Raw genomic sequence first — 72,089 nt, 5'->3', positions numbered from 1 at the left:
GGGAGACATATATGTTTGTCTGTATTTTTATTCTTTATGTTGTTCTTTCTTCCTTCTTAAAGTTTCAAGATTCCTTCTTTTAATATTTTCATTCTGTTTCAAGGATTGTTTTTTTTTTCCAGCCATTCATTTAGAGTAGGTGCCAGCAACAAATTCTCTTTCTATTACTAGAGAATGTCTTGATTCCCATTTAAGTCCTAAAGACTATTTCACTGGATAAGGGATTCTGGGTTAATATATTTTTTTTCATTCAACATTTGAAAAATGTCTTCTTTCTCTGGCTTCCAGGGTTTCTTATGAAAATTTGTCATTTTGATTGTTTTTCCCCTATAAATAGGTATTGTGTTGCTTCTCTCTCTGCTTTCAAGTCTTTGTCTTTAGTTTTTAGAACTTCAGTTCTCTTATGTCTTGGTGTGGATATCTATAAATTCATTCTGTTTGGGTTCTGTAGGTTTATGTCTATTGCCAAACTTGCAAATTGTCAGCCATTATTTTTTTCAGACTTTCAGTGCCAACATTTTTCTTCTTTACTTCCAAATGACTTGGATGTTAAATATTTTGATGTAGTCCTATAGGTCCTTGAGTCTTTCATTTTTTCTCCCGGCATATTTATTCTCTGTTGTTCAGATTGAGGGATTTTTTTTTCCTTCTATCTTTAAGTGATGGTTTGTTTTGATGGTAAGACCCAAAGACACTTGCTTCAAGTTTACCTTGCTTTGTTAGCTGTCTCTGGAAAACCCTAGGGTAGCTTCATGACTTGCATCATTATCATATACCATTACTTCTCTCTGGTCTCTTTTTGTTCTTGTATTCTAAATCTTGGCCATCGATGGGTCTGAATTTCTAGGTACAATAGAGGGAAAAGAAACTTTGGATTGAACACTTGTCACAGTGCAACTGTATAAATGGTAAGTACCACTTTGGTGCAGTGCTTTCCTGTTGCCATAAAGTCATGTGAGAATTATCATTAATTTGGACTTCACGATAATGTATATCCGGCTACATTGACGTTAATCTTTGATATACCTTTGGAAAAGTGAGTCTCTGCCAAAAAATTGGTGTAAATAAGATTTCAAGTGAACATAGGTTCAAGGGAACATATATTTATTTAAGACGACAAACTAGTTAAAAACTTGAGCAGTTTAACAAAAATCCTAACATCAGTAGTTTGAGTCGTTCTTGTACCATTTAGGCTATGTTGAAAACAAACCAGTTTATCTGTTCCCTGGATCTGTTGCCTTTAATAGCAGTTAGATAAGCTAGATCCAGTAGCTATCTAAACTTGAAAACAAACTATATTTCTTTTTAACTAGTCTATTCTATATTGTTTCCTACAGTATGAATGAAGCATTTATTGAGTATTTTGAGGGAGTTCCAGATCCATTCAACAGTACATCAGTCTGTCGACTGATGGTGCTGATGGAAGTCTGCAATGCTCTGGGACCTCTGATGGTAGAAAATAAAAACACTATAAAAAGTTATTTTTAGGAAAATGGATAGGAAGACCTTGGAGTATTTCTAACCCAAAGGGGACTCTCCATATTCTTTTAGTGTTTCTAGTTCCTTCTAAAAAAGTCCTTCTAAAATGTCTTAGTCTCCTATGAAGCTGTGTGCAGCAGAAGACAGTGACGTTTTGCTAAATAACTAGTTACCTTCCCCTTGGGCCCCACTTGTAGTTCCAAATTAAAGCTTGAAAAATTTGTTGAAATTATGTGCTACTCCAGGATGGATTTGAATTTAGATCCTTAGGTGCAAATGAATGATGATGTTTATTTAAAAAAAAGCATTTTCCCCATATTTGAGGATAAGCTGAAGACGATGAAGTGCGGTCCTTTGAGTCATCATCATCTATAGGAGTGTAGACGTTTATCAAGTATCAGGGTGTGAAATCATTATTTCTTTTTTTAGGGAGTGAGTTACAGCACCCAGAGCATATACTTAAATCAGAAAGCACTGGATGGGTCTCTGGTGATTTTGTTCAAGTCCATCTGTCCTGGGTCACATGACAAGGGCCACAGACAGGTTTTCTGGTAATCCCTTGAGAGCTGCAAAGATCTTTTAATTGCCTCTTCCCCCCTAAATGATAATTCTTACTCTATGATAAAATGGTAAAGAAAAAAAAACTGCCTTAGTGGTTATTATAGATTTTGAACGTAAAGCTTTAAAAAATATCAGGTCTCAGATACAGAAGATTTTGAAAAGGAAAAATTTTAAACCATCAGTAACTAGCCTTAGATCATACTGAATATGCTTGAAAAACAAGAAAGACACCACTTTGCTTTTGTTTCCCGGCTCATTCCACTCTGTGTGTATGTGTGTGTTGTGAGCATGGGTGCATTTAAAATTACTTTTGTGTGGAGCCTTTCAAATTTGCGCAATTAATAGCTTGGGTAAATTTAGCATTTTGTTATAAAATGGTATGCATAAACTGTTGCTGAGAGAGCTTCAACAAAGGGCTTCTCACTCCCCTCAAAATGGTCAGAATTAGCTTATTTGTGGAGAGAATGTGCTTTAATATTCTTAATTTGGTGGTGCATTTCTTCCTAGGGACCTGTACATAGAAAACTGTTTTCACTTCTTAATACGAGATGAAAATTTTTCCCTAACTTCTTCAGTAACATGCTAGGTAATAGCCGACTTTATAAGTACTCTATGCACTACTTAGATGAAGGTATCGGTATTAGATTCTTTTTTTATAAATTTTAGTTCTATAATTTGTTTTGCATTGTCACACATTCTTACAGAAAGTATCCAGGTTTCCTTTTGTCTTAAGTAGCAAAGCACAATAAAATTTCCTTATGGCACTATCTTGAAAGGAATCTTTCCAAATAAAAAAAGTTTCACTAGCTCAATATAACACTTTATTATCAGAAAGAAAACTGCAAATGCATGTTAATATACATAGTGCGAAACATGCAAATCTAGCAATATCCCTAAGGGAAGTTCAGGTTACGGCCTGAGGAGTTAAAGAAGAGTAACAAAAAAGTGGGCCATGAAAAGGGTCTGCTGCTCTGAAACTTCGGGAACACCTCGCTGTCACTGTCTGCTTCTTAATGGCAATAATGAGCTCCAGAAACATTGGTCTAACATCTATATTTATTTTTTTCCAGCTAATTAACCCAGACAACTTCAGACTTGTATTTATATTGCTCACTTGCCCCTATTGATTGTTGGAACTACCTCTTAAGATTGACACTTCTTTGTTCAAAAATGTATGTTTTGTCTCTTTAAGAAATCTCTCCAAAGATGTCTACTTTTTTCCACCTCGAAGTTAATTATATTTTCCTCTTGGTTTATGCTCTTCACAGAAATACTTGAAGAAGTCAAGTTAGGCCTTGTGTAGTGTGGCCCCTTTCGAAACATGGTACTTCCAAGACCCATTCGGCTTGTTGTTGACTGGGGACATTAAATGCCCTCTTCTTGAGATTTAGATTTTTTTTTAGTATATGAAAAATAAAAAGCTTTCTATAGTACCTTGAATTCTATTTCCCTTCTTTAAACTCTGTCCAGAACTGCCTGTTTGGAACTTTTAACTTAAATGTCCTCTAGAAGATAATTTTATAAACAAGTCAAAAGCATTGTGTGGTAATGGAAAGTGCATAGAATTTGGATCAGATTATTTAGCCTCTCCGAGCCTCAGCTTTCTTGTCTGTAAAATAGGAGCAATTCTATTATCTCAAAATGTTGCAAAGATCAGTTAATAAAAAGTAAACATTCTAATAGAGCACTTTGCACATAAATATATGATTTGAGATCACTATTTTTAAATCATAAGAATTCTACAATTTAATCTTTTTTCGAATGTTATTTTTTATTGTGATTCTATTAAAGTTGTCCAAATTTGTCTCCCTTTGCCCTCCTCCACCCAGTCCATCCCTCTGTGCCCGCGCTCAGTCCCCACACTGCTGTCCACATCCACAGGTCACTCGTACATGTTCTTTGACTAGTCCCTCCCCCTTCTTACCCCCATTGTCCCCTCCTCCTTCCCCTCTGGCCACTGTCAGTCTGCTCCATGGTTCCATGTCTCTGGTTCTGTTTTGCTCCTTCGTTTATCTTGTTCATTAGATTCCTCTTATAAGTGAGATCATATAGTATGACTTTCACCACCTGGCTTATTTCATTTATCATAATATCCTCCAGTCCATTCTTTCTGCTGCATGGTATTCCATTGTTTAAATATACCACAGTTGTTTTAATCAACTCATCAATTGATGTAAAGTGTAATCTTTAAAACAAACAGAGCGCATTGTTTTTGTTCACTTTCTTTTCTAGACATAATCTAGCTGAATTTCTCTCCTTCACTAGTTAATGATGGGTTCTGAGTATCTACATATCTAACAACAACTTTATTTTATTGTTCTCTTTGTTCTACTTAGTTTGAGAAGCAACTTTAAAATTTTCGTAAAAGTCTGCTGTCCTTCAGGTCTAAATGAGTTTGTGTTTGGTCAGTGGTTTACTTGACACCTCACAACTGAGTGCCTCTCCAAATTGTTTTGCTGCATGGCTATGCCATGAGAGGTATTCTTCTCTCGGGTCACCTTGAAAGTTTGTCTCTCTCTCACTCATTCTATATCACTCTTTCTAGTGGACTGTATTTTCAAAACAGTTTGCGACAAAATCTCCCATTCCACATGCTCTCCTTTCAGTGTGCCTTTGGCATTCCTCCCATTAAAACATGAGTTCTATGTTGCCTCTTAGTAATAAACCCGGTGGTACTATGTGGCATTATGTGACTTCCAAAGCTAAGTCATAAAAGCAACACAACTGTTGCCTGGTTCTCTCAGGATGCTTGTTCTTGGATACCACCAGCATGCTGTGAGGACACCCACGCTGGTCTACATTGAGAGACCACAAGGAGAATACACATACATGTATTCTGGTGGACAGACTAGCTGAGATCCCAGCTGACAGCCGGCATCAACTGCCACCTTAAGGTAATGATTTTTGGCTGATGACTTACCTTCCATTACCCTGAAGTGTTCCCAACCGAGGCCCCAACATGCGGAGCTGTATTCTGTGTGCAGTCATAACCCACAGAATCGGTGTACATAATAAATAGCTCTTTTAAGGTACTAAGTTTTAAGGTGGTTGGTAAATTAGCAGTACTATCTAGAACACTTTTCTTCCCTTTCTTAATCTCCCTTCCTCTGGGTATGTCAATAAAGCTTAATTCTATATTACTAATTATGTGTATAATTATATGTATATTTTGAGTGGATGTGAAATAATAATCACTTACATTTACTCAGTTCTTGCTATGTGCTAGATTCCAAGTACTGTACTTTACACTTCTTTAAATCTCCAAACAATGTTATAAGATAAACACTATTATTTTTATCCCCATTTACAAATAAAAAAAACCTCAGGGGTTATACAACGAGTCCAAAGTCAAACTTCTATTAAGCGTTGGCTCCAAAACCTTCATTCCACATTCAAAAGTGCAGAGGCTAGTCAAAGTTATAATATATAATTTGAGGTCAGAGAGATCTTAATTTATTTTTTAGGTATATAGATTGAAAATGTTAAATTCCAAATATACTGAAAACGTTTTGTTCATTTAAAACTACTTCCTTTTGAACTTACAAAATACAAGAAGTTACCTTTTTCTTTTAGTAACTTAAATTAATTGCTGGGATCCAGGAAACTGAATTAGTAAGCCTAAGCTTAGAAATCAACATTAGCATTACATTACATCTTTTACAAACACCTTTCTTCTGTTTTAACTGTACATTTTCAACATATTTCCAGCTCTGAAACTTGGATTTTTTTTTACAAATGATCATATGCCATAGTTGATCTGGCAACATTTTAAATTCTTTTGGGTTGTTTTTAGTGATATATATCTATATCTATCTATCTATATCTATATCTATATCTATATCTATATCTATAGATATAGATATATCTATATATATATCTATATCTTTCTTACAGTGGATTGTGTTTTATTTTTGTCAAATGTACATATTTTACATTTTCAACTTACCAGATGCTAGAATCTGCTGTATTGTTGCAACAATCACATATACACAAAAGGAAACAAATAACTCCAGAATCCTTCTAAATCAGCACTTTTCAACCTTTTTCACTTCATGGCACATATAAACTAATAAATAAAATTCTGTGATGCACCAAAAAATATATTTTTTGCTGATCTGACCAAAAATACATATAATTTTGATTTATCTACACTGCATGCTATTGCTGTGTAGGCTCTTGTCATTTTTTTAAATTTGACAGTCTCAGGGAAAAGAGGGCAGTGCCCCTGACTAAATAGTCAGGTATTACATGATTTATAACTTCTTGTGGCGCACCAGCAGCACACCGGTTGAAAATCACTGTGCTAAATGATTAATGCAATGCTAAACTGAATAGTCAAAAACTGTCAAAGATCCGAAGACTTGCAAACGAGGCCAGTGTTAGTGTCTCATTATTGGCTTGCAAATACATGTATTTTTACTCAGAGAACTGTCATCACATAGAGACACTTGGTCATCAGTATTTATCTGGTTTCTGCTGGAGTGAGGTTTAATAGCAACACAGCCAGGACCCAGTGAAATTTACTGGGGCAGCTGGGCGTGTTGCACATTACTCCCCTGTTCTACAAATAAAGGCATCTCCTGTATCAAAGGTTTCTGGTGCCTCGTTTTATCCTAATATTTTTCTTATAACATTTTTTCTAAATCAATTATCATTAATATTTTTCCAAAATACCAAAGCACATTTACAAGCTTTTTAAAAAACCAATTTATAGTTTTTTTTAAAGGTTTTATTTATTTATTTTCAGGGAGAAGGGAAGGAAGGGAGAGAAGCATCAGTATGTGGTTGCCTCTCACACGCCCTTCACTGGGGACCTGTGCCCTGACTGGGAATTGAATAGGCGACCCTTTGCTTTGCCGTCCGGTGCTCAATCCACTGAGCCACGCCAGCCAGGGCTACCAATTTATAGTTTTATGTTGCTGATTCTTATTTTCATCCATAGTACCTAATTGTCAAAGAGTAAGCATGTTTTAAAGGTTGACTTAGACATAATATAGACCCCAATGGACCAGTCTGAATTCTTGATACCCATGGAAAGAATGATCAAGGAATAGTAAGAGTTAGGATACCCATAGACAGAGCTTCTGAAGGGAAGACATCACACTGACCAGGTGGGGAAAGAGCTGTCTGTAATCAGGGCTGTTGCATCTGTGGCCATGACGGGCATGTCCTTGAAGCCATGGCTCCTACTTTATTAGTTTACCTTCTTTTAGTGGGGTTGTTGTTCAAATAGCAGAATTTCTTGTCTGCTGAGGGAACGAGGTTTCCATATTGGTTCCTTTTATGCTCCTCTGAGAGTTTTCTTTTGTTTCAAAAAGGAAAGATAGCCAAGAACTAATTATTTTAAATTAAATGAAACCTGTTTCAGTCAGGGCTGGACATAAAATCTGTGAGCCATTGGCTCATCAGATGTGAAAGAAATGGAATTAGAGGAGGTAATTTATGGAGACATTATATGTAAAAAAGGAAGGAGGGCCTAGTATGGAACCTTAGTGCTTTTGAAGTTTGGAGGTTGTTTAGAGAGCATCAGAAGATGGTAGAAGAACTGGCCAGAAAGGCAGCTGGAAAATCAGCAGTATGGAGAGTTATACAACTAAAAGGGAAAATATTTCAAAGAGGACATGCATCAACTCTGTGGAATTCTCCTTGGAGCCCAAGTAGTCGGGGAAAGACAGCCGTCCGTTTGTTTGGACATGATGAAATCTGAGCTACTGGAAGGCTCTCAATACTCAAAGAATATTTTTTTTTTCTTAAGACCAGTATGTTCTAATATCTATGCTTTGAAGATAATATTTCATGGATTATGACTCACAATTAAGCAGAATGTTTGATCCAAGTGAGAATTCTAATTCAGATAACTCTCAGGCCCTATAAGGCCCAATCCAACAAAATAATTAAACATGATTTCAATTTTACGTGATGTTCTCAACAATAATGAAGACCTATGTCATAACTCATAGTCTCACTTTTAAGTTCCTTTTCTTTTCTAGTTATCTCAAACTCATAGTTAGGGCAAGGGTGGTGTGTGGAGGGGAAGGGAGAGTGAGAGAGAGAGAGAGAGAGAGAGAGAGGGAGAGAACGAGAACACAGGTGTGCTCAATATTTCAACTGAGTATTTCCCAGTTACCCCTCCTTGACTTTCTCTTTTATTCCACCTTCCTGCATGCTCACTACACTGCCTTGTTCCAGTAGTTGCTGAGATTTTTGATCCTAGTACTAGTCATCTTTGTCCATTCTTGAATGATTGGAAGGCTCAGTTACTGCTACTTTTCCAGGTCTTCTTTTTAGAAGGAAATGCAAGAAGCCCCATGGAAATTGTATTTTACTCTGATTGTTTTTTCCCTGTGGAGAAATTCAAATAAATTGAATTACCTTCCTTCTTAAATTTAATTTTCCAGTCACAGTGGATGAGGTTTATGGGTCAAACTATTGGGCTTTTTGTAGGAATATTCATTTAAATATGTTTTCCCCTGTCGGTAATTTTCAAAAGTCAAAATACCACATTTTAGAGAACTTAAAACATTTACTGCATTTGTGAAATTTATAATCACTCCAACAATTGACTTTTGCTTTTTTTTGTTGTTGTCGCTGCTGCTTTGGAGAAGGTTATGTGTTTTCCCTAAAGCCATCATCCCCTTGAAATCAATCTGTCTTAATCCCACTGCAGTAGGGCAGCTCTTTCAAGTTCAGCAAGGAAGCTAAATCAAATACTAGTCCCTACCATTTCAATAAGTATATGAAAAGCAAAAGCAAAAAACAGGCCCACGTGGAAGAGACGACTATGCATACTTGTGCTATAAAGATATAATGAGACACTAATATTCTGTTAAATCTGTTGAACATTTACTCAAATTCCTCCATCAGCATATTCACATATAGTGTATAACATGACCAAATCATACTATGGAAAGAAACTATAAATTACTAGAGAAAGAAAATGAGATAGGCTACATTTTCTGGCTCAGATTGGGAATTTGACTAGCATCCTTTTATGAGAACTAAAGTACGCTTACACTGCACACTTCAAAGAGCTCTCCAAGTGAGAAAAATCCAGTAATTTCCAAATACACTCTGCCTGCCAACCTTTTTCCTTTATTGAACAGGCAGGTTTTAAGCAGAAGAAAATGAAAGATAAAACTCATGGTTCATTCGCTCACTTCCTACAATAGTTTAAATGCTGAGGTGTCCTAAAACTTGGGATCGTCTTTGGAAACTAAGCTGAGGAATTTTTTTCTTGTTTATTCTGGTCCAGTGCAAATATTTGTCTATTGAGAAATATAGAATACATTACAATCGTAGACCGACCATCTGCTGAAAGTGAGCCAACACCCACCTGTAAGGAGACGGATATAGGTTGGTATCCTGTTCCTGACGCCTTGCAAGCCCAGGTTTGTTTGAGCTGCCCCACGCTGAGATTTCCTGATCAACGAACAAAAGGGTGTGTACATTTTTGCAACCCATAAAGATTACTTTCAAGTTTCTCTTCTGTAATCTTGTCACAGGAATGGGGTTTAAAGGAGGCTAAAAAATACCTTCAGCTTTGGGTACGTGGGTGCATCTGTGAATCCTTCATGCTAATCATCTAGCGCAAGGACTAATGAATAAATTGAGTTGCTCCTGTTTTGCAGTTATGACAGCAGGTCTGACTGTCCACGTTAGCTGTGAGAGAAGGAGATCCTCACTGGTGGAGAGGGTGAAGGCAAAAAGGGCACCCTACCCTATTTGACTGGCACTCGACCTTAGGGTTCTCCCTGAAATGCGGGCAGTCCCTACGTGACAATAAGCTTGTAAAAACTTATTGGGAAATGAATCTGTAGTGGAGCATTGTTCCTTGAAGCAGCCACCATTTCTCTTTTCTTCTTTTTTTTTTCCTTGTAGAGAGTAAAGTTTTTATTCACTCTTCAAGAATGGAGAGAGGCGTGGTGTAGAGCGATGCACCAGAATTGAGGGATTGGAGCTTTGAGCTTTTATTGGATTATGATCGAATTGAAAAAGGGTGGAGGGTTGCTGCTGTGTGGCTCCTGGGGTGTTGTAACACGAGGATGCGGTTTGTTCCAGTGTTATCTACCCCGGATAACATTGGCTGTGGAGAGCGGTTAGTTCTGTTCTTGCTTCCAGTGATTTCCAGTCTCATTAAGCATTGCTGAATTCTGGAGGGATTTGGTCGGGAGAAAAATGTAAATGATTCAATATTGCTTAGGATGGTATAATTTACAAATTGTTCCAGGGAAAAAAAACAAGTTTTCTTATATCGATCGATGGTCACGAAGATGGTGAGGAGAAGGCTGTCCGCAGATTCTGGAGAGATGGAGAAGGATTAGCATCCTCCCTCCAAACCTCACATGGACAGGGTTAGGGGGTTAGCCCAGGTCGAGCTTCCGCTGCCCATTGCTCCCCTAGTCTCAAGTCTCAGGTCTCAGGAGGCTGGAGGAGAGGGAGAAACAGAGAATGTTCCTGTGTGGGCCACCAAAGTGTTAGGGTGGTTGGTGACGCAGGCTGTGAAAGAATTCACAAACCCAGAAGGAGGTGTAGGGAGTAAAGTTTTTATTCACCTTCCAAGGAAAGAGAGGGGCTTGGTGTAGACAGATACACCATCCTTCTTTTCTTTTTTCTTTTTTCTTTTTTCTTTTCTTTCTTTTCTTTAGGCCATTTCTAAAGAAGCCCTCCAGAGGACAACTATTCCAGGATGATCATAACATCACCTGAAGTGTCTTCCTGAGGGGCTCGCCTCTGTGATTGTTCTTTGGGAAGACTCTAACACAGAAAGATGAGGAGTTATTATATTTTACAGTCTGAAAGTTTTGAAACAAATTACCGAGGACTTTTTATGAAGGTTTTAGAGTAGTATTAACATGCTGGAACCAAGAAACATGACTGTCAAAGACCCCTAGCTGGATTTATACAGGTTTTCTTGTCAAATCTAGTCATGAAGGCAATTAAGAAGGCTTCTTTTGGGGCACATTGCTTTAGTCTGCAATTTTTCTTATCCTATCAAAGAGTTATATGATTAGTGAAAATAAAATTCGTAAGTGTCCCTTAAGATCAATACAGTTAGAAGAGAGTCACTTCAGTGTCGTACCAGACGCAAGCTTTTAGGAAAACAGATGGTTCTAAGGGGTTGTTGAAAGACCACTTATTGTTATACCTAGAACCTCTAAAACTTTAATCTTTTCAGCTTTCCATCGTTAAACGTGGAAATACAGGGGAAAGTATTAATCGCAAATATCTTACGGAGGCCAGCAAAAGCTACTGAAGGAAGGGTGTACTAGAGCCAGTCTAGCTTTGGGTTGTGGATAATGTCATGATGAAAAATGTGTAACTCAGGAAGAGATTTTAAGAAAGTACGGAATGCTACCAAAGGTAGTGTCGTCTTTAAAATTTTTCCTTGGGTACTGTGCATAGCTGATCAAGTAAGAAAAATGGGTCATTTCGATCAGGGATTTTAAATGAGGGGGTGTGTGGAGAATATGCCTCCTCTCCTGGCTCCCAAGATTCTCAGTTATCCTGAGTTACCACAAGCTGATGGAAGCGTGTCGTTTGGTTTGTTAGGGATAGAGGCTCAAAGCTGAGAATGGCAACAATGCCTACAATTTTTTCATAAAACGTATTTGAAATCAACATGAATTGTCCTTCTTTAATAAAGGGCATACTCTGAATATTTTCCATTGTTGGACAGTGTAAGTTTTGGTTAAATCCTATGGTTCGACCACATGAAACTCCAAAGCAGAATAGGATGGTGGTGACATGTGCTGACCCCAGAGCCAGCCTTGCTGGATTTGAGTACTGGCTCCACGAATTAGCGGGGAGCTTTTTTTCTTGTTTTGTTTTTACACCAAGTTATTGAACATCTTCAGGCCTAAGCTAACACGCTGGTGACATGAGGATAACAATATTTCCCCCTTGTGGTGGGATATTCATGGGATCATCCATGGAAGGACCTCAGCACAGGGCTGGAATATAGAAACATTCCTTGTGTCCTTGCTTTAATAATAACTAAAAGTACCAGGTAATATAATCAGCTCTTTCTCTGGGAATGCCTCTTGTTTTTGAACTAAAACCACAGCATTGGCTTTAGGTAGCTCCTAAGCCCAACTAAATTAATTTATATTATAAAACTCCTTGAGTCCTGCAAAAACATTTAATTGGGCAGACATTTTTTTCGGAGAATAGAACTAGAACCGGACAAATATAGTGTGAGAAATGATTCTTCGGTTCCAGCAGGGCTTCTTGGAAAGTGTATGATGGGAAGTTTTGGTGTGTCCTTACCCATGGAAATTGTAAAAATTGGGGAAGGGAGGGAAGGCATCTGCGTTGGTTTGCTAGAGCTGCCATAACCAAATACCGTGCATGGGGTGGCATAACCCCAGAATGCATTGCCTCAGAGTTCCGGAGGCTAGATCTGAGATCAGGGTGTCGCCAAGACTGGTGCCTTCTCTGGGCTATGAGGGAGAAGCCGCTCCTCGCCTCTCACAGAGCTTCTGGTGGTTCACTAGCAACATGTGGGCCACTCCTTGGTTTCTGCTCCCAGGCCTGGGTCTCCATCTTCATCTTCATGTGGTGTTGTCTCTCTGCATGTGTGTCTGTGTCCCAGGGTTCCCTTTTTGTGTCATATAAGATCAGGAGCCCACTATACTCTAATATGACCTTATCTTACCTTAATGAACTATATCTTCAGTGGCTCTATTTCCAAATAAGCTCATGCTCTGAGGTACTGGGGGTTTAGGACTCAGCCTATGAATTGGGATGGGGGGTGGATATGATTTAAACTCTAACAGCATCCTATCCTGGAAATAACTCTAAAATACTTCAGAATTTGCAGTAATCAATACTCAGCAAAAATCCACTTGCATGATTATTAAGTTGTAGACAGTTTCTGTTTCATCTCTTTTGAGATTATGTTTCATCTCTTATGAGATTGTGTGTATAAACTGGTATTTGTAGAGTTAATCACTGAAAGCACCGGGGGAGTTACGCCTGTCCCAGCCCCCTGCTGTGGCGGCTGGCTCCACATTCACAGTTTGTTTTGTGAGCGTTGTGTCTGTGAGTGTATATAGAGAGAGATTGCTTTCAAGCACTTTCCATTTAGCAAAAAAAAGAAAAGATAAACATCGTATAAAAAACTTTTTTCAAAACAGAAAAAACCTTCCCTTTACTTAGTGAGGATGTTTGTGAATATAAAGATTGTGTATTATGCATGATTTTTAGTGCAATGTGTTTTACAGAGTACATCTCTAAACCCTCAACCAAACCTCTATAAATCTTTATAGGATGTAAATCAGTATGTTGAAAATGGTAAGTTTGTCTGAGCTTCGCACAATATCTTTTTAAACCCTATCTATAATTTTGAAGGGCTCTACCAACATTTATATTTTAGAAGTAACCCAGTTAACAAGAATTGCTTTAGCTCGGCAGTATGCCTTGTTCTCTGTTTCATTATATTGATTTCTATATGGCGGGATACATTCTTGTATCACACAAGATTCACAGGTGCTACGTCTGCGTGAGGCCTGACAGCCCTACTGGATGGTTGGGCTCTGTCTCCGCTGCTGCCACATCATCCTCTTCCATTGTCTAACAAGGAGTTATTTCCATCCGTTGTAGATCTTGCCAACTCAGCTATGAATGTTACAAGGGAACAACATTGCCTTATTTTTATCTAGTTCATCTTTCAGCCCATGATATGAAACACAATGTCTTGTAAAGAGTGTAAACAAAATGTCTGAATAATTGGGAAGTGATCAAATCCAAACCACTAATTTCATAAAGTGAAGAAATTAGATAGAAATGTCAACTACTTTATAGAGTTTAATTGTTAAAGTAGGGTAGAGAAGAAAACTAAATTAGTTACAAGATTATACTGACTAATATAACTTACCAAATAATGTGTATTACATAGGTATAAGTATCAGCATATATAGAATTATATCCATAATTAAGTTATATATAATAAAATATAATCATATGTGTATTAAAATACAAAGGCACATACTTTTTTATGATAAAGAAGAATCAATTTATTACTTAGTAACATTTTTACAGTAATAAAAGAAAAAGTGAATATTTTATTTTACTTATTAGTTCTTAAAACAGCAACAACTAAATTGTCAACTGACCTTTTCTTAGTTCACTGCAAATGACCACTGGCATTTTCTACCTCTGCATTACTGATGCAACAGCGGAATCAGCCATAACACTATAGTCTCAATAACATTATAGATTCAGCATGATGAAATTATTCTGAGCCATTTCTTGTATTTCTTCATTTTGAGCAAACACTTTTTTGAGAGCTGTGGGGGGAAATGTAATGAACGCCAGTCAGTTTTAAGGATAAAGACACCTTCAGTATAAATAACAAGGCAAGGTAAAGCTAGTATTTTCCATTTGCTTTGGTATCTTGGATATAAACAGTTCATTGGCCCATGGCCACTTTGTCTCTCATTGGGAAGCAATAATAGACAGAATCCATCCATGAAGACATTGGGGGATAGTCCCTTCAATGAAGCCAACAATTTTATACTAATAGCATGCAAGTCACTGGTTAAAACAATAGGTCCAGCAAGTCTTCCCATTCCCCCCTTTTTTTTGGTGGGAAGAAGAAAGAAAGTTCTAAAGAACCCGTGATATAAATATATTCAATGGATTGCTAACAATAATGGTAGTTTTTAAGAACCAGAATAAAATGATGGTATAGCAGCTGTCTTTTTATTTTTTAAATGGGATTTGCTGACTGCTGCCTTTACACTTTTTTACCAGGTCAGTTTTTCTAGTTGTTTTTTTTTTTTTTTTTTTAAATACAGGAGCTAAAATTACCTTGGCAGTATTGGCAGTCCTCCAAGTGATGAATAACCATCAAAGGCTTGTTACTAAAAAAGAGAGATTGTGGAGCTAAACAATTAACTCTGAATCAAATGTGCAGTGAAATTAGATTTCAAGTTTTCACACTTTCAACAAGACTTAAAGTAAAAATATTGATATTATTGACGAATCATAGCAATGTAGTCTGTAGTAGTGTTACTCAAAAGATGGCCCCAGAATTTTGAGTATCACTGGGTAGCATAACACAAATGGAATCTCAGGGTCTGTCCTAGGCCCACTCAGAATCTCTGGGGTGGGGTCCAGGAATCTGTAGCTTAACCTGCTCACTAGGTCATTCCTATGTACGCTGTAGTGCAGTTATAGAAATAAAAACCAATTCTGTCCTAAGAGATGAAAGGATATTATAAATAAGATGTTAATTTCCAAAGAACATACCTGGTATAAGAGTTCAGGAGAGTCAAATTTTTAATTTAGGGTTTGTTTTTTTTTTTTTAGTTTTCACAAAAAATCCTATTAATATTTGATTATTTTCACATCCTTTCATTCTTATAACAACTCACAATATATAAATAATCTCAGTGAGAGTTCCCTCTCTATACATTTTTCAGTTTTATTTTGATTTAACTCTCTGAAAAAATTTTTGTGGTACCTACCTGACTTTCCTCATTGTTAGAGTAAGAAAAAAAATTATGATATTAACTATAATGAAGGAAAAAGAAATTATGATTTGTATATATAGGGTGTTTTTAAAATGTTTCTTTAATTTTGAGAGGATGCTGGGTGCAAAACAAGAGAGACTGATGTATGTATATTAAGCATAAATCTTTTAAAAACAATAGATAATCATGTGAAATACTTGTCATTGAATAAATCTATTTAAAAAATTTGTTCTCAGATATATTAAATAACAAACTTTGAATTGTTATTAATTTTATTTAATTTTCAAACTTGAGACATAAGTAAATTTTAGGTAATAATAAATCCTACAATCCGTCTTTAAGTTTTATGGCAGATATAAAGCTAGCCATTTGCCGACAACTTCAAACTTACTGGTGAAAAAGCAAACTAGAAATGCAACAAATGAAATATTATTACTGCTTTTTAAGAAAAGTAACCCTAAGAATATTTATTGGCATTTTTTAGATGCAAGTATAGAACCGATCCTCCTAGGCATCAAGTGGTGATCTTTCTGCTACATAACTCTTCCTCTGGGTGAGTTTAAGTAGGAATAGGAGTCTTGACACAGAACAGTTTAGCAGGGTGAGTAATTCTAATTTCTTCCCAGCACCTGCCCAACAGCTGGAAGCAAGGACAGATAGGTGTAGGGGAAGACATTGATCTAAGTCTTGGAAAACTAATTTCCACATCAGATTTCTGGGCAATAAGACTCTAAGGAAAAGTTTATCAAGACCACAGAAAGCTCAGTCTTAACAGTTCAGCTATGAATAGGTTGTTTGGATATTGAAACCAAGACACGATTTCATTTCTGAAAAAGCAGAGAAGTATTTCTGGTAAGCACTGAAGTAGGAACAGTCTACAAAAAGGGTTCTTTTCAGCAGAGAGGCAAGTTGTAAATATTTGAGGTTTTGCCGGCTGTGGGGTCTTATTCACAACTATTCAACTCTGCCATTACTGAACAAAGCAGTCATGGTCAATATGTAACAAAATGAGTGTGGCTATATTACAGTGAATCTAAATTTATGAATCCTGAAATTTGAATATCATGTAACCTTCATGGGTCCAAATTATTTGTTTTCTTTTGATTAAAATTTATTTAAAGTATCATTGTTAGTTTATAGATCAGATAAAATCAGGTGGTCCCTCATCTAAAATCTCATGAACTAGCTCACTAGATTGTGATAAACTCAAGTTAAAAGAAAGTGTAAACATTTTTTATAGCTGTACTTCTGAGATTCTCTAAAGCCAGAGCCTACTAAACCCAGTTTATCAGCATCATTTGGTGAATAATATTTTTTGTTTTCTTTTTTTAATTTATTGATTTTAAAGAGAGGGAGGGAAAGATCAATTTGTTGTCCCACTCATTTATTTATGCATTCATTGGTTGATTTTTGTATGTGCTCTGACGAGAGATTGAGCCCACAACCTTGGCATATACAGACAATGCTCTAACGAACCAAGCTACCTGGCCAGGGCTATATTTTTTAATGCATTCTTAACAAAACATAAAACTTTTTTCTTAAAAGGTTAAAAAAAAAGTATATATCTATACTGTCCCCATTTATACAGACACCCCATCTCCAACACCAGTAGTGTGAAGATTATGTATTCAACTTCCTTCCAAGATGTTCTTAGGGACAAAGAGCATCAATCTTTCGTGGTCAGGGCAGCATCAGACTGGAGAGGATGACAGTAAGAATCAGGATAGCCCAGTCAGAGGTGTAGCTGAGGAATTGCCACAGGCAAGAAGGCACTGTTTGCCTAACGACAATACTGCTAACAGTAACTGCCAGCAACCATCAGAGAATCGCAGTGGAGACAGGAAGGGCTGAATTCCAGAAGGGACATTGGTCTCAGGGAGCTGATCCCACCAGACAGTCCTGGGGCCTCAGCCTACAGTTCAATCAAGCTTCGCAAACACCCTCTCAGTTTTGTTTTTTCAACCCCATTCCCTTGTGTGACCTCTGTGTTGGGCAGACATTTTGAGGATCAGAAAACCAGTATGTGGAAGGAAAGGACACAGGGCTAGGAGTTAGCTGACGAGGACTCTCGTCCCTTGGCCAAGTTACTTAACTTCCCAGACTAGCCTGGGGCCGATGAAGAGAAAGAACCACTAGTAAAAAAAATAAGAAATAAAGAGACAAAGGAGAAAGACAAAATACTCTAGCCTCAAGCCTGGAAAGTCTCTTTATGCCAAGAGTTTCAGGAACATTTAATATGAATTCATTCATTTTATATTTAAGTTCATGAGTCACATCCACTTTATGTTCCTGGTAAAAATTCCAAAAAGCCACAGAAAGGGGACAGCTCCATAATTGTGTCTACGGGCCCACATTTGTTTTCCAACCCCAAACAGAAAAGCCCGTCCCAGCCCCCTCTGCGAAAATCAACCCTTGATTCAAAGAGATGTTGTTCAATGATGATTATTACAGTCCCAGTCCCACCATCAGCTCACCAGGAAGTCTGTGGAGGGGAAGCAGGAAGCCCCGGCAGAACCTTTCTCTCATCAGAAAGCAACTCTACTTCCAAGCAAAAGATGGGTGACTTGGTGCAACAGAAGGAAAGATAATTTAGCCATTGTGTTCAGGATTAAGAAGCATCCCCATTGACTCACAAAAGCCTTTCATTGTCACTGGTGCCTGGAACCAAACATAATCTTCCCAGGCTCTTACTGGGGTGGAGGGTCTGCCGCAGGACAGGGTCACAGTCAGTTTGTGGCCCCTTATGGGCACTCCGTAGTTTAGCTTTGGTCTTCTCCACAGTCACAGTGCTCTTGTGCCATGTCAATGGTACCCACAAGCGGAGGAGCCTGCAGCTCACTGAAGACAGCAGCCACAAAAATGGCTCGGATGACATGGTGCAAACAAGCTGCTGGGCTAAGGCTCCAGTCCACGCTGTTGGGGGCCAAGCGGGACAAGTCAAGTTCCTAGAATTCCTTTGGATTTAGAACACTGCCCCCAAGGAGGATCAGCACTCATGGCACTAAGGTCCCGGCAAAGAGACCCTCTAAGTGGCTGAACTCTCCAGTTCTGCCAGGGTTTGTTGGCCTTTCCGGCTGCCTGCCTCAGCTGTGGCCCAAGGTTTCTTCTTCACCATGTCCTCTCCCTGGGAGAATGATTTCAGGAGACGTGATGAAGCTGTTTGTGGGGCAGAGGGAGATGCTGGCATTGGTGCATGACATGCCTCAGGAGTTCATAAGTAAATGGACAGCAGCCTTCCTGGCTAACAGGCCCGGGAGACACCGCTGGCACCATGCAGTCTCTGGGGCACGAGGATTCGGAAGGGTCGGGAGGTTCAGGGGGCAGAGGCAGTCTCAAGAGTTCTGCCCTGGGGGGTGGCAAGGGATCCCTCTGACCCCTCATACCACTCCAAATCAAGGATGGCGACTGGGGATTCCGACTCTGGGCTGGTGAATAATCTTTTAAAATTCTACTGCTTTTTTCTTTTAAAATGGGCTACAAATTCAAATGGTTTAAAGTATAAAAGTTAAAAGATAAAAAGTTTTCTTCCCGCTCCTGCCTTCCAGAAGTAAACAGTGTTACCATTTCTCATGTGTCCTTCCAGAGGTTTTCAGGTCATACGCCTGGGTATATGTATGTACATGGATATGTACATGCTTATGTATATAAATTAACACATGTATGTGTTTATGTGTATGTATGTTTCTGTAAATAGATATGATTGTTTATTCACATCAGTGTATATGTCCTTGCATACTCATGTATATGCGTATGTATATCTTTCTTTTTTAAAATATAAATACTAGCACACAATACACATGTATTTGCATTTTGGTTTTTTATAACAACTTTCTCAGCTTCATCCCCAAGGATTTAGTAAGTCAGTAAGGATAAATATTGTGTCACTTTTGGTCATTGAGCATAGAACAGTGCCTGGCACATAGCAGTGGCCACTCAGTAAGTATCTGATTGATTGATTGATTAATCATGAATATGGATTTTAAAGAAAATTCTCTGAATTGTTCTGATCAGACAGGCTTGGGAACTGTAATCCTAAACCAGTTTACTGTGTAACCTTGTATAATGCCTAATGACCAATACTGTTCTTTTATACAACTTATATTAAAAAACTTGCTTGGCCAGTTAAGGAATTAATATAAAGGTGTTTAGAGCTCTTGTTTATTAAAAAAACATTCTAATGGTAACCCTTAGTCAAAAAACACACAATAGGAGAGCAAATACTTGCGGTATCCTTTCAAAAGCTAACTTGATAGTAGTTTTTGGCTCTTCTCTGAGAAGGTATCTATATGATCTGTCAAAATTAACTGAGAGATATGTTTCCTTTTTTGAATATGGAAGAGACCTTCTTCCTAAGCCTGTACCCAAGTGATATCATCTCCCCATCCTGAAACAGAAGAGATATCAATGCATTAACTCAGGACCACGGAAGAGCTCTGAAACAGGTACGTGACAAGCAGATACTTAGGCTACCAAGCAGTCACTTGACATATGGATAGGAAATATAATTATAACTAGATATGAAGAGGTACTATCCTTTCGGATAGTAGTGCTGAGGTTTTGTGACTGTGTTTCAAACATCAAGGTCATGGCCTTGAACCCACAAAGTGCTCAATAAATGCTGTCATTAGTGATGATTGAAAGGGCATCTCTGGACCATGTAAAACCTCTGGTTTCAGAATGAACAGCAGAAAATAACAGTTAGTTTTTGCATACTTTGTAAGTCTATTAGGAATGCTTTGTGCCATATTGTACATGCCCTTGTATCTTGAGTGCCAAGAAATGCTGACTTCTTCTAAGTCATTATATATTATGATGAAGGAAATTCCAAATTTTGCTTTGGATTTTGATGTGATAAAAATTCTGATGTTTCATGGTTGAGAAACACAATAAAATACAGGTGTTCTGGAAGCACTCACAAGAGTGCAGGAGAGGGGAACAGAAAGCAATGAGTAGAGAATGACCCACTATTTTTTAAAAAAATGATACAAGTAGTTGGGAATGTATATTAGAGGTTACAGAATAAGATCATTGAGAAGAATGCACAAAAACATTCAGAAATACTGCAGTCTTTTCAGGAAATGTCTTGGTTTACAGATGAGAAAGATTAAGTTAATTTGAAAATAGAAGTATTTGTTTGGACCCAAATTTTCTTATATGTTTCACATGTTGTCAGACTGCAGTTTCTGGTTTTGATACCATGGCTAACAGATGGCCAGAAATGATAGAGCAGAATTATAAAACATGATAAACACATTTCCATGGTTTTCGCTTGTTGGTTTTTTTTTGATTTGTTCACTTTTCAGTAACAACTGTATTAAAATATAATTCACATACAAATAGAGTTCATCCATTGAAAGTGTATACTTTTTTGTATATACAGAGTTGTACAACCATCACTATAATTATCAGTTCTAGAACATTTTCGTCACTTTAAAAAGAAATCCTTTAGCTATCACCCCTTCTCCCTGGCCCTGAGAAACACCTAATCTACTTTCTGTCTCTATAAATTTCTTATTCTGGGTATTTCATATAAATGGAATCATACTATATGTGGTCTTTTGTGACTGCATGTTTTTCTTAATACAGTATTTTCAAGGTCCATCCATGTTGTGGCATGTATCAGCACTTCATTCCTTTATATGGCCACGTATTATTCCATTGTATGAATATACCACATTTTATTTACCCATTCATCAGTTGATGGACATCGGGGTTACTTCTACTTTTTGGCTTTTATGATAATGCTGCTATGAACATTAGTATACAACCTTTTGTATGGACATATTTTGATTTCTCTTGAGTTTCTATTTAGGCGCAGAATTGCTGGGTCACGTGGTATCTACATTTAACCATTTGAGGAACTGCCAGATTTTATTCAAGTGGTTGCACTATTTTGCACTCTTACCAGCAGTGTTGTTGGTTTGTTTTTGCCTGATTGTAGTATCTTAACAATGGAAGACATGTAATGTTAGTTTTATAATCTATCTGTAATAATCCTGAAAGATTTTCTTTACAACTTCGCTTGAACATGATAGTAACTTTACATGATATTCTGCATTAAATAAGAGTTATTTTAGGAACAGCCAGTGAGACTGAGCTCCTGCTTAATTTTTCTGTTCTGTTTTAAATATCATTCAATGCTGGAACTTCAGCAACGAAAGGAATTACTACTTACTTCCGTTCAGCTTAGTCCCACCAACGTTAGAGGAACATCTGCTGTATGTCTTACTCCTCTAGCACCGTGTATGTAACGGTGAGGTAACATAGTCCCTGCTCTCAAACAATTCATTGTAGGGGAGCCATATTGTATTATAATTATTTGTTATACACTTTATCTAGTAATCACAATAGGCCAAAAGTAATGCAGAGTTGGAACTCTCTCCAGGGTCTTTGTTCATGACCACAATTCTATTCCCAGCGATGTCTGCTTGTCTTCTGAGATTTTATTTATTCATATAGTATATACTTACTGAGTACCTACTGTTAATACATGCCAGATACTGGGATGGGTGTTGGGTGCTGGGCAGTTTTTTAGGCTCAAAAAACAGTTAGGATTTTTGGGTCACTGTTTTAGTTTTATTTTTTTGAAATTTTTATTATCTTTTCCCAATAATCTTTTCTCTTCTTTCTAACATACTCCCTACTTAATTGTTTGGTGTTGCCCCCTGTTCTGAGGGGTTCCATACATGACTGTACACTGTACCCAAACTCTTCCCTCTTACCCCGACCTTTAATTCTCATTCTTTCTGAACCTCAGTCTCCCTTGTTTCCTGCATGCTAATAGATGGCAAAAGGCTTAGTCAAATGGAAACCAGTTCTTAGCGATGGAGTTCCCAGCTGATATCAGTCATCTTCCCTATTAATATAGTTTTTAAATAACTGAAATAGCAGACTCATCAAGTTGTTTAAAATTTACCATGTATATTGAGTATACTTCTCATGAAACTCACCAAACATTTAAAAACAGATGTTTGAAAATGAGTACACAGAATGTTGCTGACTTATGGTACAGTTGACGCATTCTCTTTGACTTGGTCCTGGAGGGTCTTAAAGGGCAATGATAAGTTTAGTATTCCACACTTTAATACTACTGAGCTCATTGTTTTATAACTATTGTGATTAGAGAGAAATACATAATAAACTATACTTAGGAAAATATTTCCTTCTTTTATTTCTTTCTAAAAACTTACTGGTCTTTTGGGTGTCCAGTTTCTGTGGTTTTGAACTCAAGTAGAATGAATTAACTTGGCTGCACTTTGATGGACAATTGGCTGGTACTCAATACATCTGTTAAGAAAAGAACGCACTTGGAAAGTCAATATTTTAAAATGTGAAATTATGCTATAATTGGTCTCCATTTGTTTGCTCCATTTATATACTATTCCAAGTAGTGGTCAAGTGTTTTGTGGTTTGTACTACTAATTTTAAATTAGCTAGGTAGAGATAAATGATTTTGTTCCCATTTCTGTTTTTGAGAGTTTTCTCTATAAACGGTTTCTTTACAGATGAAGATAAATTTTTTTTTTATGGGAAATGATTTTGAGAGTTTTCTCTATAAACGGTTTCTTTACAGATGAGATAAATTTTTTTCTTAGGCCAAAGGAAAGCAGTAGTACAAAATAGAAATGTTTTCTAAACAGGTAGCCAATAATAGATCTAGATGATAATGCCAAAAACCACAGCAGCTGTTTTCTGGAGTCAATATAGCAAACACTTGGTTAACCAAAAATCTCGGGGTGGGGGGTGAGGGGGTGGGTGGGTGGTGAATAAAATATAATTTTGTGGGGATTTTTATATAAAATAATTTCAAATTATTTTTTTTGCCTGCATAGAGGACAGGGAATTGAAGTTAATTTTTTAAAAAGAGTTTATTTATTTATTTTTAGAGAGGGGCAGGAAAGGAGAAAGAGAGGGGGAGAAATATCAATGTGTGGTTACTTCTCACATGTCCCCTACTGGGGACCTGGCCTGCAACTCAGGGATGTGCCCTAGACTGGGAATTGAACCAGTGACCTTTTGATGTGCAGGCCAGCACTCAGTACAGTGAGCCACACCAGCCAGAGCCAATTTTGAGGGATTTTAATTGCCTTTAGGACATCACTATGACACATCAATTAATATTATTTTCATGGACTCTGGTTACCGAAGTTATAGGCAACCAAACCACTTCACCACTATTTCAATAAAAGCTATAGCAAATTGTTATTGTTTTTCAGCTGATTTGATTCACTCTGAAAAAGCAGCTGATCCTTTCTGGGTTTTGTTTTTGCCGATTTTAAAGTGGTAAGTAACAAAATGTTCCAGTAGAGTTTGCTTTATAAGTAGTCTTTGGGTAAGGAACGAGAAATTTTAAAACAACCCTAATGGCTCAGTTTAGAAGCCAAAATGAGATTCTAATACCTTGTGAGAGTGTCTGAGGAGGCCTCTCTTCTTCTTTGATTGCGATGGCAAAGTTGGAAGAAACCGCGACGAGTAAGAGGCAGAGGGCTGGAGCTGACTGAAGCATCACGTGTTCTCCAGAGTCCCTCAGAAGCTAGATGGTAGAAAATAATTTTTAGAATCCAGTAGGTTACTTCAAACTACCATTTAAGATTCAGTCCACACCTACGCTGACAGTTTGCTCTGCTTGTCTGAGTTGACATGGTACATCCTAGGACTTTCATTCACGTGTTATTTAAAAAATATTTTAAAAAGGCAACCAACTCAATAAATGTCCACTTGGTGAAAAGCTGCATTCTGGGCATCCTGGGAGCAGTGCAGTGAGGTTGGAAGAAAACTGGACTTGGGCACTCACAGCTCAGTTCCTACTACATTGTAGTGCTCATAGCACTGTAGTGAAACTCAAATAAGATCGGGTTTATTGAAGGTCTTTCAACTAGGATGTGCAATGCAAAGGTGACTTTGGCATGCATGAGTATTCTTTTGATTCTTTTTGATCTGACGGATTGAAACAACATTTTAACTCTATGCCACGATAAAAAGATTAGGCATGCACAAATATTGTTTACAAGAGAATTCAGAGGAAAAAAAATAGAATATGGAGGTTTCTTGTTTTTCAAGTCCTGTCATTCATCATTCTCATTCTTCACCAGTCACTCAGCCTTTTGCCCTTCAATGTACAACCCACCTCTTTAAAAAATCAAATTTATGGTTACATTGCTATAAATTAAATATACATGTAAAGAAGAAGAGACTTGCTGTGTCTGTAGTTCTCTCTTGGTTTGCTAGAATTCAAGAAGATTTTTAAATTAATGTACTGCCCCTTATACTTTGCATGTAAAGATGTAATCAAAAGTCTAAAGTTGGGTCTGAGCTGGGCTTAAACCATTTGATAAATATGTTGCATGGAGTGATTAATGCTTGTGAAATGTAGTTCAGCGACAGCATTTGTAGCATGTAAAACCCTTGTGAAAAATAGTTAAGATATGCAATTTTGAAATCACCACAAAATATGAAATAAATGTAGAGAAATCTTTCATGCTTACTTAAAATTCCTTTGAAGCAGTTTTCCTGTTGACTTACATTATTTTAGTGGTGCATTCCCCACCAAAAGAGTGAATGACTGTTTTGTGATTCTGCTTAACGTTAATATTGATAATATGTAACTATACTAGGCATTTTAGAAAAATTGAAAGATTAATAAGATAAATGCACCTTAAAATAACTTACTCTTTGACAGTGGAAATAGGCTTATTATGTATGATAGCAACCGTAGTCAAGGAGAGAACAACCTGGCAGTGGGAATTTTATAGATTCTAGTATCCTCCGGACACTTCCTCAATCTTCTCATTCTATTTTCTGCTCCTTGCCAGTGGTGTAGTCTGCCTCTGGGTTGAAAAGGGATGCCATTCCAGGTCAGCCCTACTTAAATAATTTGCCTTCCTAATCTGCAAGGAACCTATTTTTGAATCTCTGTGTTGTTTAATTATTGAAAAATCCTGTTAAAAAAACAACTGTGGTGCCTGATAGGAACATCAAGTCAAATTCCTATAAGTTATTAATACCAAAAAAATTCAGATTGCTATTTTTTACCTTAAGGACTAGTCATCTTGTGCCTTAAAAACTGAAATAAAGACTGGGTAGGTTTTAATAGGGGATAAAGGGAGCTGAACCTGGAGCACAGAATCCAATGTAGGGAGTGTAGTCTCTGTCACGTTGAAAACTGCAGCACTGAAATTGACGCAGCCATCTAAGGCAGGGTCTTAGCCTTGATCCAGTAACTTCTGGAAAGTTTAGGATTGAGTTACAGGATGGTCGAAAAACCCTGAAATTATATGTAAAATTTTATGTGCCTTAGTTCATTGTCCTGGGGAAGGATCCTTAAGATTATTCCAGGGGTCTGGGTTAGGAAGCAGAGTTAGGAAAAGTTAATCTGAAGAAAGCATCAGAAAAGGTTCTCCACAGTAGAGACAGATAAGTCGGTGAAATCTGTACTGAAAGAGAGAAAGTATAACTTCACCATTCTCCTGATTTGAAGCTGTGAAGTTTAGGGTTGAGTGGGAACCAACTGTTTTTTTTTTTTTTTTTAATTTCAAGTTATTGTATATTATTGTCAAAGACTGCTCTTAAAAAATCAAAATAATTTTGAATTTTTCCCAAAAATAATTGAAAAAATATTGATTTTCTGTTTTACATTATTTGATTGTGAAATAGATATTGAATATAATCTATGATAAAGCTGATGAACTTATATGTTTCTATTTTTGGGTGAACATGTTTTCCTTGGTAAAATAGAACGCACAGACTGCTGAGGGCTCTTTAACCCCAGCCGCATGGTTAAGCTGCTTTGGGGACGCGGATGCGGATGGAAACGACAGGGTCATGGCCCCAGAGCAGCCTGCGAGGCTTTCAGGAGGCACGTAACCAGATGCACGTAACTAAATGTCCACGATTAGGTCGTTATAAACATTGGCCAGTGAGCATTTAATACACTAGCATTTTACTTTTCAAAAGTAATTTAACATAAACCATTTACTTAGATATTATATAAAATATTTCCTATTTCAAAATAAAACGAAATTTAAAAGAAAACGAGAGAAGAACAATTGTTACCTGTAGCATAATTTTTGAAGGGTCATTTTTGGTCAATCCTAGTTTATTATAATATCATGAATGTAACTGGAGAATAAAAGTATGAAGCCAGCAAAGGAAATTCAGTTCATTAAAAGAAATATATACAATTTCATTGAATATTCCCTACCCTTTACCAAAGACCTCACTTTTGAATAGCAATCATACATAGGTTATTTAAATATAGCAGAGCTTGACCACTGATTAAATAATTGGGAAATTTTGCTTCCTTACCTGAACTAGCCAGTGTTCTTGCTGGAAGTGTATTCTGGATGTTTCTGGTTAAAAATGGGCGTGGATTTATAGACACAGGAAAACACACACATCTCTGACCTGCAGCCCCACCTGCATTGAAACAAGAGCACATTCACCTGCAAACTTACAAAAATAGGCTTGTCTGAAAAACCCTGAACTTCTTTCCAGTTCTCATGATACTCATGCTAAAAAACCCTTCTCTTGTCCTCTAAATTAAGATGGAGCGTCCTTCTAAAAGGAGGTGAAGTACAATCTTTGGGATTTCTTCTCTTCTGCCCTTTACAAGGTAATTTAATGTTTGGCTGGAATTCAACACCAGAAAAAAATAAAAAGGGAAGAAGAAAGGAGCTGGTTTGAGTGCAGGAACTGTGTGTAGACCATTGTTCTCAGTAAAAATTCAGTGAGGCTTGCAGATTAGATATAAAGGAAACAAATTCCTAGGGGTTACTCTGTTTACAGGAATGCAGTTAACAGCTAAAGAGATCAGGTCTTATTTTAGAAAGAGAGAGAAGTTGGTGGGGAGAGATGGAGGGGGAGAGAGATGCTGTTTTAAAATTTAACATTTTTATAATTTGATTACTCTTTACAGTCTTTCCATAAAACCTTTTACTTTTACTATGCAAACAATAGGAAAGAGGCAATTAAATAAGTTTGTTTATATTTATCTAAGTTTGATTTAAATTTTTTAATAATTAATCCATGGTTACAGTAAAATATTTTTTAAGTGTAGAATTGCTTTGAAACAAGTAAAATGCTCTTCTCCCTGCTCCAGGACTGTGTTTCCTTGTGTACCTCACCCAACTCCCCCCACCCTCACACCCTCAAGTTCCACTTCCTGGAGTTAATCACTGTTAAAACGATCTAAGGCAGGGTTACCAAATCTGCCCCATCTGTTTTTGTACAACCCAGGAGCTAAGAATTATTATTGCATTTTTATAATGGTTAGGGGGGTAAAAATCAAAGTAAGAATCATATTTTGTGACACATGAAAATTCTATGAAATTCAAATTTCTGTGTCCTTAAACAGAGACTACTGGATGGGACCCACCCACGTTCATTTCCTTAGGTATCGTCTGTGGCTGCTTTTGCACTGTGACTGCAGCGCTGAGTATTGCGACAGTGACTGTGTGGCCGGCCAGCCCTAGAGTATCTACTGTCTGGCCTTTTACGAAAATGTTTGCTGAACTCTGCTCTAGGATATTGTTCTTCTTCTTTTCTTCCCTCCTTCCTTTCTCTTCCTCCTTTTCCTTTTCCCTCTCCTTCCTTCTTCTCCTCTCTTTTTGTCTAATTACTCAATATGGTAACAAATGAACCACTAAGGAGGGGGTGATGATTGTTATGCTTCTGACATTAAAATGAATGTGCTTCTAGTATTTTAACTTTAGACAGAGTTCTGGTTTGATTGACGATGTTAAGAAGGTAGCCTTTACATATTCCTATACTACATCTCTCAAAATCAGGAACGTTGGATTTTGTTTTATATAGCTGGATATAGTACATTTATAGTTTTCCTCGCCGAACTTCTTTGTGATTCTGAGAGAAACCCATGTAAACAGTCTGCAGTATTCTTGTACTATACCATTGATTTGTATATTTGTTTAAATTCTGCTTTATTCCTTATAAAGGATTCTCAAAGAGAGCCTTCCTTGGGACAGGCTATTCAAATAGAATTCTACCTGCTGAAGATGAGGAAACTTGACCTACAATTTTAATTTTAAACCCAGAATTTGCAAAGCAAAGTGAGTCATGTTTTCCTCTCTCAGAGAATGGTGGGAATGCTTTCACCTTGTTCTTGATTGAGTGGCTTATAGAAAAAGCTCAAAAGCATCCGATGTCCATGCTCAACTCCTCACATGTTATTTATTTTAATGGATAATGAGATGATAATGAGAAAGAAGTCAAGTACCAAAGAGGGAGTGAAACTGGGTCCCAGGGTGTCTGAGCTGATCCGTGTCATTTGTCCTCTCCCACTGGTGTGACCAGGTATTATAGTTCCTAAACCAGGACAACTTTAAGAATAAAAAGAGGTAATAAAATCAATGGGCATTACATAATTTTTAAGCGATATTTTGAAATATGTATATGTCAGCTAAAACTAGTTTTTCATATAATAGATTACAAAGAGTTCTATTAAAGATTATTCTCAACAGTAACATTTTTAAGAAAAATTTTATTTATTTTTAGAGAGGGGGGCAGGGAGGGAGAAAAACATCCGTGTGAGAGAGCAATATCGATTGGCTGCCTCTTTTATGTGCCCTGACCAGCGACTGAACCCGGCAGCCCAGGCATGTGCCTCGACTGGGAATAGAATGGGCAACCCTACTCCTAGCAGGAGGGCGCTCAACCAACTGAGCCACACCGGTCAGGGCAACAGTAATATTGAAAACAGTGCATTCCCGTCCATTATGGAAAAATTTAAAACATTGTTTTTTGTATGTGTTTATGTTAATTAGTTTCTTAGCTGTAGTTGTCTCTGGCACCAGGCGACTCATGTTTTCCTGAATATTTTTCTGGTGTTATTGGTCTTTAGTTTTCTCAATGAGACCTTATATTTATTTGTTAATAAAATTGCTTGCAATCACCTTCAAAGTTGTTCTTATGGTAAATATGTTCGGGATTGTCATCAGCTTTAATGGGCACTTCTCTGTAGACCATACTGTTTTTAATTAAGAACATATTCTTCCTGTAGCTGCTCGGTTACCTGGTAAGATTGAGAAAATTTATTTCAGTGGTGGATAGTTTCAATTCTAATTTTAATCTTATTGAAAAATTGTACTGTGCTGAGTCTCTGTTAAGAGTCTCTTCCTCAAGAGAAAATTTTATAAGATGAAACATGTAAAATCAGTTACCGTATCTCTTCATGATTATTTTAAATATTTCATTAGATTTCCAAGCTACAAAATTGAAGGTCTTTTCTATTTCATTCTATTTGGGAACAGAAGATAAATTTAACCAGTTAAATAAAGACTCTTTAAATAAGTCAAGATATTCCATAGTTGGGACTAATTCTTTCAAAAGTAATGACCCATATTCTTATAAGATTAATTGGTCACATAGTCATAAATTGAATTTAGGGTTAGGATTACCTATCCACTTTGTGTGTATGTTTGTTTGTCCATGTGTCCATGTTTCACTTTGTCAGTCTGTATAATATATAGAAAATAAACAGTACAAAAAGGTCAACAGTAGAAAATAGATCTTCCTCCCATCTTCCAGCTGTGGGTCTCTTAACTAGATAATAACTTTCAACTTCTTGAGTCTTATTCCAGAAATATTTTCTCTATATTCAAGCATATCTCTATCTATGTCTCTATGTATCTGTCTATTTATCAACTCTGTGTATATCTGCCTATGTATTTTTTATTATTAACACAAATGGTGCCATTCTATCACCGTCTGACCCTCTATTTTCCATTTAATGATATTGAATATTGCACCATATCAGAACAGGTATTTATGAAACCATTTAGTAAATCAAAGAGAAAGAACATGCTGTAGAGAACTTCATCTGTCTTTATTTTCTAAATCTTATAGATGCAAATACTAACTTTAAAAATGTTGTTTTCTCGGGGAGAGGTGAAAACCCTAGATTCTTTGAATTAAAGGAACAGATATTCTACAGGAGTTATTATTGAGCAGTGGTATTTTATATCAAACATTTAAAATCAATGTTTTTATAAGCCTGTCATGTTCAGTGTCTGCAACCTATAGATTCTAGCTTGTCAAGAATGGTTACATTTCCCATCACAAAATAATAACCCTTTCATTAAGCACCTCAAGTCTCTTTTTCAGGGCAGTACAACTAAACACTTTGTAGACATGTGATATTTTCATAATATGACTATAAATGGAATTTATTCCTTGGTTCTTGCCCTGTGGGCCAGATAAAATGAAATAGATTTGTGAATGTAGCTTTTGGATTATTGATTCAAGTCCTTTGGTCAGGCTCTTACCCATAGTGTGTGGGGGTAACATTTTATTTTTATCCATAAGATGTCTCTGTGCCTTGACAGAGCAGAACTTCCCCCCAACCCCGGAAGGAAGGATATCAGAGACCTAGGCTGGCCACTCAGTTTCCCCATCCTGTTGGGGGAAAGCCTGGTTTAGAAATTACGGGTGAAATTAGAGCAGGGAGTGCCCGTTTGGGAGGCAGCCATGACAAGTCTGCAGAGGGATCCAAAACTTACTTTCAAATGGGCGAGGAGCAGTACAGACCATGGGAAGAAGAAAGCGGAGCCCGAGTGCCACAGGACCCGGGAAAGAGAGGAATGAGGCGTGGGCCTGGGAGTGAACGGGCAGGACTCTCAGGTGATGCATGGACAGCTGGCTCCTTTTAAAGAGCTGGAGAGAGAGTGGACGTGGCCTTGTCATGAGATTAGAGGACACAACATCTTAAGATGGCAAATAGAATGTTTATAAGGAGATAAATTTGAGTTTAAAAGCTTATGATTTAATCTGTAAAAACAATTATATTCATAAGCTGCAAATGTGAAAGCACCAAGCCACAGAATAAATTTTATTTCTAAGGGAATCATTGTGTAGGGAATCGTTTTAGCTTGATACTTTCAAAAAATACTAATAGAAGAATGTTCCTTGAAAGAAGGTACAGCTCCTCCAGCTGGTATGCCGCTTCACAAAGTCAAATGCAATACTTTGTCAGGGTTCTTAGGGACTAAGTATTGTACATAGAAATCTACAATGAAAATTAATGCTTAAAAACATTCTACAAATCAATTGAATTGTATGTTATAATTTTCTAAGTACAAATTTTGTTTTATGTGCTTGGTGAGTGAATCATACACCATCAGTTCTAAGTCCTGCTAAAGCTCTTTATTTCTTTTCCCTCTCTTTTGTTCCAGATAATACAGGATTTTAATTTTGCACTTTACACTTGCTATATATCCCTTTTAAAGAATTACTATACTAAATACTGTAGACTATTTTTCTTTCACATAGGCCTCTTTTCTGAAAGACACTGATTTTGTTCCAATATTCCCTTTTCTCTGTGGTGTTACATATTTAGGGGAGGTGGGCCCCATAGCTAGCTCCAGAGAGAAATCTTCATTATATTCCAGTGGTTTTCAACCAAGGAAATCTGGCAATGAATGGATACATTCTTGATTGTCACAACTGGAGAGAGTTCTAATGGCATTCAGTGACTAGAGGCCAGGAGTGACTTTTAAACACCCTGCAATGCACAGGTCAACTGCTACAACAAAGAATTATATCCAGGCCAAATGTCAACAGTGCCACAGTTGAGAACTCCTGGCCTATTTTAATTCAATCACAGTGGTCCCATTCTAAACCAGTGTTGGCGTAGCACGAACATGTGATATGATTCTGGCCAATGAAATATAAGGGGAAATAAAGAAAGGGGATTTTTTCCTCATTAATAATTTCAGTAAAGGAAATGGCTCCTTTTCCATTGTATGTGATAATGTGGCAGCCACCTTGTTATAATGAGAGTGGTTAAGAAGGATAAAGTAGATGTGCCTTAAAGAGCCTAAAAAAAAGATGGAAAGAATCTGTGTATTTAAGTATATGAGTCAGTGTTTTAACTGTTCTTGGAACCATTGTGACTTAGGGCTTATTCTATAAAAAAATAAATTTGTTGGCGGTGGTAAAATGGAAACAACTGTACTTGAACAACAATAAAAAAAAAATTGTTTCTACTGTTTAAGCCAGCTAAGTCAGAGTTTTTGGTCACTCTTAGTCAACATCATCCTAATTGATAAAAGTATTTAGCATTGGCTTGTTTCATAATTAAACTTTCAAACTTTGTTGACCTCTAGTTTCATTGACTTCATTTCTCATTGACTTTTCTTTCATGTCATATCTTTCTTATGGATTTTTTCTTGTTTAATAGAATTTTAGAGCAAGGGTACATGGGTGATATACATTGATCTGTGTAAGTTTGAATGTCTTCCTGTTCTTCTCATGGGAGTGAGAACATGCTTGGATGTTAAATTATTTGTGGTTCAGTAAATTCTAGATGTATCTGTTTCATGTTCTACCTGTTAAGTATCTTCTACTGTTTAGTGTAGAAGAAAGATCTGAGACCAATTTGAATCTATTGAAATTAAAAAGATTTAATCAAGATATTGTAAAGTATATGTTTCTACTCTTTAACTTTGCCTAGAACTCACTAAATTTTTTTTTAACATAAACACCCAAGCCTGTGTTCAGTTCCTAGAAATGCCTTTTTGTCTTACTAAGTAACTGGTTGTTGATTTTCATCCTGTTCCACTTTTTCTTTCTGGAAACCTTGTTTTGTGTATACTGGATTTTTGACACTATTATCTATGTGTCTTTAATAATTTTCATCTCTTTAGCCTCTTCTTCAGAGGTCAGAATTCCTCAGGTTTGTTTTCTAACTAACTGGTTTGATTCTTGTAGTATTCAGTTTATTATTGCTTCCATTAATAGTATAGAAGTTAGTGGTTATACTTTTCAATTATAAACCTATTTTGTGTTTTTTAAATTGCTCTCTGTTTCCATCACAGATATTGTTTTTATACATTTAAGGTAAGGTGCCTCTGTAGAGATGTGTCCAGCCAAGTAGTAAACCTTGGGGGTGACCTCAGTTTCCTAAGCCAACATCACTTTGCCAGATTTACACTGTGGGTGCCTTTGTGGCTCTCCCAGTGTATGAAGACTCCAGGTTTTATTGTGCCTTCTGAAAACTCCAGTAAAATTGAAATATATTCCCACCTACCCTCCCATGACTTAGCCTTAGTTTAAGGTGTCACTGCTAACTTGCTAGAGGGGTCCCTTCATTTATGCTCCTAAAAGCTTTCCTTTATTGCTTAGATTATGGGCATATTTTTCCTTCTTTCACTCCGATCTTGCCTGTGCTACCTTAAAAAGATGCTTTGAATTTTTCAGTTGTTCTAAGAATACCCTTCTGTGGTTTACAAGGAGGTAGAAAAATTTCTCCTACAATATTCAAAGGAGACTTTTGAAGAATGGGGGTTCAGGTTACCACCTTGAATTGAAAGTCACCATTTACTCCACTTTAAGTTGAGGCTAAAATAGGTTCAGTGATTTGGCCAAGCTCATGGTGACAGAGGCTGTGATCTTTTGAACCCAAATTTGGTATTTTTTGTCTATTAATCCTGCAGAGGTTGAGGTAAAAAAATAAATTGCAGAGTAGGCCATGTGTATCTGAGAGATATGTTCATTACCAGTATGTGCTGAAATGGAAACCCCACCCCCCACAAAAACACTGCAAATTAGCATTTATTATATTTACATTATACATGATTTTTTATTTGTTTTTAGCTACAATCTAGAAATTATTAAGCAAAGAAATATAAAAACATGAAGAATAAATTTTTTTCTTTTCAAGTAACAGAAACATGCCCTAGAGAAGAGGGGTAGGCAAGCTCTAACGCCTGGAATAGTGGCCCCGCGGTGGGCCAGGATGGGGAACTCCTTCTGCAAGGTTGATTGGAGAGAGAGCAAGGACATGAAAAGGTTTTTTGTTTTATTGCATGCTTCCCAGAGGGACCACTGACTTTAATCGCAGATTGTATAAGGCTTCCTCTAACATTTGTATCAATGCCCTAATAGTTGCCATGAAGACTTATTACTCGCAGGAGTCCCTGGGGGAGGAGTGACCACGGCGGTTCGCCCTCTGCTCCCAGCCTCCAGAAGTCCTTCTGACCTAGGGCCATTGTGTCTGGGTTCAAATGCCTGATTTGTAGCTACTGTGTCCCCAGACAAATTATTCATTAAATAGAAATGATAATAACGTTCATCTCACAGAGTTCTCAAGAAGATTAAATGAGCGTGAACATCAACAGTGACAGAAAGAACCTTCCCAGACATGTCCAGCATTGGACCAGGCTTTCTTGTAGTCAGTTTGAAATAAGACAGAGTGCAAAGCTCAAGTTGCTTTCTTTTTGGGGAAGAGAGAATGAATATTAACAAAATGATGTTTGATTAATGTCCAATAAATATTAGTTTTCGTATTTATTCTTATAACTATTATTCAAATGAGTCCACTAGCCCAGAAACTAAGTAAGAAAGCTGTCAATAAGACGGACTGGTTGGGTGGTAGGTATAAAACAATTGGGGAAAGTGGAAACGTCTCTTAAGAAACAGCCAGTTTCTAAAAACTATGATTCAAATAGTTTGAAGCAATAATTCCATTTTCATTTTAAATAATCTTAACTCCGTTTTGGTTATGTTTTTAATGGCCCAACAAGCTATTCTAATGAGGTTGAAACCTGGAGAGCCGTCAGTTGGGAAGGGCTGAGCTGACACCATTCTCGGACGCTGACGTTAGATGTCGCTGCAGTCCAGGGAAAGCCAGCCAAGCAAAAGATGGGTGAAGTGGAACTTGAACAGGAAGGGGGAAACTGCCTTCATATTTTGGCACGAAGTATTTGGAGAAGAATCTGTTATGTCAAGGTTTACATATCCACATTGCCAAGGCACAAAAAAGCACATCTTAATGTAGGTATGGAAATAACCTCCATTTACCTAAAACATTGATTAGAAACAACTACTAACCATGTTGCATATTTTGGAATTTCTCCCCCAATCGGTGATAAAACTGATGGAGGTTTCCAAGTATTTTGGAGTATTCATAGGTTATGAATTAGAATTTCAAGGACTGACTTGCCGAGGGTCTAGTTCCTTTAATGAGCTTGAAGCTTAAACTTTAAATCTTCCTTTAAATATTTGCTTGACTTTTATTGGCAAAGTTTTTATTAATTTTTCTATCATCTATCTATCTATCTATCTATCTATCTATCTATCTATCTATCTATCTATCTATCTATCTATCATCTATTATTGTTAACACAATTACAGATGCCCCTACTTACCCCTTTTCCTTCCTCCACTCAGGTTTGTCTTCTCCCTGCCCACCTCCTTCATCACCTTGTTGCGCGTGTCCGTGGGCTATGCATGCATGCATATGTGTTCTTTGGCTACTCTCTTTCAATCCCTGCCCCCCCACCCCCCGAGATCTGTCGGTCTATTCCATGTGTCCATGCCTCTGGTTTTATTTTGTTCATCAGTTCATTTTGTCCATTAGATTCCACATATGAGTGAGATCGTGTGATATTTGTTAAACATTTTAAAATGATGTAACTTACCAGGTGTTTGAAAATTTCCTTTGCTTGCTAAAGATGTGAAAAACCAAATGATTCAATGAATTTCAACTAAAAATATATTTCACACTTGGAAGTTCTGACATTTGTGTGTTGAGTGTACAGTTAACAGGTAATCCGCATTTGTTTAAGCAAAATATCTACAAACAATTGGGGAGAATGGAGCCCATGTAATGTTTCCTTTTATCATTAGGCAAATGGCAAATTCAGTTTATTTTCCCATGTGTGTGAGTAGGCGCACACTGCTGGCACAGATTCAGAGTATCTGACAATCGATACACCATAGGTCCTAACAAATCAATGGCTGCTGACTCTAGTGGTGCTCGGGGGTCCGAGGGGCAAAGAGGGGGCCCCGCATGTGTGTGGGATGGGACCTGTGGCAGCACCTTTTTATCAACTCATGGAGGAAGCATTTCAACCTATTAGCAACTGGATGACGGCATCAGTGCCTGCTGGTTGCATGTCAGCCTTGTGTGTATTTAACTTGCCTTAACAAGGGCTCGCAAGAACTCTGGTTTAGACTCTACCTACAAGTATCAAAGGCTTAGTTTGTTTCCTTCTTGGTCCCAACTGTCGATTTTTGCGGAGAAATGGCTTTCGTGATGGACAGGTTCCACCTGGGGGAGAAACTGAAGGATTTAGGGAGAAGCCTGGCCTGTACATCTCGACATCTTCCTTCCTCAAGCTGTGATGGAGGCCTTGATTCCTCTCCTCTCATGCTTCTGGCGGGCATCATGAGGTTAAAGCTTGCTGAAGATTCAGCAAGCCCGGTGCGTATCTAACATAATGCACGACCTTGGTGACCTCAGGGAGTATATGGTATTGGGGACAGGAGTGGCAGGAGTACTGGTGATGAATACAGTTTGTTTAAAGTATCTTGAAGACTCTTCTTTCCTTCATTGCACCTAATAACTCATACCAGCTTGTACTGTATACAAGCCATTGCATTTATATTGGTTGGAGAGGAAAGGCTATGCTGCAGGGGCCTGGCGTTTCTGCATCATTTGCAGTGATTTGATTATGAGCCCATAGTCGTCGGCCAACTCTTATTTGATAGTTGATGGATACTTCTGTTTTCTGTTGATTGTTCTCATGTTTTGAATACGATCTGGGTTATGCTTAGCCAACATACCAGAAATAATATCTAAAAGAAGAAAACTGATGCGTTCTGCTGCTAAGGGTGGGAAGGGCAGTGTGAGGAATGAATAAACTAGAAGCTATGCTTTTGTGCACCGGGGCCTCTTGGGGTTGCTTTTGTCCCCACGTCCCTCCCATGGGATTTCTGTCATAGCTCATGCATAGAAGGGCTTCGCTGTTGTGGGAAAGCCTGAGAGAGCTTTCTCTCATCTCAGGTCTGTCCTGGTTTGCCTCTGAAACGTAAAATGTCAAGGGCCAATGTTCAGGGATGCTTTTTGGTAAAGGAAGTCATTTGGCTTTTGTGTTATGCCAGAGAAACAAAAGGAAGGAATGTGGCTCAGCCTAGCTCACTAGATTCTATCCTAGGTGCCTGGGGAGAAAACCTTATTCAATGTATTAAAATAGGGCTCACAGCCCTGGAGTGCCCCTTCTGCTCCCGAAAGGTGGTAGCATTAAATGACTGAATGGGAATACAGAGCAGGTTATGAGAAGTCCCTTATTAACTTCAGAGATGACTAGCATTTGTTGTTTTAGATTGAGGAAAAAACTCTTACTGTGCTGAGTTCATTTTTATCAGATAACCTTTATAAATCAACACTTGGGATTTGGCTATCAGAAACATTTTGAATGCTTACTCTTGTGCCTTACTGGCTTTTTTTCCCAACTGTGGCATTATGTAGCTAACTTTTTTCTCAGTATTGTGTCACAACAAACTGCTGGTTTTCTCCCTGAACAATTCAGAAAAATATCTGATCATGAAAAGGTCAAAGTTTAAGTATGCGAATATACTTCTTTCTACTCTCTTTTCTATTAGATGGACTGTCTTTTTAATTTAGCATCTCATGCACTAAGTGGAGTTTACATCATTTCTGTGTTTTGGGTTGCCTCTTATTTTGAATGTTGTTCAAGGTCTTTGACCTAGCAATTTAATTCAATGGGATATCACTTTTCTTAATTGTCTGAAAACTGAAATCAGGTCAAACTTGTTTTAAACTTTGAATGAATTCTGGATACAAGCAGCATTTGGGAGTTAAACCACCCAGCATTTTGGGGTCGGGTAAGGGAGCTAGTAACACAAGAAGAGAAGGGATTATGTTTGGGATAGGACATATGCCTTTTGGGGCAAGGGAAGGGGATGGGCTCTGGTCATGCACCTTGCCTCCTTCTTTCTGTGGGGATGGAGAGGGCCCAGGTGATGGGTTACCTTATTGGTGCTTGACCACGGAATTTCAGACTGGCTGATTTAGATTACATTTCTGGGAGAGGTGAGAACTACGATTAGATCAGGTATTAGCATGAGGGATACCATTTTGGGCCTGTGGTTTTCTCTTTAACAATTAAAACACCACAAGATAGGCCCTAGCTGGTGTGGGCCAGTGGATTGAGCGCTGGCCTGCAAATCAAAGGGTTGCCAGTTCGAGTCCCAGTTGGGGCACATGCCTGGGTTGTGAGCCAGGTTCCCAGTGTGGGGTGCTTGAGAGGCTACCACACATTGATGTTTGTCTCCCTCTTTTTCTCCCTCTAAAAATAAATCCCTTCCTTTCTCTAAAAATAAAAAAAAATCTTTTAAAAAATAAAAGATAATGTTTTAAAGGTCCTTTCTATGGGGTAATTGAATTAAATTTCCTAGAATTTCAGAACTTTGGAGGTGACTCACTAATGTCAAGAGCAGTAGACTTTATTACAAGCATGACATTGATACAAAAAAATTAATAAATTATTCTAAATTTCCTATATAATAAGGGGATTAATGAAAGTGGACATTGTTATCTTTTTAATTTCAGCAATAAGTTGGCATGATTGAAAAAACACTTCTGTAATATTTGGGAAAGCAAGAAGTGTAATTTAGTCTTTTTTATTTTTTGTATCTTTTCCCCACCAAGGGTGGGTCAATCTGTTGTTTTCTTCACTTAGGATATTTATCCTTATTGAAGAGCTTGGTGACATATACCTGTAATGTTATTTCATAGTCACTGTCTTTAAGGCAATGATTCCCTGTTGGTATCATCATTAACTTCTTTGTCTTCTTAGTAACTGACTCTTCCTATCAAGGGACTGCAGGGGAGCAGAACATACCACCCCGAAATATGCCTCTTGGATATAAGGGTTGTTTTAGGTTGGTTATTTTTAAGAAATAGCACACAAGAGGGATAGCAAGCAAAGTTAGCCTTTTGTAAAAGACATTTACCTTTATCAGGGAAATCTCCATTTGGAAGGTTGTCTCCCTCTTCACATCAGGAAGAAAAGGGTGATGTTTAATTTCTAGAAACTTTTATCCTTTTTTTTTAATTTTAATTTTAATTTTTTTATTTATTTACTTTTTAAATACATTTGTCTCTGCCTTCCCCCCACCTCTTTCCCTTGCCCCCTCCCACCTTCCCTCCCTCAGCTCTTCCCCTTTGGTTTTGTCCATGAGTCCTTGCTATATGTTCCTTGACTTTCCCCTTCCCTTCCCTTTCCCTGCCCCCCCCCCCCCCCTTCCCTCTTGTCTCTGTTGATTTCTTTTCCTTTCTAGAAACTTTTATCCTTGAGGAGGCAAGGACTTAGTTATGCATAACAGCTTTACCTTTGTTGACTCTGCTTTTCCTGGTAACCTTCCATAACTGACCTTTCTCAACCCCACCTTCTTTTGTCTTTAGCTAAAGAAGGTATTTTAGGTGGTGGCTCAGGCCATTACTTAGTTTTTTCTGGGTATCTCCTGTGCACACAGGTGGTATACATTAAACTCTTCTCTTTTTTTCCTATTAATCTGTCTTTTATTCGTGGCGGGTCTCAGCCAAGAACCTAGATGGTTAGATATAAAATTATTTTCTCTCCCCTAGAGGATCTGTTTTTTAAAACTTAAGCTATCTTTGATCTGATATAACAATTGTAAAATAAAAGGTTTGTGCATACCTAAATTTTGTATAAATTTTCTCATCACTGAGAGGCTAGTTGTGAATCAGAATAACCTGGACAAATGTCACTGAATAATTTTCTACTCCTTTTTACAAAATGAGCTATTTGTAGACAGCAGGATATAGGCTGACAACAGAGTCCCATGGAAGGAGTCCTGGTTCTGATTCTGATGAATCATGGAGAGGTGTATGTATTCTGCATTCTAGCCTGGACCCTTGACAGAGAAGAAATACTCCAACTCCCAAAACCACTTGGAGCAAGAACAGGATTTGGCGTCTCTGCCAGCATAAAAATAAGTTGACATGAATGTCTATAAAATGTGGCAAATAAATGAATGTGCTGTATGAAATAGATTTCCAATAATCTTTTTTTGTCATGGTAAAATTCATGAGACATGAAATTCACCATTTTAACCACTTTACATAGCACTCAGTCCATTCACAATGTTGTACAACCATCTCTACTATCTGCTTCCGGAACGTTTTCATCACTCTCAAAGGAAACTCTGTACCCATTGGGCAGTAACTCCCATTTTCCCACAACCCCTGGCAACCTCCAATCTGCTTTCTATCTCTATGGAAATGCCTACTATGAATATTTTATACAAATGGAATCACAATATGTGGCCTTTTGTGTCTGTTTTTTTTCAATTAGCATGTTTTCTAGGTTCATCCATGTTGTGGCATGTATTGGTTCTTCATTCTTTTTTTTTTCATGGATGAATATTATTCCATGGTGTGTATGTACCAAAATTTGTTTAGCTACTCATTTACTGATGGATGTTTTTATTGCTTCTACTTTTTGGCTAATGTGAATAGTGCCACTGAGAACATTTGGGTACGAAGTTTTGTTGGAGCACCTATTTTTAGATTCTTTTGTGGATTATACCTAGGAGTGGAATTGCTGGGTCATACGGTCATTCTGCTTAATTTACTGGGGAACTACCAAAAAGTTTTCTGTGCTTGTTTATCTACTTTCTACCAGGCATGCATGAGGCTTCCAATTTCACCATTTCTTCAACATTTTTTTGAATGTTGCCATCCCAATGCGTGTGCAGTAGTGTCATTGTAGTTTTGATTTGCATTTCTCTAATGACTTTGAGTATCTTTTCAAGTGCTTGTTGGCGATTTGTATAGCCTCTCTGAAAAAAATGTCAATTTCTTTGCCCCCAATGATCTTTTAGAAGATGAGGCTAGGGCAGAGAGAGAATCATGATTAGGCTTTTTATGATTATAAAGGACAGAACCTCCTCAGGTCACCTCAGGTAGGGGTGTGGTCATTTACAGCTACATGGAAAATAAGGAAGCCCAAGAACCAATCTCAGCAGCAATCCAGATCTCATGAGGAACTGAATGCAATTTCTTACTGTTCATCCACTCAACAGTTATTTACACAGCTTTCTGTGCAGGGCTACTGTAGGCTTTGGGAACCATGGGGAAGTGTCACTACCTGGTCCCTAGAATTTGGTGCCCTCTGCTCCGTCTTCTACTCACTCTGCCCTCTTTGTCTCTCAGCTTTTCTATCTATCTTTTCACTCTCTTGTCACTCCTCTTTTTTTTTCTAGGCAGGGGTGGGGGCATTTTTACTGCCTTCCTGGTGTCTCGCACTCAGAGCTCCCTGGGAGAGGGCCTGATTCCTTTGGCTGGTCACTATCCATCTGGAGCATCTTACCAGGCAGACTTCTCACACCTACATTCCTTATATCCTTAGATGCTGGTAGTGTAACTAGTGACCCAGTCAGATGTATCCCAGCCAGTGGACAGCTTATACCTGAGGAACTGAGCACTATGCCCTCAAACAGTGGTTGAGGGTGAGGCAGGTGTGAAGGTGTTTTATGGGCTGTTTACAACGTTTCGACCTTTCCATGCATTTACAAGTGGGCCTGGTTTAGGTTTTCTTGTTGCTGTGCGGCAAACTGTCATTTTCTCGGTGGCTTAAAACAACACAAATTTCTTGTCTTACAGTTCTGGAGGTGGGAAGTCTGAAATGAGTCTTACAGAGTTCAAAATAAGCTGTTGAAGGGCTGGTTCCTTTGGTAGGCCCCACGGGGAATCTGTTCTTGCTTTCTCCAGCCCCTAGAGGCCGCCATGTTGTTGACTTGAGGCTGCATCACTGGAATCTCTGTTCCATCATCGCCTTGCCTCCTCCTGCCCCTGACCTTCCTGTGTTCCTCTTATTCTTATGCAGACCCTTGTGCTTCCATTGGTCCTACCTGGATAATCCAGCACAATCTCCCTGACACAAAACCCTGGACTTAATTATATGAGCAAAATCCCCATTGCCACTTAAGGAAACATCCACGGGTCCTGGGGTTAGGTGGTCGACATCTTCAGAGAGTTATTATTTAATCTACCCCAGAGTCACAGTAAGGAAACACTAGACAGCTGTCAGATCAAGGGGTTCACTGTTTACTGCATTCAGTGGAGCTCAGGAAAGTGAATGTAATTCAAAGTTTCTGGTGTTTCTTTTAATGTTTTATTTGCCAGACTGTGGTTTGCAAACGGCGTTGTCGCCTTAATGTGAACATTTTGGAAATGAGCCATGAGAGGTCTAACGCAGACTGAGTGTTGCTAGACAAAATTAATGAAGTGGATTACTCACAGGAATTAAGCGGTTCTGAAAGGCATCAGGCCACCGCAGGGGCTCTCAGTGCTTTGCGTTCATTAATATTTAACAGGCCGTCCTGCAGGCGGCGCAGCACTTACTGCAGGGCCACAAGCAAGCGGCACACCTGCCTCTCTTTCTGAGAGAGCTCAGCCGTCCTGGGTCTCAGAAGTGACTTTCGCACTGAGGGTTAGTTTCTCAAGCAAGCCATTTCCCACACGATTTACCTTTTTAGCCAGATAGTCCAAGCCCCCAAGCTGTGGAGAGATGGGGTCAAATCATACAAATCGTGCAGCAGCCCACAGGCATTTGACTAGTTACACCTTTTCTGGAGCCAACCTGTCTCAGAGAAATGAGGTGGAGTGTTAGCGACCCAAGGGAGAATTTGTTTTCTTTCCGTTTGTTTAAGATATTTGCCTAGGGAGTAGGCAGGAAATATATTTAATTGAAATATCTTACAAGTTCAAAGTGTTTTCTCTAGTGAAAGGCTGATTTTTGTTTCTGCTGATATATCACCCCACCTCCACTCCCCGGATCTATAGGACCTTTAGCCCAAATGTAAATGTTTTTCTACACACACACACACACACACACACACACCCCCTTTTAGTCAGTCACAAGTGCCCTCTCCACACCTCCTCCTACCTAACCCTAAACCGGTACACACAGAACTTTCCTTTCTACTCTAGTAGCTGAGGGCTTTGCTCGTTCTCTGAATCCCTGTCTATCATGAGCAGGTGGGGACTGCTGGTCCCCACCTGACGATCCTCTGAGCGTGCCTTATTATCAAATCAGCATTTCATTGCTTCCCTCAGCTAAGATCCCTGTCCCCAAGCAACACAATTGATCCCCTGAGACACCCTCAAACCATCTCTCAGCTTTCCCCTGAAGCTGTCTTAGCTAGTTTTATGTAGAATTCAGCATAGTGGTACACGCCTGTCCCAAGGCTGAGTTCAGATTTCCATTTCTGGTAAAAGCACCTTTCGGTTTCTATTCTTCTTACTATCTCTTTGTGGTCGCAAAGATATTTAGTCAGAATATAAGGTCAAGGTACGGGCTCTCTCCACTCCTGTGGTTTCTGCATGATAACTGTAGGCTCTAACATACCCAGCCTGGGAATCAGACTGTAGCCTGAATCCCCAGCTGTTTCTTCTCCCATTACAGTTTATAAGCGGTGATGCCAATAGGATGGATTTCTACTGGAACTGGACCTATAGGGTGGTCTCCATTAACTGGCTCCATGACCGATTAACACCAGAGCTTCACTGTTACTGTAGCTTGGGATCCAGTCTTCAGCTTTGAAGTGGCAAACATCTGACAGCACCCTTAGGGCTGGACTTGCAGGGACTAATTCACAAAGTTCATGGAAGACTCCCATGTAAAGCCAGAATGCCCATTTGTTACTTGACCATGAAAAAAAAAATTAGTATCCAATAAAGTGGGTTCAGAGACCAGCAGTGCTGCTGAGAAGCACATGAACAACTCCTCTAGACCGTGGTTTAGTCAAATGGGCATGAATGTGGCACATTCAGCCCTTCATAGCCTTGGGGTTTGTATCCATGGACTCAACCAACAGCAAACGTTGAGGTAGATAAAGATTTATTTTAAAAACAGGACATAAAACATTAATCATGAAGTAAATTTTGATAAATTGAACTAAATTAAAATAAAGAAGTTCTGTTTATCAAAAAATGCCATTAAGAGAGCAAAAAAAAAAAAAAAAAAAAAAAAGAACCAGACTGAGAAAAGATATTTGTAATATATAGATCTGACAAAGGACTTGGCCAGAATATAGAAACAACTCCTTGAAATCAATTTTTTAAAAATCAAACAACCCAATAGAAAAATGAGTGCATTCTTGAACTCCCAGAAGATAATACTCAAATTAACAATAAACAATACAGTAAGACAATAAGCCTAATTGTTTACCAGAGAAATAGTCATTAAAACTGCTGACCATAATAAGACTTGTAACAATACTAAATTTTGCTAGGGGTGTGAAGCAAGTAGAATCTCCTAATCCACTTTGGAAAATCCTTCATTACTATCTACTAAAGCTGAACATACACATAGCCTATGGCCTAGTAAATGCACTCCTGAATATATGCCCAACATAAATGCACATAGATGTTTGCTAAATATGTATAAGACTGCATAGATAGGAATGCTTGTAACAGCACTATTCACAGTATTCCCAGGCCTGTCCACAACCCCAATGACCATCTCCATGAAGGGATAAATAAATTGTGTGTATTCATACTTTGCTGAGAGTGAACACACCTACCGCTATGCACAGCAACACGGATAATTTTTATAGCATAATGTTCAGTGAAAGACACCAAACATTAAAGAGTACATAAAAGACAAAACCGGCAAAAAAAAATCAACTGTAGAGCATTGGTAGTCATGGCAGTGAGAGGCGGTGAGTGGACGAAGCTTGAAATAATATTCTATTTCTTGACATGGCTTGTTTCACGCAGTTGCCTAGGGGAAGGGATGCACAGAGTGAAGGGGTCTGATTAGATTCCCCTCACACATGGTGCAGCTCAGCCCCTGCCCAGCCAAGGGAATAATGTATCTCTCAATGTCTGGTACATTCAAACCTGTAGAGAATTTCTGTGAGTTTATCTGAGCTAAACTGATGACAATTGCTCGGAAGAAGAATCTCAACAGATTGAGAAAATGCTCTGGAAAATGGCAGTTTTGCACCTTACTTTATACATCACAATAAAAAGAAAAGACATAAATGAGTTAATCTACTGGTGATAAATTGGGGAGGCAGAAGAGAGGAAAGGGTAGGGTAATTTTGGGATTGGATAAAAAGTAAAATGATAGACATACATGTCTTTTACACAGGTGGGTATAAGATAGTTAACAATCAGCAGTTGACATGGTAACAATAACAATGAGGGATGTGTGGTTTCTTCTCTGGTTGGCGGTTGTGCCTGGCAATAGAAAGGCTCAGTTAAGGTAAAGATTTGAGCTTAGGACATGACTACCTGCCATAAACTGATGTTAGCTAATAAGTTTTCTTTTGACCCTCTTTCATGTTACTTTAGGCCTCTGAGTTTGCAAGACTGCCACACAGGCCTCCCCTGAGTTTGTCAGGCTTAGCACGTGGTCCCCTTTCATTCACATATCTAATTGCCCTCCTGTAAACGCTTTATACTCCCTGTAAAAGTTCTTCCCAGGACTCCCTCTTGGGAACAGGAAATTGTGGGCTCCTAGCAGAAGCACTTTGCTAATTTTCTAGGACTAGGTACCCGGGGAGGGTCACATGCCTAATATTGCTCCATGTGTGCAGTGTCTTCCGCTTGTGCCCCATTGCACCCCGGAATACTCACTGAAGTCTGTGGTTTTGCTGGACCTGACTGTGGTCCCAGCCTCCCTTTCATGAGAGTATTTTCATTGCTTCAGGGTTTGTCAGCTTTCTTTTCACTGCCTCCCAAGTGCCTTGATAAGTGTCACTGGAAAATACAGAGGGAGCTTCAAGAACTTCCCAACTCTGCATTTACACAGCATCACAATAATAAGAGCTATATGACTTCCATGAAGATCTACCTTGTCCTAGTAGAATTCTGCCTGGGCTAACACAGGCTGATCTTACAACTCCATGAAGTATGCTTGAACCAATAAGGAATGATTTTATTTGGCCAAACCAGTCCCAACCCGATGTGACTATTGCACTAATTCCTGCACTGTGATTCCATTTTTGCTCACTAAACGTGTCTGGTATGCCATCTCACAAAGGCCGTCAAGCCACCGTCTGCTGACGCATTTGATGACCTACTGCAGGTCAGGTGGCATCATTCTCATGACTAGTGGGGGCAGCGGGAGATTCCTGGAGCGAATCAAAAGGAGAATGTACATCAGGGATGGGGTGAGATAAAGTGAGGTGTCTTTTGTGTGTATGACTAAATCTTCTTTTTAAACAGAAAACTCAAACTTTACTTGGTTATTTTGTCTGCATGGAAATCTGTCATGTCAAAACACCAACATCAGCTTCACCCAGCTGGCATCACGATAGCTGTGTTTACAGGGTCACACACTGTGATAAAGAGCCTGACCCCTTTTAAATGGTTTTCAATGTTTCTAACGGCTTTTAAGCCTCCCACCTCCCTCTTCTCGTAGTTGGCAAACTGATAAGAAAGCCTGGTGCTCTCTCCCCTTTGGAACCAGCAAGAAGTTCAAACACACAAGGAATCCTCACGTTGCCCGACCCCCAAACATGTCGTACCCCCAAGCCAGCCTCTTTTCCTTGCTCTCTCCAGCCATTTCAGACTCTCCCAGTACTGAACCTTTTCATGTCCTTTTGAGGGGTGTGTGGTGTTTTCAGTCTCAACATCCCAACCAAATTTGGGTAGAGGGTCCTTCTATTTCTTCTATGTGGCCTCAACATATACCCATAGCAAATGTCTCATCTCAAATACTCATGTAATGTTAAAAAACAAAATCCAGTGTAGTACATTTAAAGATCTAATTGGCTTTATCAAGCGATTCCTGAAGTGAGCAGCATCCTGTTTAGCAAGTAGAAGGGATAAAATGGAAGGTTTTTATAGGGAGAAGGGTGAGACAAGGGAGATATTAACAACAACAACAATAACAATAATTATTTTTATTAATTTATTTTTAAAAACCAACCTTTGTAACCTTTTAGACCTGGAAACCTTCTTCTAGGGGGAAGGTAACAGCAAAGATTTTTCTCATGAAGACTGTCTTTTCTTTCTACAAAGCTGGGGGTAGGGAATGAAGAGGGTCCACATGACAGATTATCTCATTGGTATTGACCAGAAAATTTGAGACTAGCTGATTAAGATTATATTTCTAGAAGCTGGTGAAATTGCAATCAGATCAGGTATTAAAGCTAGGTTCAGGCCCTGGCTAGTGTGGCTCAGTGGACTGAGTGCCAGCCTGAGAACCAAAGGTCTCTGGTTCAATTCCCAGTGAGGGGCACATGCCTGGGTTGCAGGCCAGGTCCCCGGTAGGGGGCACATGAGAGGCAATCACACATTGATGTTTCTCTCCCTCTCTCCCTCCCTCTAAAAATAAATAAATAATATCGTAAAAAAAATGTTAAAAAAAATCTAGGTTCGCTGTCATGGGCTTTCAGCATGAGTGGCGACTCCTTTTTGGGTCTGTGGTTTTCTTATTAACAGTAATTAATTTGTGCAGATGTGCTACAGGTGCACTAGGGTTTAATGTAAGGCCAGATGAAGACCCCCAAATGAGCTCCATCTGTAAGAATAAAAATGGTACATTTACATTAATGCCCAAGTCATAATGCTTTGAGTTGTCACCTGCTTGAGAGGAGGACCTCTGCTCTTCTCCCAGACTCCTCCCCTAGTTGTCTTGGGAGACCCCCAAGGGGGCCCTCATGTAAGTCTGTAAGCCTAGCCTCTGCCTGGAATCACCGTAGTCTTCCTCTCCTGCTCCCGTAGCCAGTCACATGTTGCTGTCCACCGCCACACAGTCACTTCAAGGAAGTTCCCATGCACTGCTGTGATAGAGGCCATTAAAAAAAAAATTCAACCCAGTAAATGGGGATATCTAATTGGCTTTATTAAGTGATTCATGAATCAGGCAGCATCCAATCTAGCAACTAGAAGGGCCCTCTTGAGAAGTTGTATAAAATGGGGGGTTTTTACAGGCACAGAGTGGGACTAAGAAGATGGGAGTGGATTGTTTCAGACAAGGATGTCGCCCTTTACAGGAAGGCAGGGGATCTCTCATATTAATGTTTCTCCCTCCTCTCTCTAGCTCAGATCAATGAAAGTATGTCCTTTCAATGAAATAAAATCAATGAAAGGACTAGAAAAAATAATAAAATGCATACACCCTTTGATAGAATAAGTTCACTACTAGGATTAGCATTGTTTACAAACAATCTAAATGTCCCTCACCAGGGGATTGATTAAATAAAGAAATGAATGATTAGTTACAAACTAAAAAAAGAATGACTTCTGCCTGATAGCTGCCAAGGTTCCTGGTCTCGGCATATACAAGAATCAACCAATGAATGCATAAGTAAGTGGAACAGCAAATCAATGTCTCTTTCTTGCGCTCTCCACCGCCCCCTCCCCCGCCCCTGGCTTTCTCTCTCTCTCTCTCTCTCTCTCTCTCTCTCTCTCTCTGTAACGTCAATAAATAAAAACTTAAAAGGATAAATGTAGAGCACTCTCCTCTGCCTCCTGAGTCTCCTTAAGAAGATAAATCGATAGATAAAAAAGAATGACTTTCAAGGTGAAATTTTAACCACTTGGTTAAAAGTTACATAGAGAAACTATCCCTCTATTTGTATATGCCAGGAAGGACATATACGAAATTACAATAATGGGCAACTATGAACAAACAACTTGGGCCCAGCTTTACTGTTCCGAGGCCACACCACCTCGGGGGTCAGTAGATGAATTCTGTTTGGCGTCACCTGTTAGTAGGAGTAGCCCAAAGCTCTTCGACTGGTCTTTGTCTCCAGAAGAATCTACCTCACTACCAGGAAGAGAATTAGGGCAGTGTAATTATATTAAGCAAACTGGGTGGGAAGCCAGACCAGCTGGGTTCGGATTCCAACTCCTCTGCTCATAAATCGTGCAAACTTGGGCAAGTTATTAAACTTCTCTGTGATACCATGTTCTTGTCTGAAAAATAAGGATCATAAACAGAACATATTCAGAGAGTTGTGGGGGCTGTGAATGAGCTAACACACATACGTGGGAAATTTATTTCTGGAACAGAGTAACAACTAAAAAAAATGTGATCTATTATTACATTAGACCCAGAGAGGGGAAAAAAAACAGTCTCTGATAATCTTTAGACAAGGACACTTACTTTCCACTGTATAAACACTACTGATCTTCATTCCTCCTCCTCCTCCCTCTCCTTCCCCTGAGTATTGTTTCCTTCAGGTGGAAAAATTATTCTGTTGAATTTAAAAAAAATCCAGGTCATGATAGATTCCAATGAACTATCCAGCCCCACCCCAAGCTACACTGGTGCAGATCGTTCATTCACTCATGAGCACTAGGGCCCAGCCTCCCCTCCACAGAACTGGTTAAATGCACCCAAATTTATATATCCCAGGATATATAAGTGTATATAGCATCCCCTTTTTGTTAATTCTTCCTTAGAGCACAACATAAATGATTAAGGTGGACGTTTCTTAATTGCAAAGATATCAGACCGCACTGCCGTGAGACGCCATCCAGATGACCCCCTCGGACTCCGACTGCCCCGAACGCCACTGTCCCACCTGCCCGGTCCGCTGCAGGCCCGAGCACTTCTCTCCTGGGCTCGCTGTCTCTAGGTCCCGCTGTCAATACCGGCCAGCTCGTGGGTGAGCGAGGTCCTTCCCTGCTCAAAAGCTTCATGGCTCAACTGCATAAAGAATTAAGTACTAATGAAAACCAAAAGAAAATAACAAGTTGAGGGTTTCTCTTGTTGTTTTATGGACTCTCTGATTGGCACGAATTAGAAAAGACGAAGAGAAATAAGAATTCTCATACCCTATTGGTAAGTTAACCATTTTTCTGGCAATAAACCTGCTTATACAGACATACATGCAGGTATTTTTCTTAATAATAACAATACTTTGGACTCCTAAATACTGTACCTGTGCATGGCAGGTGTTTCTTCAACTACAATGACATTCATTTTTAATTGCTTCAGGAAATCTTCATATTTGGCTTAGTACTTACAGAAATGATTTCCAGACACCGTTCTTTGACGCCCAGAGAAATGAAAACTGCAATATTGAAAAAATCCTGATCGATTAAAATTTGTTTTAATTTGATTGTTGAAATACAAGTGAGGCACGAATGGAACGAGCAGGGCTGGGGACGAGGCGCCAGGAGGCACCCTTTGAGGGGCTGCGTTCAGGTCAACTCTCCTTCCCTAAGGCCACCCACATCCCCTCTCCTCTCCCGCAGGACGCAACCTGCATTGTAACCAAAGAAGGGGATGACAATACTGCATTGTCCTGGGGGTCTCATCTTCTCCAGGGCCGAGGCCCCATTTTGTAGTGCTTCTAGACCTAGCTTGTTAATAGTTAAAAAATGAGACAAGGTGTCAAGGTGAAAGTCTTTAGTATGGTACCTATATGGGATGAGAAATGCTACAAGGTGAGACTGAGCATATGGCAATTCCTCTCCTTCCTGTTCCTGGGGGGAAGCAGGGTTACCTCCCAGGAACAGACAGGAATGTGTTTCTGAGGCTGTGGTGTGACGGGGGCCAGCCCACAGTAGTGGGAAGAGAGGGAGTCCACAGTTGTGGGCTCCCTTGCAGTCCTCTTCTATCATCATACCTACTTATGATAATACAGTGAGGACAACACATAGCATGTTCTAGTGCCACATTTGGGACTTCGGATGGCAGCTGTGATTTTCATTCTTTTGTAAACTTTGGAGAAGTTTAACAAATGGATTCTCTGAGTCATTCATTTCGTTTATCAAAAAGCATTCTTAAAAATTGGTGCTCTCCATGTAAACAGCCAGTCAGATCTTTGGGTGGAAACATGCAATCGAGTGACATCTTAGGGTGTTTGTAGCATCTGCATTGGCCACGTGGCGGTGCTCAGGACAGGATAGCTTCCTCCTCTTAAAAAAAAAGTGACAGAGATATACAGAGAGACACACATCTCTATAGCTGTGACATTTTAGTTCTGCTTTACTGAACAGAAAGTGGTTCAGTTTCAAACTTGATCCTAAATTCAAAACCACAGTGTGCTATAAAAACTGAGCATTCCTGCACAAACAGAGGAGGGTGGAGTTTGTACGGCTCCCTGACCATGCTGCACCAGCTCCTGCCGGACCCCGCTCCCCGCAGGAGTCCAGGTCCTCTCCCTGCTACATTTCAACAGTCCAGTGCAGGCAGGGAGGAGACGCTCAGTATCTGTTGTGTGAGGGAATAATTGAGAAATGATCATCGTCATTGTCTGTCTCCCTCTCTTGAAAGTAAGCAGGGAGTCTGTCTCTCTTGCTTACGTGTATTTCCTGGGATGAATCATAGTTCCCGGCAAAAGGTGCTCTGTTAAGTGTTTGTTCAAGGAATAAATTTTAAAATGTGAAGAAAATAGTTTGAGACATTGCCAAAATCGTACACACAGGAAATCTTAGCAGTAAATACATCCGGGATTATCACCTTTTCATATATGGGTGGTAATTGGGATGTTTTGTGATCAAATCAGTTTTATAAAGAGCTATATCAATTTTTAAAATCCTATCACCCAAATTTTATCTTCTCACATGTTTGCCATGTGCAGGATTTTGAATTAAAAAAAAAAGAACTATCCAGTGTTGTGACAGAAGCAAAAAAATTTTTACATAAAATTAAAATGTTTTCTAAAATTTTCTACAGCAAATATGTGTATTTAACATTTGAATACTAGTGTTAACATCTGTTAGGTATAGGTTGAGATGGCAAATGCATTAGTTTTCTTCTTTAGTTGAGTTTATTTTATTATCCTCAGAGATGATAGGCATTTCTGAGTTTATAAATTCATTGTGATTATAAAGGCAAAAAGAAGAGTACAATTTCGGGTTTATTTAAGGAGGACAACCCAGCACAGAGTGCTTGGAACAGTGTGGGCATACATGCTTTTTGGCAGAGCTTTGCGTGTCACACGGTATTCTTTGCAATTGCTCCCCTCTTACTATTGGGAGAGTATTTTCCTGCGCTGTTACCAGGCAGAGTTGGTGAACACTGGAAGGCAAGAGTACTGCTATTGCTGTGGGTTTGTGAGGTCTATCCAGGTGGGACAATTATCTTAACTGGTTGAAAAGGTAGCCGCATAGGGTCTGTTGTGAGTGAATTTTGCTTGAGACAACTTTTTGTTTCTTTCTGCCAACAGTCCTGTATTGCTCTCGTTTATTTTCAAAACAGGAGCTAAAAATAAAGAATCATTTCTCTGTTACTGGTCTCAGGAGGAATGTGGCTTGTATGTCTCAAACTGGACAGGGTGAATTGGTTTCTCTCTAAGCAAAAGTGAAAAAAAAAAAAAAAAAGACCAGAGATGGCTTTTAGCTTAGGAGAAAAACGGCTATAAAGAATGTTGTATTGGATTAGAATATTGTAAAGCCATACTAATGAACTCTTTGTTTCTTAAGTTAACTAAGACTCAGGACGGTGAGATCAAATGAGATATGACTCTGTTACTGAGGACTCACCCTCCTCGCTTCTTGTCTCGCTCATGAGAGAGAAATTCAGACGAGAGACAACACATACAGTGGAAACGAGATAGCAAGTTTACTTATGAAATGCAGGTGAGCATGAAGCAGCAAGCGGGCACCCAGCTAGTTGGAGTGCACCAACTATTGGGATTTTAGGGGTTTTATGCTTGTAGCCAGCTTCTAGGTTCCCTCTCCTCCTCCCTCTCCAGACCTTGTGATTAACATATAGTTTCAAAGGCTTTCTTTCCTGGATAATGGAAATGATTCTCACAGAATTTCAAAGGCTCCCCTCCTCCAGCGCTAGCATGCTTTTTTTTTATGCTTTTTGGAACACCTAGCAATCTCACCTGACTCTCGGGACAGCTGGATTCCTGGATGAGACGTGTCTCCCTACCCCTTCTTGCCTTGGTTTGCTATCTATTCTGCCTAAGAGCTTTTCAGTCCTTGGAGCTGTGGGCCTTTTGATATCCCAGTTTTTGTCCTCATGTTGCTTTTCTCTTGCTTCTCAACATCAAGCGCCTCTATGATGAAAGTGGAGCAAGTGCCCCAACTGTATGACCACAAAAATCCTGCAGTGTGTCGGCTTTGGTCCTGCCAGTGATAAAATGAACCAACCACACACAACATGCCTAAAATCTTTTACATGGAGGCTTTTGTAAGTTTTCCCCTGCGTGAGAAAACATTGTCAATATAGCAGACATTTTTATGGTGCTATTTTTTTTTTTAGGTTTTGCATCAAAGAAGCAAAGACTAGCGGTTTGAGATGTTGTGAGATAGATAATCCATGGAAAATGGTGGTGCTTTTCAGCATCTGTATCTTGAAACCTAGATACCTAGGCTGCAGGGATGTGTGCCTCTCAAGTTCATGGCTGGGGGTTGAGGGTAGACCCAGCTACTTCCTCTTCCTGCATCTTCTGGTCCTTCTGAGCTGTTTCCCTTTTTGATATCCACCTTCCTCTTTCCTTCTAGCTTCTCCTCCTAAGTGTAATTCTTCCCTTCCTCTCTCCATAATTGTGGTGACTAGATACTGACTCATACTTTATTAACATTTGAAAAAAATGTATTGTTTTGTTTCATCAGAATCCATTGCTTTCAAAAGAATGCTGAAGTTCGCCTAAGGCTGTTGTCTCCGTACGAAAATGCTCGTCCACTTGCATGAGCTTCTACTTTAAAATAGCCACCTGTGTTTGCTGACATGTTTTTGGAACATGAGACTGCACCTTTGGCTGTGAAAGTGTGGCTGCATTGTTTTAAAGAAGAAAATGGAAATGGATATGGTTAAAATGCTAGATGGTATTAAGAACATGGTAGTTTTCCTCAACTGGAAAATGGGCTGATTCCATGATAAACAAACATGGCTCATGTGTGAGGCAAACGTAAGTGGGGCTTGATACTGAGCCAGTGATGTGCAGTAAGAGAGTGTTCTCCTTTGGGTGGCTCCGTGGTCATGACATTGGACCTATGAAGAAGAAAATGTACTTAATATGCATTACTTGACTATTGTCTCAATGAGATAGGCATACGTATGTACCAGTCATGTTTCATGGTAGAGAAACACTGGAAAGTGTTCTAACGAGAAAGGGGTTTAAGGCAGGGAAAGAAGGGCTTACATGATCATCGAAGGGACTGGAGGAGGGAAAAGAAACCCCCGCTTATGGAATCTTTGGTCTTACCTGTACGGGTTGGACCTAGAGGTCTGGAAGATGCAATTGCCGCAGTGGGGTGCAAGCCGCAGGGAGTCGTCACCCGTTACGGGCGCTTCGAAGCCCCCCGAGCAGGGTCTGGCAGGTAGCATGGGGCCTCGCTGGCTGCTGCAAACACTCGCTTCCGGCAAGTCTGGGGGTGCCAGCCACCTCTTCTGCTAGAGTCAGCAGGGCTTCTGCCTCCTTTCTGCCCACCACCATTTCTCCAAACGTGTCACATGGGACCCCTGCCAAGGGGGTCTAGAACCCTCTGAGGGCGGGAGTGTGCAGGAAGCGTGTCCCACCCCTGCCAGAGGAGACAGAGCGTAGACACATTGGGAATACATGCGGATTTTCAATAAGCGAAGTCCTCCACTAAGGATAAGAACAGTTAATTTATTTCCAATTTTTAGAATCAACTTATAGACAAAACATGGAAGATGTAAAAAAAAAAAATAGCTGTAGCACAGAACATAAGTACTATCAATGTCTAAGGTAAACAGAATGACAGTATGTAAGTATACTGTTAACAGATACAAATGTAACTAATAGAATGAAAATAAACACAGCAAGTAAATAAGTTCTCATTCTGAGAGCTGAAGTAAATAGACAATGCCTTAAACGTTTAAATAAAAAAAAGTGCAATATGTATATTATTTTGAGTGGGAGAGGGAACCACGGCAAGAATTAAAAACAGAAACAGAAGTAGGAAGTGGTACATGGGGTTGGCTGGGTGGGAGCGGGGCTCGAGGCTTTTGCTTTCCATTTTAAGATCCTTTTATAGCACTTTTGAAATATATATATATATATAGGTTTAATAAAAATTAAAATATAAAACAATTGTTCTTCATACTATCATAATCAAATAAAGATATTGTTTGAAATAAAAAAAAGTATTTAAGAAAATTTACTTCTCTAATGATATTCCTACTCTGGGAGATTATTGAAACTACTTCGCTTTATTTGGATCAGAGTGACCAGATTTCCTTCTTCTTTTCTTCCTGGTATTAAGAATGATTCCCATTGCTTACGCTATTTGCCTTTTGTATTACTACGTCCGGCCCCTCACCTGCTGCAGGCGTGTTACTGATAGCGCTACACAGTTGCTGAGCTCCGCCCCCCGCCCTTGGTTTTCAGGAAGGCACCTGTACTCTCTCTGAATCACACTCCCATTGCAAGCAAAGGGAAAGGACCAGGATCTGAATGTGCACAAGCTAGATCAGATTTCCGAAGGTATCTGCGGAAGGGAGTTTCATCCGGAATCACTTGTTAAAATATGTGTGCCTAACTTGTTTTTACCATGAGCATGTACTAATTTATAAAAAAAAGTAACAAATTATGATGCAGAGAAAAATTCAAAAAGGAATGTGTGTGCTCAAGTCTGTGCTAAGGTGATATGCTTAACAATCATTTTCCTTTTAAATAGACAGATTTGATTGATTTCTGCATTTTCTGTCCCCAGCAAGTGACTGGGATCTACAAAACTAAAAAAAAAAAAAAAAAAAAAAAAAAAAAAGAGTCATCTTTCTCAAAGGGTACACCAAAAGAGCCCTGGGGTCAAGCAGGTTTAGGGAATGCTGGTGAAACATAGCTAGTGCAAGATTTTTCAGGAATCAATTCTAGCATGCATTGTGAATGTCTAAGACAAAGGAAGTGGCATTTCTAATCCTTATTTAAATAAGTATCTCATAGGATTAAGATTCTATGACATGTATATTCGAAATTTGGGAGTTTAGGTTGGGCAGTCATAAGAAAAGAAGTAGAATGATAAGGCAGGATCTGATAACAATTAGGCAGAGGAATTTCTATTTGGGGAAATATCTAAACAATTCTAAGATTGTTGGAAAATACTCCAGTCTCTCTGTCCAACCATCCTTCCATCTGTCCATCCATTCATCTTTGCATTTATCCATCTACCCACCCTCCCATCTACTATCTGTCTGTCTACCTAGCTACCATTTTATTTATTATTTAGTGTGCTGACTTTAGAGTAGATCTTGATTGACTCAATACATATAATCGAGTTAACTAAATGCAATATTGGAATCAGTTTTCCAAGTAAAAATATCTTGATTATTTTTTAAATTATAGTTAACATACAATATTATATTATCTGGTGTACAACATAATGATTTGATGTTTATATACTTTAAGAAGTGGTCACCACAGTAATTCTAATAACCATCTTTGTACAGTAACCATCTGTACAAAGTTATGATATTATTGACTGTATTCCATATACTATACTACTATATATATCCCCATAACTTATTTTATAACTAAAAGTTTTACCTCTTATTCCCCTTCACTTTTTTCACCTGTTCTCCCATACCCCTCCCATCTCTAACCTTTAGTTTGTTATCTGTACCTGTAAGTCTGTTTCTGTTTTGCTATGTTCATTCATTTTTTTAAAAGATTCCGCATACAAGTGATATCATATACTATTTTTCCTTCTCTGGCTGACTTACTTCACTTAGCATAATATCCTGACGGTCCATCCGTGTTGTTGCAAATGGCAAGATTTCACTCTTTTTAGGGCAGGGTAATATTTCATTGTAGAGGATCAGGCATAAATAATGCCCCTTATTTTATTACTAAATCTTTTATTACAAAATCATAAGCATGCAATTCTGTAACATAACAATATCACACTCAAGCACATCATATGACATTTTAGGTACAATGTTCAAGTTGCTGTCTATCTCATGTGAGACATTCACATCCCCTACCTACCACACTCAAGCAGGCGTTACTTCAGTTGGACCCTGTATACATGTACCATCTTCTTTATTCATTTATTTGTCAGTGGACCCTAAGGGAGCTTCCATATCATAGCTATTGTAAATAATGCTGTGAAGAACATAAGAGTTTATATATCTTTTTGAATTTGTGTTTTTGTATTCTTCAGGTAACTACTGAACAGTGAATTGCTAGGTTGTATGGTAGTTCTAGTTTTAATTTTTTTGAGGAACCTCCATACTGTTTTCCGCAGTGGCCTCAGCAGTTTACAATACCAACAATGCACAGGGGTTTCTTTTTTTCCCCATATTCTGGCCAACACTTCTATTTTTTGATATTTTGATGATGGCTACTCTTACAGGTGTGAGGTTGAAATGCATTTAAATTTTGATTTGTATTTCCTTAATGATTAGTGATGTTGAGCATCTTTTCATGTGTTTGTTGGCCATCAGTGTGTCTTCTCTGGGGAAAAGTGTATGCAGGTCCTCTGATCATTTTTTAAATCATATTATTTGTGTGTGTGTTTGTGTTTTATGTTGAGTTATACAAGCTGTATATTTATTTGGATATTAACCCTTATGGGAGATATCATTTGCAAATACTTTATCTTATTTAATAGGTTGTCTCTTTGTTCTGTTGGTTCTGTGATGGCTTTCTCTGCTGTGCAAAAGCTTTTTAGTTTGATACAATCACATTTGTTTATTTTTGCCTTTGTTGCCTTTGAGGAGATATATAAGAAAAATATTGCTAAGAACAATGTCACAGAGTTTACTGCCTACGTTTTCTTCTAGGAGATTTATGGTTTCAGGTCTTATATTTAAGTCTGTAACCCATTTTGAATTTATTTCTTGTATATGGCATAAGAAAGTGGTTCAGTTTCAATTTTTTGCATGTATCTGTCCAGTTTTCCCAAGTCCATTTATTTAAAAATTTTCTCAATTCTTAAAAATAAAAAGTAGCCATTTGTAGCATTACTAGTTATTCTAAAGCTGCATTCCTTGATCACTGATTTCAGGGACTAGATTGTATGAACTGTAAAATTCTAGCTGGAATAAGCAAATATTTCTATAACATTAACAAGATATATAAGAAATGTTGTCCTTTAGATAAGAAAAACCTGATGTTATCTGGTCTAGACAGGACTTCCTTTTAGTTAATTGGGAACTTTGTTTCAGGAACTCAGGGGCAAGCCAGGGGTGGGGGAGGGGAACAAAAAAGATGTACAATGAAACTATGAAAAACCTCTTTGTTATGTGGTACCTTTGTTCTATTCTCAGTAGCAGGGTTTTGTTTTTTTTTTTTGTTTTTTGTTTTTGTATAACTAATTCCTCATAGAATGCAAATCTTTCTTTACACTTTGAAGCACAGTTTTAAAGAGAATAGCTTACTAGACTAATATTTACTGAACTATTTCAATAGTTCAGGCCCTGGCAGTGACTTGGTATTGCGTGGGCCATAGAAGTTGTAAACATGTTTGTAACAGATACTCTGCTGTGAAAGGCATACACAAAGTTATTAGTGGGCACTTTTGTCCTAGAATGTTTCAGTGTGTGCTTAAGTTTCTATCAATACATGACTTTTCACCATTAAAATTCTCCTAAGATAATTGTAGGTAACACTATTATGGAAAAAAAATTGAATCACTATGCTTAAATTGCATATTAGCTCTTAATTTTAAGTTTTTTCCTAAGAAAATATATTTTCTGAGGATGCTAAAATTATTGAAACTGACATGCTGCCTACTGCGCTACGGAGGTGCCTTGAATATTGAAATTATTGACATGAGGCTTTTTCTATTTTTCTTTCTCAATGATTTTCTTAACTTCTGTTATTTTTTCACTTAAAAAGAAGTCCATATTTTGTTGGTTATCTTAGAAAATGCAGAGAAAATCAAAACAAATGATAACAGAACATACAATTTAAAATAATATATATACACACACAGATTTCTGTTTTATTTGCTGCCATAGGAATCTGGAAGAAATATAATGAACTTTCATTTCTTGTGTCTTTGAAGGTAGCTGTATTTTGTGCTCCAAAATTTTTGTTTACGACTTTCGTGCTAGCTGACCAAAAGCAAACGTTGCCAGGTACTCAGAAAATAATCTCCACTTATACTTTTGTCTTTCAAAAAAACTAGGCTACGAAAGGCAAAAAGGCAGGCCATTCTTCAGAGAAAAATTGTTCTGTTTTTTGCTGATACTTAGATTTTTTCCCCTGGGGATTATGGGTCACAGGGCAGATCATGAAGGGTAGTCAGCCAGCCAGTGGGATCTGGAGATTGCCAAGAGCTGTGACCGTTACAGGTCAATGAATTCCCAGGGGACAGACAGACTGGCAAGGATGCCGTGGAGCCCTGGGCTTCCAGTGAGCGGCCATGAGAACACAGGCAGGGAGCAGCCTCAGGGACCTGGGCAGGGAGTGTGTCAGTGGTGTCTAGTGTGGTCTGATGAGACAGCTCCCCCACAAATGTTCTAAGTTTTGGTAAGCATTTGAAATTCTTCCCAAACCCTGAAGAGCAGGAGGTCCTCTCCTCAACCACTTATGATTTAGAAGATCTTGACAGCTAGATAGATGAGGTTTGGGGCAGATTTACAGAAACAAAGATGACCAACATGACTTAAAAAAAAAATTTATTGTCAATTGCCGTTGACAGTCAATGTTATTTTGTGTTACTTTCAAATGGGCGTAGTGGTTAGACAAAGACACACCTCCCAAAGCCAACGCTGCCTTCATGTTTCTCTCGCCTTGCCAAAACGTCAGACAGGTTTTTTCCAGACTGGAGGCCCTTGACTTGCAATTGTAAATTCTCTGTCTCTTCTACATGTAAATTTTCTACAGTGCAGGAATGTCTTTCTCAAAGATCTAGAAATTTAATCATGAAGAAACAAGGTCCCCATCTCTCAGTCTCTGTGTGAGGGTAGGAATCTAACTTTGATAAGCGCCAATTACCAAACACAGATATACCTAATAACAGTGTCCAGCCCCATTTTGTTAGAATGGGATTGAGTTCAGTCTCTCTTTCCCATTCATCACTGTTGTAATAGTCTTTTTTTTGTTTTTTTTAACATTAAAAATATTTTTTATTAAATTTTTTGGGGTGACATTTATTGGGGTACATAGATTTCGGAGATACAATTCTATAATATATCTTCTGTATATTTTATTATATATTTACCATCCCAAGTTAAATCTCCTTCCATTACCATTTATCCCCCTTTACCCTCCTTTACCTCCCCTCACCTCGCTCCTCTTTCCCTCTGGCAATTATTGTACTGTTATCTGTGCCTATCAATTTTTTCTTTTTTTTGCTTAATCCTTTCACCTTTTTTACCCAGCTCCCTTACCCACTAATAGCTGTCAGTCTGTTCTTTGTATCTATATGTTTGTTTCTATTTTGTTTACTTGCTTATTTTATTCATTAGACTCCACATGTAAGTAAGATCATATGGTATTTATCTTTCTCTGACTGGCTTATTTCACTTAGCACAATACTTTCCGGGTCCATCCCTGCTGTTGCAAAAGGTAAGATTTCTTTCTTTCTTTTTTAACAGCTGAGTAGTATTCCATTGTGTAAATGTACCACAGCTTTAAAAAAAAATCTTTATGTATTTTTTTCCAGTTCCATTTATTCCCTTTATACCCTCCTCTCCCCAGCAATGACCACACTGTAGTCCATGTCTCCCAGTCATTTTTCCATGTGCCACAGCTTTTTTTATTCACTTATTTTTTGATGGGCACTTGGCTGCTTCCAAATCTTGGCTATTGTAAATAACACTGCAATGAACATAGGGGTGTATATATTCTTTCAAAGCAGGTTTTCAGATTTTCTTAGAAAATACTTCCAGAAGTAGAATTGCTGGGTCATAAGGCAGCACCATTTTTAATGTTTTGAGGACACTCGATGCTATTTTCCACAGTGGCTGTACCAGTCTACATTCCCACCAACAGTGCACGAGGGTTCCCTTTTCTCCACATCCTTGTCAACACTTGTAGTTTGTTGATTTATAGCCATTCTGACAGGTGTGAGATGCTATAGTCTTGAGTGAAGTCTTCTATGCCATTTTTAACAAGCATCAGGGGCAAATTTTCCCTTCAACAAAGAAATGCAACATTATTAGAAGTAGAGTATTATAAAATACAATCCCTCCCCCCCTCCTCCCTCCCTCCCTCCCTCCCTCCCTTCCTTCCTTCCTTCCTTCCTTCCTTCCTTCCTTCCTTCCTTCCTTCCTTCCTTCCTTCCTTCCTTCCTTCCTTCTTTCCTTCCTTCCTTCCTTTTTTTCTTTCCTTCCTTCCCTCCCTCCCTCCCTCCCTCTGGATAATTTACCAAGACATTAATGCTGAGATTACCTTTTCTGAAGGAGACATGATGCATTATCCCATTCCTTACATCTGGAGGAACAACTGGGCCTCTGTTCCAAGCTTCCTTTGCCTGAGGTGAATTAACTATTTTTAGTGCTTCAATTATGGGAAAATAATTGTACTCTTATAGTGCTTTTTTCTCATTAAATGAGAGCCAAATAAGAAGGCATTAGAACAGTGCCTATTACATAGAAGTATCAACCAATGGTAGTAATCTAATGATATTTTAATCTTTATGCCAAAATGAGAAGGGAGAAAACTTTGCTTAGAAATGAACATATTTTTCTAAGTCATTTTGGCAAGTTCCAACCTCTTTGAGGCTTAGTTTTTAAAATTTATTTACTTATAAAATAATACTATATACAGGAGGAACCCTCCCCCCAAAGAGCAGTTATTTATATAAAATTGTGTATTTATTCTTACATGTTTAAACTTCAGTCACCTTTGAAGTACTTTCCATTTGATGCAATACATGTATTGAAACTTTTTTCCACTGCTCAAAACAGTTTTTGAACTTGTTGGTTTTGATGGCTTTTAGTGCTTCTGCCTTTGTTTCACCTCTTCTAAGTTGGCAATATGTTTCTCTTTGAGAACTTTTCATCCGGGAAAAGAAAGAAAAAGGTCTCTGGGGCCAGATCAGGTGAATAGAGAGGGTGGGGCATGGAGGTCATGCCGTTTTTTGGTGAAAAACTGCTGAACACTCAGCGTGATGTGGGCAGGTGCACTTATGAGTCCACCCTTCATGCAATGGGAAAACACATTGAAAGAGTCTTAAAAAAAATTAACTGAGGCAAAAGGCAGCCTCTCACAACAACACCAGGTGGTACGCTGGGATAGATGGGTTCCTAGGACACTCACCTAGTGGGGGAAGCCTGTACTATGAGGGGCCTGCCCTTCAGAAGACAATTCTGTTTTTTGGGATCTTCTTTGTATATACAACATCGCTCCCATGTTTGAGGTTTTTCTTTTGGAATAATAATCAAATATTTTTATTATTAATCCAAAATATATAAAAATAAAAATTTTGCCAGGTGGAGGACATCGCCGTCAATGCCATTCTCTACCATTGCACTGCTTTTTGGAACCTGAATTTAAAAATGGATAAGAAAAATCAAATAGAAAAAGTTCCTGAAAAATTTAGTTGAAAAGAAAGTAAGTTGAAAATGCTCTGTGATAGAATCAGTAATAGCAAAGATTAAAAATTGAGATTTCTGCTGAATTAAAAATGTAAATGAAATGAATACTTAAAAATAAATTGTCTAAACTGTTTTAAGAAGAAATTTTAATAAAAACTAAGATCTATTCCTATGGTACAAGAATTAAAGAAATATGTATAAGAGATTCCCTGTTACACATATAAGGAACAAAATTCACCACTTATTTCAGCCATTTCAGGGTAGAAAAAAAGGTAAATTTCTCATATTTTACTAAAGTCACATATCAATTCATTTTACCAACATTCAGTATCAATATTTAACAAAACTAACTTTCACTCTATTTCCTCTCAGCGAAGAAAACTATAGAGCCGTTTTTCTTGTTTACACCTTGTAAAAATGTCCTTAATAAAATGCTAGCAGCCCTGGCTGATGGCTTAGTTGATTGGAGCATCATCCCATATACCAAAAGATCGCAGGTTCGATTCCTGTCAGGTCACATACCTGGGTTACGATTAGATCCCCAGTCAGGGTGCATGCGGGAGGCAACCAACCAATCAATGTTTCTCTCTCACATTAATGTTTCTCTCTCTCTCACCCCCTTCCTCTCTATCTAAATAATCAATAAACATACCCTCAGGTAAGGATTATTTTTAAAAAAGATAAAATACTACCAAACTGAAGACGTCAGTAAATTAATTTATCAGAGATTATTAATTCAATCAGGTGTGACACAGAATCCACGCTGGCTTTAATAGCAATGTAGTTACTAGGTGGAGCTTACAGGCTTTCTCAGGGCCAGAGTCTCTGCAGCTGGAGGTGATGCCCACACACCCAGCCATGGAGCTGCTCCCGGAGATTCTCTGGTTTCTCTGCTGGGCACAGCCTTTAGGTCGGTGCCGCTGATGTGAAGGGAGCCTGGCCATCGCTGCTTTTAACCCCTGGGCTTCCCAGTGACCATCTGCCAGGTCGGGGCTTATGCAATACCTGCTTCTCCATGACATTGACTTTGACATTAGCTTATTCCACATGCATATCTGATTAGCTGATCTAGATTATGTGTTGGGACTTCTCTTTGCACGGGAGGCTGAAGAAATGAGTTTCTGGCTTCTAACTTGGGAATTCACAAATTTAATAATATATAATCTTTCCCAAACATTAGAAGATTGTGCAAATCTGGTCCCTATGTGAACAAAGGAGTCCAAAGTCCATTAATTCAAGGATAATTCAGTATTAGTAGAATATGCCAACACTGATCACATTAAAAATTCACGTGAGAAAAACAATGATCTCAATAGACAATAAAAAGCATTGAATTAAATTCAGCATCAAGATTTGATGAAATGTTAGTAAATTAGGACTAGGAAGAGTGTTTTTTGATGTAATGTGGAATTATTTAGCAGAAAATGAGAGCCAACAACATACCTAATAGTGTTACATCCAAGGTATTATTTTTAACACCACTAGTTTTGATATCAGCTGAGAAATTCTAATTAGTTCAGTGGCAACTGTGACAATAAAAATAGGTCTTGAAGAAGAAAGTATCAGCATTTGCATCTATGTTTTCCTTCTTCAAAAAGCCAAGAATGAAAACAAACAGGTAAAGAGGTGCAAGTTGGCTGCTTAAGACCATAAACAGAAATGGAACGCTTTTCAATTTGTAAGCAATGTATAGGATTGTAAATGGAAAAACCATTAAAAAATATGAAATAACAAAGAATAACTTACGAAGTTTAAACTACACATCTTCCTCACTGACAGGATAACTTTAAGAAAATGACTGAATAATTATAAACTTCACTTGGATGAATTAAATTTCTGTGTTACAAGTGAATGTGAAATTAACATATTACTAATAGTAATATATTTACAGTTTGTTTTTTTATGCCATTATTTTCCTCAATTTCTCAAATCTACCAAAAATTTATGTTGAAGGTGTGGTATGACTATTCAAACATTAAAAAAAAGTGTTTTTTTAAGAACCTATTCTTTGAGATACTATCAGTGTTGTGAAACTGTTGCTTAGAAGAATTTAAACATGTGTATCTTTATCCATGCCAGTAGTCATGGGTGTATTTTAAATAATCTTATCAAAATATAGTAATTAACATTATAAAGGTGTTATCTTTCATATCTTCCAAACACTGGTAACCTTCTGCTCATTTATTGTCATTCCTGGAATGTGTTATTTGGAGTAATCTGGTATATTCTAACTGCCAAAAATATATCAAATATTATTTGATCTTGTACATCATCATGGACTGTATCAGGCATTCTAAGAAATTCATAACTGACAACAGAAACAACAAAGTCATGGGCATGTCAAAAGGAGCTTATCTTTTCAAAGGTTCTCATCATTTTTAGGAGGAATTTGAAATATGTTTAGTAGATTGGGGTCTGATGATATGACATTTTAATTTTATATTTATGGTAATACTTTTTTAAAATGATGGATGGATCATTTCTTAAAATGATGGATGAATGATGAACTTTCTTATATGTATAATATTTGCATGAGAAATCATTTAACTATGCTACATAAAAATAGTTCAATTATACATGCACTGTTGTAAAATAGTCTACAGAGAAAAAAGAATATACATGCACAAAAGTTAGTTACTTTCTTTTCCAAATCTGAGGCCAACCTCAGATCTAACCTGGGTCTATTTAGTAAATTAATTTCTTTCAGTCTTCCTGTTTATGCAGTTTTAATTCCTTAGCTAAGATTAGGTACAGTGAAATCCTTAGATTCTAAACATATTAACTTGTATATAAACAGGAAGACTCAAAGGAGACTAGCTGGACCAAGGGTTAGACCTACTAAAGAGTTATATTCTTAGATTGTAAAAGAAAACATCAGATTTTGTGTATTTGCCAGTAAAATCTTTAGTTTTATTTTTCTCAGTTTTTATCTCCTCACCATGCAGGAAGATAAAATCTGAACAACATATATGAAACACATCCTTTCAGTCTACAGGTGGAGAATAGAATTAGATGCATGTCTCCAGAGACAAGAGTCAAGGAGGTAAAACTACACATTTACTTTGCTACAGCAAACAGCAAAGACTTCCTGCAGGATCAGGCACAAGATTGCAAAATTCACAAAGCTGGTTAGTTAGTGTATGCATAGTCACTTTACTTTTAAAGTTCTTTTTTTAAAATTTATTTTTCTTTATTGTTTTTAAATTCTCACCTGAGGATATGCTTACTGATTTCAGAGAGAAAAAAAGGGAGGGGGGGGAGAGAGAGAAACATCAATGTGAGAGAGAAAGATGGATCTGCCTGTCATCAGCACCCTGGCAAGGGATCAAACCCGAAACCTAGGTATGTGCCCTGACTGGGGATAGAACTCACAACCTTTTGGTGTACAGGGCGATGCTCCAACCAACTGAGCCACCCGACCAGGGCTACCTTTCAAGAGTCTTATACTTTTGAGAAAGTGTTAAATCTAAGGCTATCAGTGGTAGTAAACTGTCCAACCATGGCTATCGTTAATTGCTGAATTGTTTGTGTATTTAATACCAGAAAGGGTATTATTGACTGGAGGTGGTTTGTGCATTGTGAAGGATTATTATAAAACTTTATTTTAGTCATATAGATAATGATTTTTCTAGGTATTATTTACTTTGATAAAATGAACAGAACCTGGTATTCAATTTTAATGGTATTGGATAAAATCAGAGATACTGACTATGGCAATATAATGGATATTTTCTCAATAAAGAGTTTAATGGTTAAACTTGACATTTTACCTGTGACTTTGGATGCCTATGCACATTATTTTAATACACTCACATAGTTGTGTTTGTGTTTTTTTTGATGTTATAAAGGAATTAGGTTACATAGCTTTCATCCTGGGGAGCAATTCTAATATTTTCCCCAAGTGCATTCAACATATTCTTTATTTCATTAAACTGAATACCTGTATAGGGGAGAAGATTAGGTTTCCTGTGGACAGTTTTATGGTCTAGTTCAATGTGACCTGTGTGAAATTTAGGTTATAGAACTTCTATTTATCTCCTACTTCCTCCATCTATTCTTGTTTCAGGAACACCTACTTCTAGCTGAGTAAATGTAACTTGAGCTGATTTTCTCTAGAGGGAGTAGAAAAAGCCTCTCTAAATGCAGCAGCCCAAAGATTAGATGGATAGGCACTCATGGACTCATGGTCATTGTCTCCATTTCAAAGTACCAATGGCAAGTAAAATTGTGTACATTAAGCTTAAAACAGAAATGGATTCCTTATCCTTGTACATTTCTTCAACAGTAATGTGAATTATTCTGTTTAAAGTTCTTGGCTGAACTCTACATGGGATTCAATTGTCCGAACTGGCCAACACCTATAGCATAATCTCTCATACTTCATTCTGTTTTTCCAGCAGGTATAGCTTCCCAATGGCATGATTTTATAGCCAAAAAACAAACAAACAAACAAAAAAACCAAAACCCAAACAGACAACAAAAAAAGCCCACCTTTAGCCACCATTTGAAAATTTTCTTAGGCATGATACTTTTTCAGTAATCCTCAGCAATGTTGAAAACTGTTGTCCTTGCCATGTGAGAGATTTTACTCTATGAAAAGCCTGTAAAATCCCAGTTTTTTGCTTAGCTGGTAGGTCATTCTCTTTTAGACAGTGATGCATAGCAAAACTTTTACTGCCCTTGAAACTTGGCTCTTGAACTGTAATATGAAACGAACAGCTGGGCTCACAATAAGAAGCTGTGCTTGAAAAGGCATTTTCATGAATGGAGTAATTGAAAATATATGACTTCATTTCATACATTTATGGTAATGCACTGAGTCTGTACAGTAAATACACTGGGATGGCTATAAGCTTTCAGATGTAGTCATGGATCACTGAATACTGAGATTGGTTCGTTTTTGAACATACTGAAAACAATGTGCGTGTTCAAATGAAAAGTACATAAAACTGAGTTGTAGTTCAGAGTCTGAGTTAGGTCAGAAATAGTGATAGCCCTGAAGACTTTTCTTTTTAATTTCCTGTAAGAAGGATAAAAATGCACAAAAGAAACAATTGTAAGACATGAGGGATTCCAACAGGGGTTAAGTATCTCATTCAATGCTCTGTGTGTTCCTGTAATGGGAAATCAAGACTCTTTTCATCTGTTCTTTCTCTCATTTCTAAGTCAGGATGAGGAGGGGGGTCGTAGTGACCTAGGTCAAGGACAAAGTGGACTCCTCAGAGTCATTATGGGATAACAGCACTAAGCACAGGCATTTTAATGTAGCAAACCAGAAGGTTACAAGTGTAAGTGTTTATGCGTGACTTATTAGATCTTGTCTTTTGGGAGTTAGAGCCTCTCTCTTGTGCTTAACTCTGATTTTGGATTCACTTTCTATTTTTCTACCATGAAGCTGAGGAGGATTGGAGGCCTGCTCCTGGTTGGCAGGAGACAATGTGACACATCCCCCAATATCTTTGGTCCCCCTTCCCCCCACTGCCACAGACAGCCCAGTGAGCTCATGGGCAGCCCAGCAGCGAGGAGACCTGGGTTGAACTGTTTTGAGTACTATTCATGGCCTGAGAGAAAAATGCCTTCTTTTCTCAACATGCTTTTGCTTAAATCATCTTTTCTCGGTTATTTTCCCTTTTAGATTACTACAGTCTAGCAGGTCCAGGTCAGAATATGAGCTGAGGGGAACAGGGCAGAGAGAACTACTCAGCCTGCCTCTGGAGGGGCGGGGGAGGCAGGTGGACGTAGGCCTGTCTGCAGCCAAAAGGAGCACTTTGGTTCACAGTCCAACAAATTAGCCATGGCCAGGGCTTTCATATATGTCTGGGGGTCAAAGCCCCTACTTAGGCTTTTGGATGTCCTTATGTTTTGTGTGTACATGTGTGCGTGCACATGAGCACACGCACAATTATAAGACATGAGAGATCGATTTGGGGGATAGATCAGGCTATGACAGTAGTAGGCTTGGGAATCCTGACCATCTCTGGACATACTATTAAAATTATATAACTTTCTTTTATAGAGCTTTGTCTCTGGCATTTGACACTTTCTTGTTTTATTCTTACACATAGTCAAGCCTTCTCTTTATTATTAGGCTAAAAGCTATTTAGGGATGGGATCTACGTGTAATTTGCTGTTCATTTCCAGCAGTGCTTACAAATAACAGCAACCAAAATATCCATTGATTGACTAATATATGATTCTTACAGCAACATTTAGGCAAGACATCAGGACATACTTATGATAAATTGAAACTGTGTTTGTTTTTTTGATACTGGTTCTTGATTGAGCAGCTTTGATTAGATATCTATAAAGATTACAGTTGAATTTTAAGATAAGAAAGTTGTCTTAAAGGGGTCCCAATGTAACTACCAGGTCCTTTAAAGTGGAAAAGAGAGGCAGGGAGATCACAGTCAGAGCTTTGAAGATATTACGTTGCTGACTTTGAAGATGGAGGAAGAAGACACAAGGCAAGAAATGCAGGCAGCCTCCAGAAGCTGGAAAAGTCAAGGAGAGAGATTCTTTCCTTGATCCCCTAGAAGCAATGTAGCCTTTCTGAGGGGCCCAGTAAGATCGTTTCTGACCTCTGACCTCTAGAAATATAAGATAATAAACCTGCATTGTTTTTATCATGAGATGATAAATATGTGTGGGGGTGTTTATTGGGCTAACTGGGTGAGTTTTACAGAGTTGATTTGGGGACCTCTGGAAGTCACTGTAAATCCCATGGGGAGGTGGTTAGGATTGTGATAACTTAGCTGTTCAAGATGACATGATAGAAGAGCTTAAAGTACAACAAAGGGAAGTTACATGTGTCCCTTGTCACTCTCTTTGAGGGCCAACATTCTAAGATGGAATCAATTTTTCCAGACCAAGCTCAAGTTTAGCAATACATTGCGGTGGCCAGCATCCCAAGTGGCACCTTGTCTTGGGCCTGCCACAAGCACCACTTCCAACATCTGGAATCGTTAAAGAGCAACTCCAGAAACCACAGTGAAAATCCAAGTGGAGATAAATCACAAACCCTGCTGTTCTCACACACGTCAGTCTGCCAAACTATCAGAGCACGGTTCCCTGTGACTCAGTTTGGTGGAATTGCCATCTTTCCTAAGCAACTCTTGAAATTTCTGTTAAACATCTTTGTAGGCATCACATTGGCATGTGTACAACATTAACAGTAGTTACATAGTAGGCGTTCAGTACCTACTTGCTTAATTCAATGGTGGGCGGAAGTAGGATAGCACTTGGAAATTGGAGCAGTAATGAAGACATTGAAGCATTTCATGCAATATTGTTTAACTGCTGATTTTTAAGAAAATACGGAAGCATAGACATATTTTGGGCACATGGCAAATAGCAAACAAAATAGATGACTATGATTTAATATTACATGATCAATACACACACACACATACTGAATAGATTTCTAGAAAACAGGTGTATCTGTGATACACAGTGCGTATACAGTGGCGAAGTGGGAGCCTGGCTTCTATGCCATCTGAGGAAATCGTGGTCACGGATTCTTTCCGGCAGAGGCATGGACATAAATTCCCACCGGAGAATTTCTCCTGGCAGAGGATGTCAAGCAGTCACATTACTATTCACCATATGGCATTGAGAGAAAATAGGTAGAGAGCTTGTTGCAGATTTGTGATATAAAAATGTTCTACCATGATCATATAGTCCCAGGGTACTTATTTAAATTATTCTCATGGAGATTTTTATAGCCTTCAGAATTAATAAAATTTTTATAGCAGTGTGAGAGATGAGGGCTAAAGATGTTGAAATATTCGAGGCATATAAATGAATCTTGCCTATCAATCTCTTTTCTTCCATGTAGGTTAAAGGGCTATAAAGTGATCCCTTTATTCATAGCTGCAGACAAGTCCATATTGGCAAGTAGAACACTGGTCAAAGGCCAGGTTTTGTTCTATGACTTAGACTAGAGTTTGGAGTTAATCTCCCTCCTCCATTCTCCATCCTTTCTTCCCACACCCCTTTCTAAATCTCGGGACTAGAATACTTTGGTCACTGGGACCAATCAGTTCCTTCATTTCTGACCAATCTGATGAGCAACTTCTCCTATTTTGTAGAGACGGACTAGGATGGAGGTGGGCAGAGGGGAAAGATGTATGATTGCAGCTTCTTTTATTATTTATTAGTAGTTATGCCATATTAAAGCATAGCATGTAACATATTTCTCCAGCCAACAGGTACAAATAAGGTCACAGGACATCTATGTTAGTTTTGTTGGTTTAATACCTATACCTATTAATGCAGAAACTCCATTCTCCTGAACATTATATCCAAGTATTTTTGGAAGCACCTAAATTATGTGTGTCGCACTCCTGTGGTATCTATCCACTCTGTTTTACTGCTTAGAGATATAATACATTGTTTTTCCTACTTCTTTTCCAGGTACGATTAATTTCCTTTTGGTATTTTTTTGTGTGCTATAGGTATTAATGTTTCCTGGCAGTCTGTGGTGGAGCGAGGAAGAAAGGCTCTCTCCTGTAAGATTTACACTGTGCTGGAGGCCTGTGTTCCTGCTGATTGGCCTCAGCAGGTTAGAAAACCTAGTCTCCATTTTCTTACTTAAACCCTTTGAAACTAGGACCCAAATATGTGTCCAGGCTCAGCTAGGTATTTGTGGAAGTAACAGACGTCATTGTGGGACTAACATCCCTTTACCCCTTTTGACACTAAGGTTTTGTCATCAGATAACAGTTGGCAATCGACTGCTGCTTTTCCTTTTGCAAAAAATGTCCTGCAAAGAGTTTCATTGGTCTCCCTGAAGACAGAGTTCCACTGGGTCACACCTGTTTGAAGCCCAGCTGGGACCAAAGCTTCAGTTGGACTTTGCAGGCCCACAGCAACGGCCTTATCAAGCCTTTTCCTATTTATCTATCTGATGTACCCAGGTACTGAGTCCCAAATGAGACTCAACTAGGATACCATGGAAGGTGATTACTCTGCCTCCTTTCTTAGACCTGTCAGTCAAACATCCAGCACATCTGACTTTGACCCACAGATTTATCAGGGTCCTGCTTGCACACCGGGTTCAGCAGGTGGTCTGCCATCTGGGTGCATGGACTGCTCCATGAGTAGGGTTCGGAGGGCATCTTATCCTTGATTTAATTTCAAATTTGGTAATAGGTTTTGTGTGTCTCATTTTCTGTATGTCTTGTTGTGTTTGATCTCTCATAATATTATGGGATTCTTTTTTCAGGGCTCCCTGGGATATTAAAAGCTTTTGTAACCCATTACTTTAGGCATTCTAAAATGTATTTAGAAGAAACTATTTTTTTAATCATTTGTCTATTATATACACAAAAATGGTTGCTCTAACTACATAAAAATGAACTTTTCCTACTTATTTCAGTATTTCTCAATTTTTAAATAATTTTCACATTTT

The 72,089-nt window shown here is 38.4% G+C and overlaps 1 pseudogene; it reads right to left on the bottom strand.

The window, feature by feature from the left end:
* Positions 1–18,104: 18,104 nt before the first annotated feature.
* On the bottom strand, positions 18,105–63,624 carry LOC129063054 (MAD2L1-binding protein-like; annotated as a pseudogene).
* Between the last annotated feature and the right edge of the window lie 8,465 nt (positions 63,625–72,089).

This window comes from Pteronotus mesoamericanus, unplaced genomic scaffold (assembly GCF_021234165.1).
Source record: "Pteronotus mesoamericanus isolate MK-2021 breed Mesoamerican mustached bat unplaced genomic scaffold, CSHL_Meso_final scaffold_85, whole genome shotgun sequence".
NCBI lineage: Eukaryota > Metazoa > Chordata > Mammalia > Chiroptera > Mormoopidae > Pteronotus > Pteronotus mesoamericanus.
The sequence above is the reverse complement of the archived record's forward strand: the minus strand, read 5'-3'. Positions and strand labels throughout refer to the sequence as shown.